This window comes from Podarcis muralis, chromosome 15 (assembly GCF_964188315.1).
Source record: "Podarcis muralis chromosome 15, rPodMur119.hap1.1, whole genome shotgun sequence".
NCBI classification, from domain to species: domain Eukaryota; kingdom Metazoa; phylum Chordata; class Lepidosauria; order Squamata; family Lacertidae; genus Podarcis; species Podarcis muralis.
In genome coordinates, this window is record NC_135669.1 from 33,728,825 (window position 1) to 33,789,772 (window position 60,948).

General features: G+C 47.6%; 1 protein-coding gene and 1 non-coding gene across 3 annotated transcripts; both read left to right on the top strand.

Annotated features, from left to right (window-relative positions):
* Nucleotides 1-7,025: 7,025 nt before the first annotated feature.
* Nucleotides 7,026-7,098, top strand: TRNAT-UGU (transfer RNA threonine (anticodon UGU)). Its single transcript has one exon. It is a non-coding gene; the product is annotated as a tRNA-Ala (tRNA).
* Nucleotides 7,099-18,498: 11,400 nt separating this feature from the next.
* SPNS3 (SPNS lysolipid transporter 3, sphingosine-1-phosphate (putative)) lies at nucleotides 18,499-44,528 on the top strand. Of its 2 annotated transcripts, XM_077919452.1 has the most exons (13): nucleotides 18,499-18,910; nucleotides 20,789-20,854; nucleotides 25,156-25,292; nucleotides 26,208-26,359; nucleotides 28,446-28,512; nucleotides 28,990-29,135; nucleotides 30,905-31,060; nucleotides 31,440-31,629; nucleotides 32,304-32,369; nucleotides 33,577-33,675; nucleotides 35,018-35,207; nucleotides 36,138-36,228; nucleotides 42,920-44,528. In XM_077919452.1, exons 1-12 carry the CDS (start codon nucleotides 18,724-18,726, stop codon nucleotides 36,215-36,217), a joined length of 1,536 nt encoding a protein of 511 aa, XP_077775578.1. In that variant the 5' UTR covers nucleotides 18,499-18,723; the 3' UTR covers nucleotides 36,218-36,228; nucleotides 42,920-44,528. The 2 variants fall into 2 exon arrangements, with proteins under 2 accessions (XP_077775578.1, XP_028572113.2); XM_028716280.2 differs by lacking the exon at nucleotides 36,138-36,228 and having other exon boundaries at nucleotides 18,501-18,910.
* The last annotated feature ends 16,420 nt before the right edge of the window (nucleotides 44,529-60,948 follow it).

The following is a 60,948-nucleotide window of genomic DNA, read 5'->3' on the forward strand; positions in this document are numbered from 1 at the left end:
GCTGTTTAGTGTTGTTTTTAATAAAGAGTAAATTCACTGATACCAGTGTTTTTTATTGTGAACCTACTCCTGATTCTGGCTCCAGGGGAAAAAATACCACATATATAAAAATGGGAGGGGAAACTCTGGTGGTGGAATCAAAACAGCCCCATAAGGACTGAGCATGCTGAGTGGACAGAATACTGACTGACTCGAGGGGGAAGGGGAGTGAGGGGAGGGAACGGCATGGAATGTTCTAGAAGGCAGCATGACTGGCTAGCTTCCTGAGACCCCAAAACAGGAGCACTCCACACACACTGCAAAATTTTGTTGCAGGTCCCTGCTTGTGTAGTATCTAACATTCCTCTGACCTGATGCCTTGCTCCATTTTGGATTATATTTCCCTACAACACAAGATCCATAGCTGTCAACTTTCAGAGTGGAAAATAAGGGATCAGCAGCCTCGAAAATAAGGGATCAGCAGTCTCACCTGTCCCGGGGACAGTCTACGGGATATCTAACAATCTGGGATAGCAGCAGGAAGCAGCGGGAAACGGTGCTGGAATAAGGGAATTTCCCACAAAAAAGGTTGACAGCTATGGCAAGATCACACTGTTGGGCTCATATGTATCTCTTCACCTCCTAGCGTCTGTAGTTGTTGTGATCTGAGAAACCCTTTGGGGGAAAAGAACACATGGCTTCTCTTGGTTATATTTGGTGACTGAATTTCTCCAGGCAATTCGTCTGGTGGCTTTGCTCCTCTGTTTTCTCAGGAGCCCCTTTGATAAACCTCCAGATCATGCTGCTTCGTGCAGTCTTTTAAGTGAAGGAACTGTTTTGAAATGGATAACCCGCCCCCCCCCTCCTTTGGGGCCAATCCTGTCTGATTTGGACACCAGCAGCTGGCAGACGGAGAGAATGTTAGATATGGACCTTGGAAACTGAAGGTTCGGGTCCCCAATGAAATGAAGCTTACAGGTCATTTACAGGTCAGCCTAGTCTACCTTACAGGGCCGTTGTGAGGCTAAAGCAGAACTCTGTGCTCCTTGGAAGAAGAGAGGTGGAGTGCTAAAGAAAGAAATAAAAACAAGTATTTAATTTGTTTGTTGTTCATTAATAAGCCCTGAACATTGACAGAATGGAAGGGAAGGATATGAATTATCAGAAAGAGAGTTGGGAGAGTGAGCAGGTTTGACCACTTTGCCCCACGCTAGGTTATCAGGGGTTTGAGACATACTTCAGGAGCTGCAGTGTGTAAAACAGCAAGCTAGGCGCTTGTATCCTGCTGTGATTCGATTTCTAGAGACCCTCCAGGGAGGGAGTTGAACCCCCAAGAACGAGACCCCTAACAACTGCACAAAATTTCAACAAAGCATTTTCTCCTCAGAGGCAAAATGCGGACAAGGGTTTGGCAGAAAGCTGAGGTTGTGTCTGGTAAGCGCAGACAGTTATTCTGTGAACCAGGTGCAGATGCATGGCTGCTTTCATCATGGACTCTGGATTTCAAGATGTGGATCGGCCTGGCAAACGTCCGTTTGTTATGGGCAGGAACCTTTTATTACCTTTTATTGGCGTCTGCAGACGTTGGTGTGTTACCAAGGCGGAATGCAGAAGACTGAATCATCTGGAAGGCAGAGGCATGAGTTCATTGGCAAGCTTTCTGGACTGCAGCCAAGTCACTGTTTTCTTTCCAGTAATCTCTGCCGGGGAGATCTCCCCAAAGGGAGAGGAAGAAAGACATCTAATCCCATGCATATCATTTCAATGCACATCCCATACACGTTTCTCTCGGCGACGCCAACTGTTTTGCAAGCACTGGAAGGCTGTGTGCGCCTGCTGCTCAACACTGTGCCTCTGAAAAATAAAAAATAAAAAAATAGAATTATACTTAATGGGATAAATGCAGGGAATTGCGTAAAAGGTGCCAGATCATATGCAAAGTATTCTTGGATGTCTATAAGGAATTCAAGGAACACACTGTCTCTGTAGGCTGCCAGTTCGAAAGTGTGTTTGTTATTGTACACAGGGGAAAATGTTTGTCCTAGTAAATAGATCAGCTAGGAAGCCGCCTTGCACTGAGTCAGATCCTTCGCTGATCCACCTTTAGCCTTGTCTACACACTGACTGGCAGGGTTTCAGACATTCCCAGCACTAACTGGAGATGGGGGGGGGGGTTAAACCTTCTGCATGCAAATCAATTGTTCTGCAATTGAACTGCAGCACTTTAACATACTCTTTGCCGATGCTCTTGTTAAACCATCGAGTTTCACCACCAATTCAAATGCAGACCCCCTCCCCAGAGACCCTAATCTACCTCCTGTCCATCTCCACATGCATTAAGTTCCTACATGGTCCCCCATCCAGACCCTGACTAGCTCCAAACCTGCTTAGCTTCACCAAAGCCTGCTGCATCAAACTAGCACAATATTTTGGCACTGGTTTGGAGTCCATTTGACAAGGTTGGATTTTTTGGCGTTAACTTGTGACCCCGATTTGCTGTGTCAGTTACTCAGTTTGGGGGGACAGCACGAAACGTGGCACAAAACTAGCACAAAACTTTGTCATCTGTTTTGGATCCAGAATTCTGGGGTCACACATTAATGGAGTTGCTGTAGCTCATCACATGATGATGATGATGATGATGATGATGATGATAGCAACAACAACAACAACACCTTTATTAGGTATTATTATTATTATTATTATTATTATTATTATTATTATTTTCCCAGTAGTGATGTATGGAAGTGAGAGCTGGACCATAAAGAAGGCTGATCGCCGAAGAATTGATGCTTTGGAATTATGGTGTTGGAGGAGACTCTTGAGAGTCCCATGGACTGCAAGAAGATCAAACCTCTCCATTCTGAAGGAAATCAGCCCTGAGTGCTCACTGGAAGGACAGATCCTGAAGCTGAGGCTCCAATACTTTGGCCACCTCATGAGAAGAGAAGACTCCCTGGAAAAGATCCTGATGTTAGGAAAGATTGAAGGCACAAGGAGAAGGGGATGACAGAGGACGATATGGTTGGACAGTGTTCTCAAAGCTACCAGCATGAGTTTGACCAAACTGCAGGAGGCAGTGGAAGACAGGAGTGCCTGGCGTGCTCTGGTCCATGGGGTCATGAAGAGTCGGACACAACTAAACAACAACAATACCTTTATTGTCAATGTACAACCTGTGTACAATGAAATATGCTTCTAGATCAGAGACTCTCCAGATGCTGGACTGCCACCAGCCCCGGGCAGCATCGCCAGTTGTCAGGGATGATGGATGTTGGTAGTTCAACAGCATCTGAAGGATCACAGGTGTTTCCGGTGCAGAATGCACTGGCAAAGCAGAACCCCACCTCACCCCAGCAGCTTAGCTTTTGACAGGTGGGTGGGATCAACTACTTACCAGCCACGTGACACCAGAATGACATCAGAGGATTGACAGGTGAGATACCTGGTCCACCTGCCAAAATTGGCCCATGGGGTGGGGGAGATAAAATCTGGGCCCATGGGGCCAAAAATATCACTTACCCCTGACCTAGTACATTTCTCCGATGAAAATAGGGACATCCTATTCTGCATCAGGAAGATTCTCCCCCATTTGATCTTGCCGTACACATAGACATCTTACACACATCTGTCACCTTGAACCAATTACAACCTCTCTGCCTAAGCTACCTCAGAGGAACGTTATAAAGAAAAAATATGCAAGGGACATGATAATGTACAACACCTTCAACAGATAAAGGGAATGAAATAAAAAGGACCCCTGGACAGTTAAGTCTACTCAAAGGTGACTATGGGGTTGCGGCGCTCATCTCGTTTTCAGGCCGAGGAAGCCGATGTTTGTCCACAGACAGCTTTCTGGGTCATGTGGCCAGCATGACTAAACTGCCTCTGGCACAACGGAAACCAAAGTGCATGGAAATGCTGTTTACCTTCCTGTCGTAGCAGTACCTATTTATCTGCTTGCACTGGCATGCTTTTGAACTGCTAGGCTGGCAGAAGCTGGGACAGAGCAACGGGAATTCACCCCATCAAGGGGATTTGAACTGCCGACCTTCTGATCAGCAAGCCCAAGAGGCTCAGTGGTTTAGACCACAGCACCACCCTCTCCCTCTGAATTTTAGGTGCCTTGAGTTGCTGTCAGGAGAAAAGGCGGGGAAGAAGAAGAAGAAGAAGAAGAAGAAGAAGAAGAAGAAGAAGAAGAAGAAGAAGAAGAAGAAGAACAACAACAACAACAACAACAACAACAACAACAACAACAGCAGCGAGAATGATCAGGAACATACCAGAGAGTAAATGCTATTGAACTCAGTGGGGCTTAGTTCTGAGTAAAAATGCTTAGAATTGCAGTGTAAGACTGCCTGCTTTCCAGTAGCCACTATGAGCTGCCCTAGGGAGGAGGGTGGCAGCAGCGGCCACAGAGAGACCATGGTGAAGGCATGGAGAGGCCACAGAGGCAATGGGGTGCTCCCTCGCAGCCACCACTGCTGCTGCCAACGTCACTCGGGACAAGCGCCAGCTCTTCCTCCTCCCCAAGCTCAGCGGTGGTGGTAATGGCAAGGGAAATAGGGACATTCCGGGATCAAATCAGAAGCCGGGATGGCATTTGTAATTCTGAGACTGTCCTTGAAAAATAGGGACACTTGGAGGGTACGAGAAGCACGTATGCTACTTGGGACTCCTTAGAGAAAAAGGTGGGATATAAATGGAATCAGTCCGTCAGTCAAAAAATTAAGAAAGGGGGGGGGGGCAGAATGCAAATTGCAACTGGCCACAGACCTCGAAAGGGACCACAGAAAGTGTTGGCTGTACTAACTTCCTGCCTTGCTGTTTAGTCGTTTAGTCATGTCCGACTCTTTGTGACCCCATGGACCAGAGCACGCCAGGCACTCCTGTTTTCCACTTCCTCCTGCAATTTGGTCAAACTCATGCTGGTAGCTTCGAGAACACTGTCCAACCATCTCATCCTCTGTCGTCCCCTTCTCCTTGTGCCCTCCATCTTTCCCAGCATCAGGGTCTTTTCCAGGGAGTCTTCTCTTCTCATGAGGTGGCCAAAGTATTGGAGCCTCAGCTTCAGGATCTGTCCTTCCAGTGAGCACTCAGGGCTGATTTCCTTAGAATGGAGAGGTTTGATCTTCTTGCAGGCCATGGGACTCTCAAGAGTCTCCTCCAGCACCATAATTCAAAAACATCAATTCTTCAGCGATCAGCCTTCTTTATGGTCCAGCTCTCACTTCCATACATCACTACTGGGAAAACCACAGCTTTAACTATACAGTGGTACCTCGGGTTACATACGCTTCAGGTTACATAAGCTTCAGGTTACAGACTCCGCTAACCCAGAAATAGTGCTTCAGGTTAAGAACTTTGCTTCAGGATGAGAACAGAAATCGTGCTCCGGCAGCAGCAGGAGGCCCCATTAGCTAAAGTGGTGCTTCAGGTTAAGAACAGTTTCCGGTTAAGAAAGGACCTCCGGAATGAATTACGTACTTAACCCGAGGTACCACTGTATGGACCTTTGTTGGCAAGGTGATGTCTCTGCTTTTTAAGATGCAATATATCACCCTAAATTTCTCCGGTGGAGACATAACCTCAAGAGCTGCTGTGCCTTTAATTTCTGAGCGCCAAGCCAAACTTCATAGCAATTCCACCAACTCCTTGTTTGGAACAGCGGCTGACTGCATAACCTTTGGAGACTGTAATTGGGAGTGAGTCTCTTTTCTGCTGTGAGTGAGGAGCCTGGGGAAAACAAGCATCATTTAAAAACAAAAGAGGGCTATTACTGTCACCGCCGGCTCTCTCGAATCATTATTGGCTTATTTACTTATATTTTTGCAAGTGGGTTCAATGCAGCAATTCTCGTGCCTCTCTTTCCCCCCTGCCAGCCTTTTCTGGGGGAACCTGGGGTTGCTCTGTGCTACATCCCGGCCTTATTGGGAGCAAGCGCTTCTTCCTGTTTGCAGCTGATTGGCTGGTCCTTGTGAGGACAGGAAGCTGCCTCCCCTTCCTGCCTGGACCAGCGTTTTAAGATTTAACATAAGACATTCCAAGAGTTCTCTGGTTAGCTGCTAAGCCACTCTGTGGATTGCCATATCTGTCAACTGCCCCAGAAAAAAACTGGAACATCCTGTTTTATCTCGCAAGGGGACAGTGGCCAAAATGGCCACTGCGGTCTTGTGTGATTTCAGGCTGTACGTTTTGGGGGCATGGGACCAAAATAAGCATGGCCCCCCACAAGAACACTGTACATTTTGGGGTGCCATGTAACCTGCATGACCTGCAGCTGCAACTTTGCCAAAGTGCCCAGGCGGACTGCTTCCAGTAACAAAAGTTTGAGTGGCATTGGAGCAGCTGGCAAGGGGGAACACTAGTTCTGGTGGGCTGTGGGAAGGCAGCAGTGAATGTGCATCTTATCACGCTGCCTTTCCAAACCGCTGCCCAAGATAAGCGCCCCAATGTGACTCATGATAGGGCTGGCCTTGGGCTGCACAGCCTCATCGCATTCAATATTTTTTCTCTGTGCTGTACTTTGAAAACAAAGACATGTGCAAGGTTGCAGCAATTACTGGAGGTGGATAGCACTGACTGGCTAGTCTCCATCTCATCATCAAAATCTCTCTACAATCCCTAGAGCTATTTTCCAACTTCCCCCCGCCCCAAACCAAGTTTCCTTGTTTAGAAGCAGGGGGAAATAAGCTGAATGGTGAACATATAAACAGGTAAAGCTACCTTTAATTAAACACAGCAGCAAAAAGTGGAGGAAGAATTAGGTGGAACTGAACTTGGAAGAAAGAGTGTGCATCTGACATATAAATTTTGATGCCAGAAAGGATCTGAGCTTGTTAACCACTGCGGGTTTTTAAAAAAATCACATCTGTCTTCAAACCCCCCCCCCCCTTTTTTTAAAGCAATTGTCTCCTCCGGCCTAGAAACTCCACCAAGATTAGAATTCAAGGTTACCTGTTGAAATAAATGAGCAAAGGTTCCATGAGGCAAAAGAAAGTACTTGCTCACACAAGGCATAAAGAACACACAGGATTCACTGGGGAAGGGGCGTAGCTCAGTGGGCAGAGCATCTGCTTTGCATGCAGAGGGTCCCAGGTTCAATCCCTGGTATCTCTAGGCAGGGCTGGGAGAGAGTACCGTATTTTTTGCTCTATAAGACTCACTTTTTCCCTCCTAAAAAGTAAGGGGAAATGTGTGTGAGTCTTATGGAGCGAATGCAGGCTGCGCAGCTATCCCAGAAGCCAGAACAGCAAGAGGGATCGCTGCTTTCGCCGCGCAGCGATCCCTCTTGTTGTTCTGGCTTCTGAGGTTCAGAATATTTTTTTCCTTGTTTTCCTCCTCCAAAAACTAGGTGCGTCTTATGGTCTGGTGCGTCTTATAGAGTGAAAAATATGGTAGCTGCTTGAAACCTTCAAGAGTTCTGCCTGTCAGTGTAGACGATACGGATCTGAATCACGCAGTACGGTATTGCGTAAACAACAAAAAAGACCCAAGGCCTGAAAATTGACTTCTTGTTGTTGATGCCCCGTTGCCAAGGAACCGTATCGCTGTGCGTTCTTCCTCCCGACTCAATACCAGGCCGTTTCCTGTGTTCTTATAAGGTGCCATTTATTTCCAATGGCCTCGCTCTTGAACAGTTGCTGCTCCTTTCAGGAAGGTTTCAGCAGCAGCACCTCTTGACCCTGAAGTATCTGTTCTGACTGGCAGCGGTTGCCCAAGAAGTCAAGCACAGCTCTTTTCAAGCCTCGATCCCTGCTGTTCTTTTCCACGGAGCTACTGAGGAGGCAAAAACCTTCTGTACACAAAGCACCTGCTCTCCCCAAAGCAACAGCCCCTTCAGAACTTGCCCAGCGCGATCCGAGGCTCACACCTGAGATCAGGAATGAATAATAATAATAATAATAATATAATAATAATAATTTATTATTTATACCCTGCCCATCTGGCTGGGCTTCCTCAGCCACTCTGGGCGGCTTCCAAAAAAATATTAAAATACTGCAATACCTCAAACACTAAAAGCTTCCTTAAACAGGGCTGTTTTCAGATGTCTTCTAAAAGTCTAGTAGTTGTTGTTCTCTTTGACATCTGAAGGGAGGGTATTCCACAGGGCTGGTGCCACTACCGAGAAGGCCCTCTGCCTGGTTCGCTGTAACTTGGCTTCTCGCAGTGAGGGAACCGCTAGAAGGCCCTCGGCACTGGACCTCAGAGTCCGGGCAGAACGATAGGGGTGGAGACGCTCCTTCAGGTATACTGTACTGGACCGAGGCCGTTTAGGGCTTTCAAGGTCAGCACCAACACTTTGAATTGTGCTCGGAAACGAAGACCCCGTGCCCTGGCCATGAGGTCTGCATCTGGGGAACGCCACTACCTGCAAACCATCATCCTAGGCATACTTACCCGTTTGTACTTTCCATCTTGTTGAAAATTTGGGATTGTTTGCTGTCTGGCAGATGGAAAGAAGAGAGACAGCTTACGAGTGACAAGTCAGTTTCTCTCTTTTCCCACACAAGCGAACTCTCTGCTTTTGGTCACGCTGCACCTCTCATCTTGATAACAGCTGTGGGATCCTGGTTTTGGGTGGGTAGGTGGGTGGGTGGGAAAAGCTTGAAACTAGTAAAAATAAGAGAGAGAGAGAGAGAGAGAGAGAGAGAGAGAGAGAGAGAGAGAGAGAGAGAGAGAGAAACCCCTGTCATCCTGTAAGGTGTCAAAAACACAGGGATCTGTATGTAATCATCACGAGACCCCATTCAGATCCACCTACAGTGATACCTTGGGTTACATACGCTTCAGGTTACAGACTCTGCCAACCCAGAAATAGTACCTCAGGTTAAGAACTTTGCTTCGGGATAAGAACAGAAATCATGCTCCAGCGTCGTGGCAGCAGCAGGAGGCCCCATTAGCTAAAGTGGTGCTTCAGGTTAAGAACAGTTTCAGCTTAAGAACGGACCTCCGGAACGAATTAAGTACTTAACCTGAGGTACCACTGTATTATGGAGGCTTCAACCAGGACCCCACAGAGGGTATGGATATACTCAGGGCCTCAAGGCTTTTAGGAATTAGGAAGGTCCAACACGCACCCCTGCAACTGACGTGGGAACTTTGCAGTCAAATCTGACAATGCATATTCTTGCAAGTTAGCATGGGAATGGAGAAGACCACAGAGCCACATTGCTGATAGGCAGACCCAGAAATGTAATTGCTAGAGAGGTCTTTATGTGATGTCATTTTCCCTCCTCTCTTGGGCAGGAAGAATGGAAGTAGTATTTCCTGTTCCTTCCCGCTCTCTTTTTTCTCTTCCACCACCAGCAATGGGAGAACACGCAGATCCAACTGCTCCAGCATCAGGCATATACCTGAGGCTACCTATACTGTAGACAGAAGTCTTTTGCCTGCATTTATTTTACTGCTGCTGCTGCTGAGAACTAACACATGAATGTAAGTAAATAATACTTTAAACTTACTTCTCAGTCTGTTGTCCGATTCTTGGTTAAGCGGGGTGAGAAAGGGGGAGCCAGCTTGCTTTGCAACTGGACTTAATTAAAAGAAAGCTTCACCACCTAGTCCTATACTTTTGGTTTTTCTGAAATCAGGTAACTATTATGGACAGATGTGTTCTGAATTGCCTGATGGAGTAGGAAGGTTTTCAGCAGGCATTCAAAACAGAAGACACAAAACAGAAGACACAATATCTTGATTGGCAGACCGTATTCTCCCATGCCCCAGTGAAGCAAGTTGGGGCATGACCCTGATGGAGCCCCTGCCCATCTCACTCAGCCCCCTCTTTCAGCTCTCAGCTCCCTCCTCCCTCCCTTGGGGCTCCCCACTCTGCCCACACCATCCCACTGATGGACCTTTACGCACCTTTGCCTGCCTCCCTTTGCCCGCACATCTCTGCTGTACTTCCAGAAGACAGTGCTGCTTCTGGGGGGCGGAAGAGAAGGGGACGATACGCAAGCAGAAGGTGAGAGCACGGTACACAAAAACACATGCCTTTTGGTCCCGTGCTCTGGTGGGACCCAACTGACTCTTGCCGGACCGTCGGACTGAAAAATGTGCATCTTTTGGTGCTGCTCACTGGCATGTGTAGATTAAGCTGGCAGGTAGGAAAAGACTGTACAGTGGTACCTTGGTTCTCAAACTTAATCCGTTCCAGAAGTCCGTTCCAAAACCAAAGCGTTCCAAAACCAAGGCACGCTTTCCCATAGAAAGTAATGCAAAATGAATTAATTCGTTCCAGACTTTTAAAAACAACCCCTAAAACAGCAATTTAACATGGGTTTTACTATCTAATGAGACCACTGTTCCATAAAATGAAAGCAATAATCAATGTACTGTACTATAAAATAAATAAGACAGTATTGTAGATGAAAAAAATTAAGATTAATTTTTTTTTTACCTGCACTGATGATCGTCATTGTTTGGATGGGGGGGGGGCTTTTATCCATTTCTGCAGTCACACAATCAATCAGTCAGTAGCTGAACTGGGTTTCACACAGTCACAAAAACAAATTAACCGAAAAAACCACAAAAACGCAAAATAAATAGCAAAAACAAAAGCGCCAAACTTACCGGTAATCTGTTCCAGAAGTCCATTTGACTTCCAAAACGTTCAAAAACCAAGGCACAGCTTCTGACTGTTGCAGGTGCCCAGGAAACAATAGCCGACAGCTGTATCAAATGTTCGGATTCTGAAAAAATGTTCGAAAACTGGAACACTTACTTCTGGGTTTTTGGAGATTGAGAACCAAGGTACCACTGTATTCCTCCTCTGGACACTAATTCTCTGTCTTCTCCTCTTAATGATTAGTTTAGCCTTGAGGAGCTTGGAACATTTCTATCTTATGACCCATCTTTCGCCCTGGAGTGGAGAGAATAAACAAGAGGCGGTTTTATCATTGCGGGGAGGAAACTTTCATATTGACATTGCAACAGAATCTGGAAATCCCTTTCAAGGTTATGGAATCAGCCATCATGTTACACAATGGCGTTGGACAGAATGCTATTGTGGCATGTGGGTAAATAACTAAATCTCGGTGTAGCTAGAAGGTAAACATGTTTCTTTAATGGAGCACTGGCGGTTCATCGGGGGGGGGGGGAGGCTTGCCTAAAGGTGATTCAATGCTTGATGATACGGTGTTAGACCTTTCCCTGCAGGCTTGGGCGAGGTTTGGAGAGAAACGTTTGGGAGCAGGGATGTAGCAGTGAAGTCACTGGAGGTTCTGCAGCCAGCTCACCAGAAACAGGATGGGGGGGGGGCAGAAGGGGAGCGGAAACATCAGTGCATGCTGCTTGCTTTTGTGGATACTGATGATGTGTCACAGATGAGCTCAGTCGATACTCAGCTTGCATGTTTGGATAGCAGATACAAGTGGGGCCAACCCGCACCAAGAGCCAGGTGCGGTGGTTTGAGTGTTGGACAAGGACCTAGGAGACCAGAGTTCAAATCCCCACTCAGCCAAGAAGCTCGCTGGGGGACCTTGGGCCAGTCACCATCTCTGTCTGAGATACCTTGCCGGGTGGTTGTTTTGAGGATAAAATGGAGAAGGGGAAGAACCATGCGAACCATCTTAAGCTGGTTGGAGGAGAAGCAGAATATGCTGTTGTTGTTTAGTCGTTTAGTCGTGTCCGACTCTTCGTGACCTCATGGACCAGAGCACGCCAGGCACTCCTGTCTTCCACTGCCTCCCACAGCTTGGTCAAACTCATGCTGGTAGCTTTGAGAACACTGTCCAACCATCTCGTCCTCTGTCGTCCCCTTCTCCTTGTGCCCTCCATCTTTCCCAACATCAGGATCTTTTCCAGGGAGTCTTCTCTTCTCATGAGGTGGCCAAAGTATTGGAGCCTCAGCTTCAGGATCTGTCCTTCCAGTGAGCACTCAGGGCTGATTTCCTTAAGAATGGAGAGGTGTGATCTTCTTGCAGTCCAAGGGACTCTCAAGAGTCTCCTCCAGCACCATAATTCAAAAGCATCAATTCTTCGGCGATCAGCCTTCTTTATGGTCCAGCTCTCACTTCCATACATCACTACTGGGAAAACCATAGCTTTAACTATATGGACCTTTGTTGGCAAGGTGATGTCTCTGCTTTTTAAGATGCTGTCTAGGTTTGTCATTGCTTTTCTCCCAGGCGTCTTTTAATTTCGTGACTGCTGTCACCATCTGCAGTGAAAGCAGAATATAAATATAGTCATAAATAGAATCATGAGAGTTGGAAGGGACACCAGGGGCCACCTAGCAGTCCAACCCCCTGCAATGCAGGAATCTCAACTAAAGCATCCATGACAGATGGCCATCCATCCTCTGCTTTAAAACCTCCCATGAATGAGAGTCCATAACCTTGGTTCGAGTCCTGCTATCCAGAGCAGGAGAAAACAAACTTGCTCCATCTTCCACGTGACAGCTCTTAAAATATTTGAAGTTGGCTATCAAAGCTCCCTTCAGTCTCCTCTTTTCCAGGCTAAACATACCCAGCTCCTTCAACTGTTCCTCATAAGGCTTGGTTTCCTGCCCTTTGATTGTCATGGTTGCCCTCCTCTGTATGTCTGTATGTTTCTCAATATCCTTCTTGAATTGGGCTGCCCAGAACTGGGCTCAGGACTACAGGTGGGGTCTGACCAAGGCAGGTTAGAGTGGTACCCAAGATCTGGACATTATACTTCCATTGGTGCAGCCTAGAATTACATTAGCCTTTTTTGCTGCTGCATCACAGTTGACTCGTTTTAAGCTTGTGGTCCACTAAGACCCCTAGATAAATAAATGCAATCAATCAATCAATCAATCAATCAATCAATGCAATATTGCATTATATTTCCAAGCTCTTTGTAGGAATGTTTCTGTTCTTCAACCAGCCTGGAAAAGGAGACTCAAAATGCTGTTGGGTATCTCTGGACCAAATTAGACATGTCTGTAGCATAGTTGTTCTCCCAGTCACTCCTGGGTTTGTTTGTTTGTTTTTTCTATCCAAAAAGAGCTATTCAGTCCAGCATACATCTCCACTGAATGCCTGTATTATTATCTTTAATTTAAAAGAAGCCTGCTCAGTTTAAACTTCCCCATTTTGGACAGAGCAAAAGTTATATTTATGAAACCTAGTAGGAAGTAATTGCCCATTCCCATCTAGTTAATGCACCCTAAGAAACAAGTTGCAGAGGGACCTTCGCGCAAAACCAAGTATGGTGCTCTGGCATGCTTTTCAGGAATGCGCAGTTCCTGGCCCATCACAGGTGTCTTTTCAATTTGTGCAATATGCGATGCCCCTTTCAATCCTGCTTGGCCCTGCAAAATTCCAGTCAGCGCCTGTCCTGTAGTTTCCTGCTGAAATCTGGTCACTTTTCACACCCTGAATCTCCCAGGGTTGGGGTTGTTTTTTTTTTTTTTGGTCCTACTTTTGTTGCACAATAACGCAAGAGTGTCCCCGCAATGGCAATAATGTCACTTTTGCACTGTACATTTAAAGCATGATGAAACCACTTTAAATGGTCCTGGCTTCCCCCACCACATCCTGGGAGCTGTGCTTTGTTAAAAGGTGCAGAGAGTTGTTAAAAGTAAAGGTAAAGGGACCCCTGACCATTAGGTCCCGTCAGGGATGGCTCTGGGGTTGCTGCACTCATCTCGCTTTATTGGCCGAGGGAGCCAGCGTACAGCTTCCAGGTCATGTGGCCAGCAGGGCTAAGCTGCTTCTGGAGAACCAGAGCAGCGCACGGAAACGCAGTTTACCTTCCCGCCGGAGCGGTACCTATTTATCTACTTGCACTTCATGCTTTCAAACTGCTAGGTTGGCAGGAGCAGGGACCGAGCAACGGGAGCTCACCCCGTCGCGGGGATTTGAACCGCCAACCTTCTGATCGGCAAGTCCAAGGCTCTATGGTTTAACCCACAGCGCCACACAACGTGTTAGGGAAGCCCTATAATCTTCCTCGGAGCACTGCATTTTCCAGAGCTCCCTTCGAATGGGGATTGATTGTAAAACCACCCTGGAAATTGTAGCTCAGTGAGAGGAATATGGGGTGCCCTAACAATGCTCAGCACCAACATATCACAAACGACAGCTCCCAGAATTCTTTTGGGTTAGCCATGGATGTTTATTAGGAGTGCCTGGCATGCTCTGGTCCATGGAGTCACGAAGAGTCAGACACGACTAAATGACTAAACAACAACAACATGGATGTTTATAGTGGTATTTGGCCTAGTATTTGGGAAGCATCACAGAGCAACTAAAAGCTCAGAATGATACGTGGATGGTGCAGTAAAAAAATCTCCACGAACGCATCATTATTGGGTCAGTGATGTGCTGCAGAATATACCCGCAAGACTGCTCCAGTCTAGATGGGTTTTCCAGAAATATGTGGTTAAGCCTGTTCAGTATTGCAGGATTGCCACTTTGGGCAGTGGTTGTTATGCAAGGGCTGTTGGGAACCAGTCCCAGCCGTGTACGACTGAGGAGCCTGAAATTTCACATCACTTCCACTTACTGTGGCTTTTATGTGCTTCTGCGTGGGCTCCTAGCCAACACCCGGTATGCAAAATGAGGAAACTGTCAGTTGCATGCAAATGTTGACAATGCTTCACATGGTTGGTGAATATTCAGAGTTTTAGAGTTATGGTAATGAAAACGGAGCAGATAATATTAGGGGATTTCCTCCACCTCCACCGCCTTTGTGAGCCACACGTCTGATGAAAGCAGTACTTAGCAGTGATACCTTATGGAATTCTCATTCCGCTAGTCCCTAAGATGTCATAGTATTTTTTTTGAACTTTTTACGTATTTGTTCCTAAATTTCTGCTTTAATACAATGTAAAGCTGGGGAGCAGAGGAATAAAGGTGCATACTGTGCCCAAATAGTTTTAAATCACATGTATTTGTAGACTGCACCTGGGTTTTTTTTGTTTTTGTTTTCAACCATACAAGAGACTTTTCTTCTTCTTCTCAAAACAATCTAGTGACACCTGGTGGCATGTTGTATAATGGACTCAAAAACGATTGCAGATAGGAGGGACCGAGAGCTGATTTCTGCTGGCATCCAATACTCTTGCCACGGGAGAAGCAAGAACCTCTTGGAGTGTTAATGTTGCGAGCACCTCCATTACAGGTTCAGGTTGTATATATGTAAATGAACCATATATCATAAAGACACCATGGTCTCTGCTGTGCCTCATTTGCAAAGGAAGCATGAACTCTGGGAAAGCTTCTAGACCAGGCATAGGCAAACTCAGCCCTCCAGATGTTTTGGGACTACAACTCCCATCATCCCTAGCTAACAGGACCAGTGGTCAGGGATGATGGGAGTTGTAGTCCTAAACATCTGGAGGGCCGGAATTTGCCTATGCCTGATCTAGTCTAACCCCCTGCAATGCAGGAATCTCAACTGACGCATCCATGACAGATGGCCACCCAACGTCTGCTTAGAAACCTTCAAGGAAGGAGAGTCCACCACCTCCCGAAGGAGCCCGTTCCACCGTTGAACAGCTCTCATCGTCAGAAAGTTCTTCCTGGCATTTTGTTGGAATCTCCTTTCTTGTAACTTGAACGCATTGGTTTGGATCCTACCCTCCGGAGCAGGAGGAAACAAGCTTGCTCCCTCCTCCATGTGAGTTTGGATTTGATATCCCGCCTTTCACTCCCTTTAAGGAGTCTCAAAGGGGCTAACATTCTCCTTTCCCTTCCTCCCCCACAACAAACACTCTGTGAGGTGAGTGGGGCTGAGAGACTTCAGAGAAGTGTGACTGGCCCAAGGTCACCCAGCAGCTGCATGTGGAGGAGCGGAGACGCGAACCCGGTTCCCCAAATTACGAGACTACCGCTCTTAACCACTACACCACACTGACAGCCCTTTCGATATTTGAAGATGGCTATCTTATCTCTCCTCAGTTTCCTCTTTACATTCTAAACCATTGGTGGAGTATCCAAATACCGGCTTCCCACAGCACTCTCCCTGTGGCATTCCAGCAGACCCAAAGAACCATTCAGACTTAGCTGCACCCAGAGTAAACCCCACCCCACCCCACTGAACGACAAGTCATGGCATATCGGCTGGATCCAGCACACCTGACATCATCAAACGGTGCCACTCCTTAGCATGAACAGGTGGGGGCAGAACCGATAAATAGTGTTGTGTCTTTGCAGATTATAATTATAATTATAATTATAATATATTATTTATTATTTATACCCCGCTCATCTGGCTGGGCTTCCCCAGCCACTCTGGGCGGCTTTCAACAAAATATTAAAATACAGTAATGCATCAAACGTTAAAAGCTTCCCTAAACAGGGCTGCCTTCAGATGTCTTCTAAAAGTCTGGTACAGTGGTACCTCGGGTTACATACGCTTCAGGTTACATACGCTTCAGGTTTCAGACTCTGCTAACCCAGAAATAGTGCTTCAGGTTAAGTACTTTGCTTCAGGATGAGAACAGAAATTGTGCTCCGGCGGCACGGCAGCAGCGGAAGGGCCCATTATCTAAAGCGGTGCTTCAGGTTAAGAACAGTTTCAGGTTAAGAACGGACCTCCGGAACGAATTAAGTACTTAACCTGAGGTACCACTGTAGTTGTTTTTCTCTTTGACATCTGGTGGGAGGGCGTTCCACAGGGCGGGCGCCACTACCGAGAAGGCCCTCTGCCTGGTTCTCTGTAACTTGGCTTCTCGCAGTGAGGGAACAGTCCGAAGGCCCTCGGCGCTGGACCTCAGTGTCCGAGTAGAACGATGGAGGCGGAGACACTCCTTCAGATCTTCTCTAACTTCCAGTTTGGCATTTCCATCACTGGGGAAGCAGCAACAGCCCTACCTGTTACCCAATCTTTTTGTCAGTTTGAGTCAGGAAGCTTGCTTCACAGACCTTCCCTCCTGCGCTCTCCTCGCCTGCAGTTTTGGGCATTAAGCAGCTACAAGCCGAAGCTGATTCAGAGCAGTCTGCCCCACATTGTTCCCCTAAGAGGCACAAGTTAAACTGTGGAACTCACTTCCTCAGGAGGCAGTGATGCCGTCAACTTGGATGGCTTTAAAAGAGGATTAGACAAATTCCTGGAGGATGGCAATGCTTTGCCTCCTTAGTCAGAGGCAACAGTGATTTTGAATACCAATTGCTGGAAACCGCACGAGGGGAGAGTGCTCTTGTGTTCGAATCCTGCTTCTGGGCTTCCCACAGGCATCTGGTTGGCCTCTGTGAGAACAGGATGCTGGACTAGGACATTGGCCTGATCCAGCATAACTTGTCTTACTTTTTTTGCATTTTTTTTGGGGGGGGGAATATTTTATTAGTTGAATATGAGAACAACATATAATCAAATACAAGCAATAAAATACAGTTTTCCCCTAACCCCCCCCCAAAAAAAAACAGTCCCAACTACGTCCAGGTAATTACATTAGTAATATAATCAAATGAAAATTTATTTCTACAGTTGCTGGTTTAAAAAATATCATTCCACATGCTCCCATGTGTCTTAGGTGGTTTAAATGCATGTTCTTTCTTTGATGCATATGTAATAAAGGAGGAAAAGTTATGTAGTTTCTCACGTTGTTTTCTTTCACGTACCCTTTCCCTTAACTTTTCCATCAAAATTAATTCCCAGACATAAGCATACCAAACTTAATATAGGTTCACATTTTTGGTTTTTTGCATTCTTACAAGGAAGAGTTGGTGTGATGAATATATTTGATTGAAAAGTAGCTTTTTAATTTTTTTTTTAAAAAACAACACCTTTAATTGTCTTATGCTACTGCAAGGCTAAGCGCATTGATGCATGCTTAAGTCCTGTCGAAACAAATGGAATATAAGAGTTTATTCTGGGTTGAATTCCAGGTTAGGACAGCGGCTTTACGTAGACAGAAAACTGGCATTCGGCTTCCTAAATTACGAATCCATCAGTGAAGATGAAGGCTGCTTTTATTTTGTCCACATATCAAAGAAAAAGATGGATTTTCATAGACACATATCAACACAGGCATTTTTTTATTTAAAAAAGGGTTGAAATTTTGACGAAACATCAGGAAAAACTCCCTGCTGTCACAAGCTGTTGGCAGTGGGACAAACCCCCTTGGAAGGAGATTTGTTAGAAGTTTTAAAGCAGGGGTTTTAAAATGGGCCCTTCTCAGGGATGCCAAAGCAGCAAATGTCCTGCACTGGCAGGGGGTGGACTAGATGGCATCTGAGGGCCTTTTCAGCTTTATGGCTCCATCTACAGTATACATTTAAAGCAGGTTCATTTATTGTTTGGGGAACTTCAAATTACCAGGTTTTTTGTCTGTAAGATGCCCCATGTCTAAAACGCCCCCTATTTTGGGGGACTCAGATTTAAGAAAATGGGGAAATGTATCCATGTATAAGACGCCCCCTAATTTTTGACATTAATTTTAAGGGGGAAAAACTAGTCTTATATGCGAAAAAACACGGTAGGTGGCGTTTGAAAACCGGATCAAATTTCTCTGCCACCTCTGGTCGCACCACGGAGGTGGACTCCCAATCGAAAAAAGGAGTGTCTTAAATTAATCTTGCACACATTTCTCTCTCTCCTTGCCTTACAAGGTCAAGTGGTTTCCTGCTGTCGTGTGGGAGAAGAGACCTGGCTCTTCTCTGCAAATGTGCAACCTTCTCGAGAGGGGGAAGCTCAGAGCTTTTGTGGCTGGCTTTACGAGTGGCTTTCGTTTGCAGGAAATGACCATGCAGAGTGAAGTTCCTCATAATGAAGGAGGTCGGAATTGGCTTCATATCCTGCCCGTCCTTTGATTAGCAGAGTTGGTCCAGGGCCATGAATGAGCTGGTGGCCCCGGGACTGCCACCTCAGTCTCCCATAGCCTTGAAGGGTTATGGAGTCATTGAATTCGGCGAAGGCGACCAGGGAGCGAGGAGTCCCCCGGCCAGAAGGTCTTACATCGCCATTGCAGTGCTGTGCTACCTTAACCTGGTGAATTACATGGACTGGTTTCTTGTCCCAGGTAAGATGACTCCCCTCTTTCTGGGGTCCATTCCCTGAAAGATAACCGTGTTAATACTGCTTTTCAAGAGGTCTGGAGAGTGGCAACATGAGAACGGGGCCTTCTTTGCAGTGGCTCCCCGTCTGTGGAATGCTGTCCCCAGTGAAGCTCACCTGGCGCCTTCATTATACACCTTTAGGTGCCAGGCAAAAACGTTCCTTTTTAACCAGGCCTTTGGTTGATCTTATTGACATCCAACACATTTTTAGAATATGGCTTTTTTTGGGGGTGTTGTTGTTACTGGTTTACTGCTTTTGGTTTGATTTTATATGTTGTGGTCTTGTTGTGAACCTCCCTGAGACCTCCAGATATAGGGTGATGTATAAGTTATAATAATAATAATAATAATAATAATAATAATAATAATAATAATTATTATTATTATTTAACAGCACTATTTTTTAACAGACTCCAGACCCTCCAAGTGTCCTTATTTTCCAGGGACAGTCCTGGATTTACAGAAGCTGTCCCAGTTTCTGAATTGATCCCAGAATGTCCCGCTTTTCCTTAGGACATCCCTATTTTCATTGGATAAATGTTGGAGGGTATGGAGTTATACAACCGCCTGAGCCAAGGAGATTAGGAACTATACAACCTTTGGAAGAATATCTGTGTAGTTTTATTATGCTTTTACCTATTTTGGAAGCCGCCCAGAGTGGCTGGGGCAACCCAGGCTGATGGGCAGGGTATAGATAATAAAATGATGCTGCTGATGGTGATGATGATGGACTAGGATGTTCCTATTTTCGTCAGAGAAACGTTGGAGGGTATCAGACTCCCCCACAAGGAAATGTGACAGCGTATTGGACTATTTAGTTTAGAGAGAAGGCAAGCGAGAGGCAACATGATAGACGTTTAGATAATTATGCCTGTCATGGAGAGAGTGGAAAGAGGAAGGTTTTTCTCCCTTACACGATACACATGGGAACTTGTGGGCGTCCAACGAAGCTGAATGTTGAAAGAAAGCACTTCTTCATGTGGTGAGGGCCACCAACCTGGTGGCTTTAAAAGAGGATTAATGGAGGATAAGACGTCAATGAGCCACAATGGCTCTGCTCCCACAGCTGGAGGCAGCCATGCTTTTCAATACACAGGAGTGGAGAGGGCTCTTGTGCTCAAATCCTGCTTGTGGGTTTTCCACAGGAATCTGGTTGGCCACAGGGAGAACAGGATGCTGGTCTTAATAATAATAATAATAATAATAATAATAATAATATTTATTTATACCCCACCCTCCCCGGCTCAGATAGGGAAAAACAAAACAAAAACCAATTTAAAATACAGGTTAAAATGCAATTAAAAATGCGGCCTCATTTTAAAAGTAGCCCATAGATCAAAACTCTAAGGGGAGGGAAACATAATGGTTCAGACTGAGTCCAAACCAAAGCCCAGGCGGAACAGCTCTGTCTTGCAGGCCCTGCGGAAAGATGTCAAGTCCCGCAGGGCCCTAGTCTCTTGTGACAGAGCGTTCCACCAAGTCGGGGCCAGTACTGAAAAGGCCCTGGCCCTAGTTGAGACGAGTAGTACAACGAGTAGTAAAGGCAGCTTTGCATAACCTGAGCTGCTAGATCAAAGCAGCACACCTTTGCTAAACCTCTGCTTCCCCTTCCCACAAGCTGGGGCAAGGGGATGGAGCCTAATCATAGGAGCAGACTTGGATTTTACCCAGCCATGGGAGAACTTAGGCCAATCTAACCTAACTCAAAGGATAAAATGCAGGGTGGGTGACCATGCTTGCTCTCTTGGAGACAGGGTAGCATAACAAACAAACATTAAGAAGTCAAAATTAATCCTATCGCTGTAACATTGTGGTTGTAATGGATTTTTGCTGTGTTACAGGGGTGCTTCAACATGTACAGACCTACTTCAAACTACGAGACAGCAGCGCAGGCTTGTTACACACAGGTAAAACCACGTTAATACAATGGTATTCTCTTTTGTTGCTTTCAGCATGTGTATGATCATAATTGGGACTCGGGTGGCGCTGTGGGTTAAACCACAGAGCCTCGGACTTGCCAATCAGAAGGTCAGTGGTTCGAATCCCCGTGACAGGGTGAGCTCCCGTTGCTCGGTCCCTGCTCCTGCCAACCTAGCAGTTTGAAAACATAATGTACAAGTAGATAAATAGGTACCGCTCTGGCGGGAAGGTAACCGTTATTTCCGTGTGCTGCTCTGGTTCGCCAGAAGCGGCTTAGTCATGCTGGCCACATGACCCGGAAGCTGTATGCCAGCTCCCTCGGCCAATAAAGCAAGATGAGCACTGTAACCCCAGAGTCGGTCACGACTGGACCTAATGGTCAGGGGTCCCTTTACCTTTTTATGATCATAATCAATTATCTCTCCCCCCCGATCACTACTGCTTTTGCCTTGCATTTGCCTTGCATTGAAATGAATGGGGCAGAGCGATATAATTAATTATGTAAATTACGCGAGTTGCATAATTTCACCACAGCGGACGGTGAGACAAATGGCGTCATTTTTGTCAGATGGCGAACTGCAGCAGAAAGGAAACAGCACTGTGTGCAATGAATACAGGATGGGGTGGGTGGATGTAATGATGTCTTGTTACATTACTGCAAGGGCGAGGAGAGACTCCCGTTTCAGTCCCTGGGGAGCAACTGCCAACCATTGCAGACAGTACAGAGATAGATGGACCAATGTTCTGACTCTGCGTAAGGCAGCCTTCTAGAAAGAAATTCAAAATAGCGTTCTAAGAATACTGGAATTTTGTGCTATGCAAAAACCATACAAAATAAAATCTGCCTGTCGGTTAACATTTCTCAGGAAGCTGGATTTCGCACCCAACACCACATCCTGTGTTTTATTCTCTGCCCTCCCTGTGAAATTGTGGCATTTTGACAGACCTGTGCAGGCAACCTTCCCAAGTGACCGGTCTGTTATAACACATCCTCTCATGTTCCCTTAGCCTTCTGGTCTCTGTTTCTTAAAAATAAAATAAAGGTCTGCTTCACATTCAAATAAATAAAGACATTACTGTATATAGAAAACTAGCCTGCCAAAAATGAAGCCAAGACTGTCCTGACAAGCTAGTTCTCTTCAGTGCAGGGACTTTAATAATAATAATCATCATCATTCAATCAATCAAATAAGGTATCTGAGGAGGTTAAGTTACAGTTTTGCTGCAGCTTTGTGAAAGCGAAGCCAAAAATTGCTTTCAAAATGGATTTTATGTGTGTGTGAATCTGGAACTGTGTGTGAAAAAATAATAGAAATAATAATACAATGAGTCTAATCGGAAGTCAAATGTGTTTATTTTTATTTTTTTCCTTTCTTCTAATTCTTTCTTTAAATCTCTCCCCCCCTTTCTTCTTTTTCTTTCTACCTTCTTCTTCTTCTTTTTGTCCTTTTCTTTTTGATCTGCTAAGAAAGAGATAAAGAGATAAAAGTTAAATATGAAAATTTGAGCAAGCTAAAGTGATGTTCTGTAATTTTTCAACTACTGTTAAAGATGGTCAATTGTAATGAACTGATGTAATAATAATAATAATAATAATAATTTATTATTTATACCCCGCCCATCTGGCTGGGTTTCCCCAGCCACTCTGGGCGGCTTCCAACTGAATATTAAAAACAGTACAGCATCAAACATTAAAAACTTCCCTAAAGAGGGCTGCCTTCAGATGCCTTCTAAAAGTAAAATAGTTGTTTATTGCTTTGACATCTGCTGGGAGGGCGTTCCACAGGGCAGGAGCCACTACCGAGAAGGCCCTCTGCCTGGTTCCCTGTAACCTTACTTCTCGCAATGAGGGAACCGCCAGAAGGCCCTCGGCGCTGGATCTCAGTGTCCGGGCTGAACGATGGGGGTGGAGACGCTCCTTCAGATATACTGGACCGAGGCCGTTTAGGGCTTTAAAGGTCAGCACCAACACTTTGAATTGTGCTCGGAAACGTACTGGGAGCCAATGCAGATCTCTCAGAACTGGTGTTATGTGGTCCCGGCGGCCACTCCCAGTCACCAGTCTAGCGGCCGCATTCTGGATTAATTGCAGTTTCCGGGTCACCTTCAAAGGTAGCCCCACGTAGAGCGCGTTGCAGTAGTCCAAGCGGGAGATAACTAGAGCATGCACCACTCTGGCAAGACAGTCTGCGGGCAGGTAGGGTCTTAGCCTGCGTACCAGGTGGAGCTGGTAGACAGCTGCCCTGGACACAGAATTAACCTGTGCCTCCATGGACAGCTGTGAGTCCAAAATGACTCCCAGGCTGCGCACCTGGTCCTTCAGGGGCACAGTTACCCCATTCAGGACCAGGGAATCCCCCACACCTGCCCACACCTGTAGTAGTTATTGTGGATTTTTTTGTTGTTGTTGAATCTTAAATCAAATATTAAAAACACACACACAAAAATGGATTTTGTGTGTGTGTGAGTAGGTCTTGCCTGTGGCAAGGGTTGTCCATATTCTATCGTAGGGCTTAAAAAATGAGAGGGGGTTCCCCTGCTGTGTTTCAAACCACAGGGAGCACCTCTGTTTTGGGCCAGTTCAAGGTTAGTGAGACATAACTTCAGCTATGCTTGTTTTTCTATATACTTGGTTGTTTTACAGTGGTGCCTCGCAAGACGAAATTAATCCATTCCGCGAGTCTCTTCGTCTTGCGGTTTTTTCGTCTTGCGAAGCACAGCTATTAGCGGCTTAACGGCTTAGCGGCTTTAAGAAAAAGGAAACAAACTCGCAAGACATTTCGTCTTGCAAAGCAAGCCTATAGGGAAATTCGTCTTGCGGAACGACTCAAAAAACGGAAAACCCTTTCGTCTAGCAAGTTTTTCGTCTTGCGAGGCATTCATCTTGCGGGGCACCACTGTATTTCTAAAAGTGCGTTCCACCAATTAATCTGGAGCAGAACTTCGAACCAGCCTGTAATTTCCTGGATTCTGCCCTCCCACACAGATTTCTTTTTAAAAATTGGTGTTAGACTGGCTGTTTTCCAGCCCCCTGGTGTGGAGGCCACGCTTAGGGACAAGTTATCTGCTTTTTGTTAGAAGATCAGCACATCCACGTGGGAGTTCTTCAGAACTCTCAAGTTCATGCCGTTCAAACCTGGCTCGCTTATAATTTGTTGTTGTTGTTGTTGTTATACCACCCTTTATCAAGAGATCCCAGGGCGGTGTACAACATTCAGAGCACATTTACAGAGCACAACCATAAAATAATTTTTAAAAAGCATAATAATAAAATAATCATAATAACAGTCCCTCCCACAGCTTTAACAAGGGCATGGATTATTTAACATCCAAAGGCCTGGGTAAAGAGGAATGCTTTTTCCTGGTGCCTAAAGACATGTAATGTTGGTGCCAGGTGAGCCTTCCTGGGGAAAATACTCCACAAATGGGGAGCCACCACCGAAAAGGCTCGTTCTGGTGTTGCCCCCCTCTGGACCTCTCACGGAGGAGGCACACAAAGAAGGGCCTCTGTTGATGATTAAAGGTTGAGGATTGGTTCCTATGTGGAGAGGCGTCCTTGAGGTATTGATGTCCTGAGCCATGTAATAAAGCCTACATTTCCTCACCTCTATTTGCCTCGTTTCTTCAGCCCCTCTGTGTGAAAAAGTCCAGTTTAGGCCCAGGCATCTGCCCTACCCTGAATTCTGTGGCCATCATGTCTGACTTGGGAGTTTCAAGGAGGAATGGCCACCATGAGGAAACAGGGTACTAGGCTAGATTGGCCTTCAGTCAGATCCGGCAGTGGGCTTTTATGTTTTTAATCTAAACAAAGATTCTTAAAATATGCTTCTGTTTTTCTAAATTCATCTTGAATATAGCCAAGAGTGACACCCACACTCTGGGTAGACCCAAGTTCAAATCCCATGGAGTTTACTGGGAGACCCTAGGCCAGTCAGTCTCAGCCTAGCCTACCTCACAGGGTTGTAATGAGGATAAAATGTGTGTGCTTATGGCAAATCTTAGATCTTTGGTAGAAGGATGGTGAAGTGGGAAAACTTAACAGATGGGGTAGGCACAGGGATAGCTCAGTCAGTAGAGCATGAGACTCTTAATCTGGGGGCCATGGGTTCGAGCCCCCATCGGGCAAAAGATTGCAGCAAGTTTGACCCTTGTGGCCCCTTCCAGCTCTTAAGATTCTAGGAATTGAAGAAAAGTGAAATAATGTGATAAATGCACTGAAATGGAAGCCCCGGTGAACTCCCACACAGCTGTCAACATTCATCACTCCTCTTGCTTCTTTCCACAACAGTTTTTATTATCTGTTTCTTGGTGGCGGCCCCTCTTTTTGGATATCTCGGTGACAGATACAACCGCAAAATCATCCTGAGTGCTGGGGTAATCCTCTGGTCAGGCGTTACTCTTGCCAGCTCATTCATCCCAGAATGGGTAAGTGACAATTATTTGGGGGGGGTGTGTGTGTTGTTGTTTTTTTTGGGGGTGGTGGTGTCTGCATGAATAGATGTTCCATTTTGGGAATGGTACACCTCCTAGTGGCGTTCGAACATTCAGCAAATCCAAAGCTGGTTCAATGAGCTGAGGCTCAACTATTACAAATATGAAAGGGGGGTGGGGGGAAGGAAACATATTTTAAAAATTAGCTAATGTCCCCCCCCCCCCAAGAAAAATAGGTGCCAGAATTCACTGTGAAGTTGTTACAATAAGTCACCAGGCAACTTAGGGCAGCCCTGAACAGATGCCAGTTTGATAACAGCCCCATTTACTGATTGTGGAGGTGCAAAAAACTACAGCTGGACTCATAGGTCTTTTAAAAAAGTGTAGACTTGCACATGCTAGCCAACTTCTGTTTTGACTTGAAATGTACATTTTGGGCTTCTCAGAAGTACATAAAGGCAAGAAGGCAGTGAGGGGAGCGCCGGCTCACAATGATGCCCACCTGAGAGGTGATGGAACTGCACTCCTGCATGCTCCGGCTGGGGGAAAAAACACTGGCTAGGAGAATAACTCAATTTTACCTAGGCTGCCCAATTTAGAACGGAGGGAACTGCCCAGAGAAACTCTGAGTGATATTCTGGGCAATAAAGGTGCAAGCTTTATGTTATACAGTGCTACCTCGGGTTACATACGCTTCAGGTTACATACGCTTCAGGTTACAGACTCCGCTAACCCAGAAACATAGCTGTCAAGCATCCCTTATTTGGTGGGACAGTCCCTTATCCCAGCGCCATGTCCCGCTGCTGTCCCTTATTGATGATGTCCCTTAAATTTCCCGGGTTTCAAAGGAAGCAGCTCCTCTCCCTGTGTCCTTTTCAATATCTTGCATGTCTCCTCCCCTTCCTCAAGATGCCCTGGCTGTTCTTCATTTCGCGGGGACTGGTGGGTGCTGGCACCGCCAGTTACTCCACTATCGCGCCCACCATCATTGCTGACATGTTTGAGAAAGACCGCAGGACGTGCATGCTCTCGCTCTTCTATATCTTCATACCGGTTGGAAGGTAGATGTCTGTTCTCCAAGACAAGTTGGGAAGGATCTGGGGTTATGGGGCAGCACGGAAGTGGGGAAGGGGAGAAGCGGGGGGGGGGGGGAATGTTCTGGTTGGAGCCTCTTCATTTTCCGTTTAGCAAGGGTGGGGCTGTTGAAGAGAGCCATCTGTCTATCCACTCCATCCTTGCATTTATGATGTTCAAACTGAAAGGGCTAATCATTTTGTACCCAAAAACACCTAGGAGGAATTACCAGCAAGATTCAGGGAACTCAAGACATGCAGAACTGCAAAAACATATTTATGGGAAGAAAGGCAGTGTGAGAAACTGTGATATGAAAGCGAGGAGCTAAATGGCACCTTAAACCTAGGTTATGGGTGCAACAATGGAATGTCTAGGTGCGCTTTTTATAACAAGAATACAAAGCTGAAAATGAATGAACTGCAGCTAAAATATTATGTTCATTTTTCACATGGTCTAGTCCTTCCCTTGCCCACCCCCCTAATATTATTAAAAGGGTCTCTTATCCAGTCTTAAGAGAGTAACTGGAAGTGGGGAGGCAGAAAAAGGTCCTCCTTTCCTTCCACTCTGCAGTTTTAATCTGAAATTTTAGGCACAGTACTGCACCCAGAGCTCAGAAACTTCTTGCGCTGATGAAATTCCCTGTTGCAAAATGCGCCTAGAACAATGGGAGTTTCGAAAATTGAAGAAAGGTCTAGAGGAGCAGTGAGGGAGAACCTCTCAAACAGCCCCATGAGAACTGAATGTGCTCACTAGTCACAAAATGCTGACTGTTTTGGGGTGTTGTTGTTTTTTTGAGAGGGGACACAGAAAACCAGGTTGGGTGGAATGGGAATTCGGAACAGCAGCAGTCCCCACTGCAACACTTTGTTACACGTCCCACTTACTAAATTGATATCCCTCTTTCCTTTCCTCACGGAACTCCATGTGTCATACATGCAGGTTACCTAGGTGACCTTTCATCCATGCACTGGCCAAACCTGGAACTGCTTAACTTCAGCAAGACAGCTGCATCCAAGGCCACGTTCTAGACTCTTGCCTGTCCTGATTGTTGTTTGAAGAGGGTCAGTCATTGGCCACAATTGGAAGCCATGTTTTATTGAACTGCAGAGACTCTAAACTTTTTAAACTGGAGAGGCTAAGAAGTGAACACCAAAGCTCCAACATGAAAATAGGGACGTCCTATTCCATCATCAGGACGCGGGTGGCACTGTGGGTTAAACCACAGAGTTTAGGACTTGCCGATCAGAAGGTCGGCGGTTCGAATCCCTGCAACGGGGTGAGCTCCCGTTGCTCGGTTCCTTCTCCTGCCAACCTAGCAGTTCGAAAGCACGTCAAAGTGCAAGTAGATAAATAGGTACCGCTCCGGCGGGAAGGTAAACGGCATTTCCATGCGCTGCTCTGGTTTGCCAGAAGCGGCTTAGTCATGCTGGCCACATGACCCAGAAGCTGTACGCCGGCTCCCTCGGCCAATAAAGCGAGATGAGCGCCGCAACCCCAGAGTCGGCCACGACTGGACCTAATGGTCAGGGGTCCCTTTACCTTTTATTCCATTATCATAAACATCACCATCATTTTATTATTTATACCCCGCCTCTCTGGCTGAGTTGCCTCAGCCACTCTGGGCGGCTTCCATCATATATTAAAACACAAAGGAACATTAAACATTTAAAAAACTTCCCTATAGAGGGCTGCCTTCAGATGTCTTCTGAAGGTTTTATAGTTCCTTATCTCCTTGGCTCAAGGGTTGCGTAACTCCAAACCCCCCAACATTTCTCCGCTGAAAATAGAGACATCCTAAGGAAAAGCGTCACATTCCAGGGTCAAATCAGAAACCGGGGTGGCTTCTATAAATCCGGGACTGTCCCTGGAAAATAGGGAAATAGGGAAATTTGGAAGGTCTGGACCACTGGCATGGGAGGTGTGCACCCTAATTCTGAGCTGTAGCCCCTCCCCTGAAGAGCTTCTGTCTAGGCTGGTGACCTGGCAACCAAACTGGTGCTCAGTCTGTCCCCTAGACATGCTCGGTGGTTTGAAGCAGTCAGATAAAAACAGTGCGTTTCCTTTCTCTTGCAGTGGGCTCGGTTACATCATGTCATCTGGAATGGCGATGGCTACTGGCTACTGGAACTGGGGGTTCAGGGTGAGTCTTTTCTGGATGGACCCCCCCTTTGGGGGGCAAAATGGCAGGGTTCTTCCACTCTGCACTTTATCAAGGGAGTTTCATTCAGCTGAACAAATCCGACCGCTGGCCTCAGCCCACCGTCAGCCTGTCTTGTGAAGAGGCAGAAACTGTTTGAAACTGAAGAGAGTGGCTTGAGATCTGCAGTGCTAAAACAAAGGGCCTGCTTTGAAAAATGATGGGCAAGAGCTTATAGGAACTCCATCTTTTCTGCCATTATTATTATTATTTATACACCGCCCTATACCCAGAGGTCTCAGGGCGGTTCGCAGAATAAAATCGAATATAAAACCACAAAATGCATAATCAAAACAAAATCAACAACCCAATAACCCTTCCCCCAATAACTAATTGATCATCAGAATGTTGCCACTTTAATCATGGTCTTTGTTGAAAGCCCTTTTCCTGCAACATCAGCAACTGTTCTTTTCTCTGTAGGTCACCCCTTGTATGGGAGCTGTAGGCTTGGCTTTCCTCATTTTCTTGGTTCCTGAATCATCCCGGCGTGGAGCTACGGAGCCCGCAGCTGACAAGGTCAGAGGGGATTCAACTTGGCTCAAGGACATTTCATCGCTTTGCAAAAAGTAAATATCATTATTATTATTTGAATTTTCAGTGCCTGTGTGGAATGCCAACCCTTTGCTTGAAAGTGCAGCTTTTAGCCTTAGGTAGTATAATATGCATATATAAATTCTATCGGCCATCTGACACTGTGTCCCTGATGAAGACCAGGATGAAGTCCCCGAAACCTTATATACTTTGACAAATCTGTGCATCTTGAAGGTGCTGCAAGTTGAGCTGGATCCAGTAGAGGGCGATGTTGACTTGGAGAAATCTTCTCTAGGCATCCTTTGAACATTTCATGCTCAGGGCCAAGTCAGGTAGCGAACATTGTCTGCTCTGGAAGGTAGAAGACCCTTGGGTGGTTAATACTGTGTCCCCTACTTGGCTAGCATGCAAAATGCTTGTTTATGGTGTAGGCACTGAAATTCCAGGCTTGTGAAACACTTGCCACCCTCCCTGCTAACATCTTGTCATTTCTGTAGGTTGCAGTTGGCTTTCAGCAACGTCGAAAGGCACTCTAAAAATTAAAAATCACCTGATTACCCAGAATGCTCTGGTGAACATGCTGGCTAGCCCCCAGAGCTACCAAACATCACCTTGTCATCCTTCTCCTTAATTAAAAGATGCATAGAGTATACTGTCAGCCATCCGGGTACTCTACAGCAGGTGGAGGGGGGGGTGTTTTTCAGCCCAGGGGCCACATCACTTCGCAAGCAGCCTTCTGGGGGCCGCATGCCGATGGTAGGCAGAGCCAAAGGCAAGAGTGGGTGGAGCCAGAGGCCAAAGTTCAACACAGTGCAACACAGCGGCCGCTGGTAGGACAGAAGGCAGGAAGCCCACCAGTAGGTGGCGCCAGAGCCCATGACAAACAAAGCCAGCTAGTTCTAGTTTTACCCCATCCTCCTCCCTGCTGAGTTCTAGAAGGGGCAACACTGAAGTGGAGGAGGAGGAAGGTGGTAGCCTGGGCCTACTTCCTGGGCAGGTTATAAGGAAGAAGGCAGGCAGGTTAGGGGCTGACTGAGGGCAGATGGAGGTTGGTGGGGCAGCCTCCACTGGAACAACAGGTGTGACCCTTGCCTTTTGACAGTCAGCTGTATTCCAGCCATGTAAAGGCCAGGGGTATCGACACATAGATCACAGAATTGTAGAGTTGGAAGGGACCACATGGTTCATCTCGCCCAGTCCCCTGCAACGCAGGAATATTTTGGCCAATGTTGGGGTGGAACCCACGACCCTGAGATCAAAAGTCTCATGCTCTGCCAACTGAGCTATCTGTGCATCTCTCCATTCACCCAGACGAGCAAAGGCTGTTACAGTGGTACCTCGGGTTACATATGCTTCAGGTTACAGACTCCACTAACCCAGAAATAGTACCTCGGGTTAAGAACTTTGCTTCAGGATGAGAACAGAAATCGTGCTCCGGCGGCACGGCGGCAGCAGGAGGCCCCATTAGCTAAAGTGGTCTTCAGGTTAAGTACAGTTTCAGGTTAAGAACGGACCTCTGGAACGAATTAAGTACTTAACCTGAGGTACCACTGTATCACAGTCAGCCAGAAGCACTCCAGGAAATTGTGGAACGCGGCAAGCCAAGGCTGTGGCCCAGGGAGGGGAGGTACAGTATGGCCTGATGAAATCTTGAGGGCCTGACAGAAAGGCCTCAAGGGCCGCATTTGCCCCCCAGGCCTGAGGTTTTCCCTCCCCCTGATTTGGAGAGCAATAACAAGCCAAAACCCAAAACACCAAGGAAACTATTTAAATATGTTTCTTATTCCACCCCACCCCCTGTCAGCTGGAGTTTCTTGTGGTCCTCGCTGGGGGTGACAGCCATGTCCTTCATCGTCGGAGCTCTGGGGTTCTGGATGCCGGTGTTCCTTTCCAGAGCTCAGCTCATCCATGACACTGTCCCTCCCTGCCAACAGGAAGGGTCGTGTGACACCTCCAACAGGTGAGACAAGCTTCCTTCGGGAGAAGCAAACAGAGGGCATGGGGAACGCTCCATAGGAGAGATTATCTGAATATTTTTTATTTACTGTATTTTTAAAGAAATGTGACAACAGGAGGCTGTGGCAGAGATGGAGCATTGCAGAAACATCACACCTGTTTGATTTGTGAACCACCCTGAGATCTATGGGTATAGGGTAGTAGGCAAATTTAATAATGAAAATAAGTAATTTCTGCCTGCCACAGCATGGCCAAAGCGCAAAGATACAGTCATGTAATAATAATGATAATAAAACAGCCAATCGACAGAGCCAATGTTTATAAGGTTATATAACCTGCTGTGGTCTTAAAAAAACACACACAAATTTTTTCCTGTCCTCCAGCCAGATATTTGGAGGAATAACTATTGCAACTGGCATCTTTGGAGTCATTGCTGGAGCAGAAGCCGCCAGAAGATTCAAGAAGACCAACGCAATGGCTGACCCTCTGATCTGTGCTGTGGGCTTGCTGACGTCATCTCCATCCATGTATCTGGCGATCATGCTGGCTCAGGAGAGCATTATAGCTACATATGTAAGTATGTGGCAAGAGGGGTTTTGCCTTAGCGGCTGGCTTCTCTTCAAAGACAACCTTGCCTGTGGGAGAACTGGGCGTTCATGGCAGAGATACTGGCTTGGAAAGGTCTCTAGTCCTCAAGATGGCAAGACTGAAATATTGTAGGAACCGAGACGAACCTTTCTGAATTTCACATATGTGGGCAGGCAAAATCACCATGGAAGCCTGGATTGGGTGCCAGGGGCCTCTAGCATACTCATCAATATACCCTATCTAGAATCTAATTTTTTGGCCATTGCACTGGGTAAATCTGCACCCTGAAAGTTAGCTGCTTTTTGCTTTAAGCAGTCACTTGGGCACTTCCTTGTTCACAAGCTCCTGCCAGCCAGTTTATGAGCAAATCTATATCCTTCTGCTTGCTCTTGCTGGCAAAAATGAAGGATCTTCCCATGTTCCTAATTTCTCTCAGCTGAAACCCAACATTGGTAACACCGTCCTCAGCTCATTGGTGGGAAGGTGGGGTCGTGTAAGGGTTGCTGGTACCTAAAACATGAACCGTTAAAAGGATGGAGAGTAGTATTTGGCCTCTATTTGATCTTTCTGTGTGTGCATTTGCAAATCTCCAGTGCCCTGCCAACTCATGACGTTCTCTCTACCTCTCTTCCTCTCTGTGTGCTTTTTCCCTATTTCAGATTTTTATTGCCCTTGGAGAATTTCTTTTATCCTTAAACTGGGCCATTGTGACTGACATACTGCTGGTGAGTTCAGCTGTCTTTTTCTGTCATATTGATTTTGCTGATAACCTGATACACCTATTCTTAGATCTCTGCTCTCTCTTTCTCTCTCTGTTTTCTACCTTCACATCCCTTCAGGTCCATAGCCAGAAACGTAGCGGAGACAAGAGTCACACGGCGGGTGGGGTGGGGTGGGGGGTAAGCGGGGCATTTTAAGTTAATGTGAAATGAGTTAACATGCAATCCCATGAATATTATCCTGCTGGCACGTCCTTCCGTGTTGAGTGGGGCTTGCTCCCAGGAAAGTGTGTACTGGATTGCAGCCAAAGAGGATGTCTTCAGCTAGAGGACTGTCCTTGCAGACTGGGATGTGTGACCACCCTCCTTGCACACCATCCAGAAGTGGTCTCTCTCTTTCAGACATTTGCAGTGCAAAGCCAGGCACACCCAGGAAATTGTGTAGTTAGTCTCTGTGGTAGGGCTGGCATATCTGCTAGCAACCCAGGTACCAGCAGTATGTTGCTAGGAAGGCAAGGCCCATGTTAGAAGCACTGATATGGCAACCACAGCCTGCTTCCTTATGTAGGTGTTACAGCTTGGCTGGATGCAGAGGAAACATTGGAGGACCGGCTGGGGAACCCCCAAGGGAAGAAGGCTCAGAACTCGGGGACTGGTGGTGGTCAGAGGGAGAAGGAGGGAGGAGGTGTTGGAAACTGAAGAGGCAACAGGGCTGAGTGAGCAGGAAGAGTCTGTGGCAGAGAGAAGTCCGGAATCAGAGGCAGTAGCTGAAGCAGAAGAGAGAGGCCAAGAGGAGTCAGGTTGGTGCAGAGTCGCAGGTGGCTCCCCCTCCTGCTGTGACAGGCTCCCCTCCTGCCCCCCTGTTTCACAGAAGCAGAAGAGGCATGAAAAGGGTGGAGGAGAGGTTGGCTTCATGGAGGCACAGTCTCCGATTGCTTGGGGGAAAGCCCTGGAAAGGAGAGGACCTAGGCAGCTATGTGGAGGTGAGGACCTTCAGTCTCAACAACTGCTTCACAGGGGCAAGACCTGCTGGAGATGAGTTGCTGTGCTCATTAGGGCTGACACTCCTGCATCAATTGTGTTTTTTGCTGATAAAGAGTTAACCCCGACTTGCACAGTGTGATTTACTGCTGGCTCGCTCAAGCACATCTAGCTGGTCTTTCCTACTTCCTACTTACCTTGACCATTGGGTCTTTTCCCTTTGACTTTTCAGTATGTCGTGAAACCAACATGCCAATCCACTGCACTATCTGTACAGATTTTTGTTAGTCATTTGTTTGGTGATGCTGGAAGCCCCTATCTCATTGGAATCGTAAGTTATATGGGCAGCTTTAGAGGTGGGGGTGGGCTGAATTCCCCCCCCCCCCACCCTTGGTGGGAAATGGTACAAAGTGATCTCATTTTACAAGCGCATAGAAATTCTTTGCACTGTGAGTGAATAGGTGCACTGTGAGTGAATAGCTTGGGGCTTCATTTCATGGCAGGTTGAAGCAGGTTCTTGACCCTGGCGATGTTCAAATGGACCAGAGGCAGAAGGCACAATCCGAGACAGGCAGGAAATCAGGCAACAGATAAGGGAACCAACCTAGGACTAGAGGCAGATAGGCAGTCGAAAGATGGTCAGCTGGTCAGGTAGAGAGCTAAGTGGATGAAGACCAAAGGATCAGATGTAGGAAAGCCATCAGAGGTCCAAGACCACCTGCACCACTGCTAATATATTAGCCAATTTACTCAGACTACTAAGAAACAAAGTGAGTTTTACACAGCCAGCCAGGCTCCTGTTGGTCCCTCAAGAACCAAATGGTCTTGAATAGGGTTACGGGGAGAAATTCAATACCGTTTGCGTTTAAAGGAAACCTCCCTAATTTGCACTTTCGAAAACAATTCTTCTACGCTTCAAAATTAGAAATTCTCCTTTAAACAAGCATCCCCCACAAAAATACTTAGGCTAGACTTAATTTTGCAAATCAGTTCTCTGGCCAATTAATGGGCCTATAATGAGGTTGAGTGTGCATAAAAACACACATATTTTTGAAGATAGCAGACAAATATGCATTACATTAGAGAAAATACTCTGCGAAAATGTGCGTCTTAGGCAAAATTGCACAGAAGCATATGTATATTAGCAAAAATCTGTGCTAAAATGTTAATGAATTTTCATGAGGACTTTCTTATAAAATAAATTTGCAAAGTGGAAATGTGGAGAACTGACCTTAGGACAGAAAAAAATGAGAGAAAATGACATATTTACCCATTTCCTAGATGTGGAAGAACTTAAGTCCCAGCTTTGGCCACCGGAGGGCTGGCACCAGTCAGGCCGTCAAACGCATCAGTTTATGCATCCCAGAGTTTTTGCTTCATCTGTGTTAGGGCCCAGGAAGCTTCAGGGAAGGCTGAGGTCAAGTCCAAAAGCAACCAGAGAAAACAACACAGTCAGACTGAACGGGGTTCAAATCCCCCACTTGGCCCTGAAGCTCACTGGGTGAGCTGGCAGGGGGTCAGTCACTGCCTCTTGACCTAGCCTTCCCTGCCAGGGTTGCTGTGGGGATTAAATGGGGCGTGGGAGAACCATGGGTGCCACCTTGAGCTCCTTAGAGGAAGAGGGTGGGGCATAAATGCAAGAAGCAGAGTAAAAAAACACGTTCCCCCTCCAGATCTCCAGTGAAATCCAGAAGCGACAGGCAGGGGCTTCTTCCTACCTCGCGTCCTTCCGGAGCCTGCAGTACAGCTTTGTCGTATGCTGCTTTGTCGGTGCTCTTGGGGGAGGCTGCTTCCTCCTGACCGCCCTCCGGATCAAAGAAGATCGGCTGGAAGCCGCACCTCCACCCCCACCGCCAGTCAAAGGTAACTCTGACCCTTGGGCTCAGCGCATCTGTACTGCGAGCATCGCCCTGGCTTTGGACATCATTTTTTGCCAGTCCAACCTTTCCAGCTCAACCGTTGAGTCATAGAATTGTAGAGTTGGAAGGGACCTCAAATGCCATCCAGTCCAACCCCCTGCAATGTGGGGATCTCAGCTAAGGCATCCATGACTGGTGGCCACCCAACCTCTGCTTAAACACCTGCAAGGAAGGAGAGTCTACAACCTCCCGGGACAGGGGCGGAGGAAGCGGGGTGCAGTGGGTGCAGACAGCCCCAGGCGTCACAACTGGGAGTGTGTGTGACAAAATGCTGGGCAGCACTCACCGCGGGGCCTGCAGTGTGCCCGAGCCATGCGTCTCTCCTGGGAGAGATGCGGTGGCTTGGGTATACACAGGCTTCACGCTGCCCAAATGGTCCACCCGCTGCCTCCCCACCCCCAGCTGCAGGGCGGCTGAGTGGGAGGAGGCAGGCAGACTCCGGAGGCCCCGTGGTGCACCCTGCCCATATGGGCGGCTCGCCCTGCCCTTGCCCTGCCTCTATGTGTGGTGTAGTGGTTAAGAGCAATAGACTTGTAATCTGGTGAACCGGGTTCGCGTCTCTGCTCCTCCACATGCAGCTGCTGGGTGACCTTGGGCTAGTCACACTTCTCTGAAGTCTCTCAGCCCCACACACCTCACAGAGTGTTTGTTGTGGGGGAGGAAGGGAAAGGAGAATGTTAGCCGCTTTGAGACTCCTTCAGGTAGTGATAAGGCAGGATATCAAATCCAAACTCCTCTTCTACTCTTCTTCATCCTGGGCACGCCGCCCCAGGCTTCCTCCGCCGCTCTCCCAGGCCAGACCGTTCCACTGTTAAACAGCTCTGACTGTCAGAAAGTTCTTCCTGATGTTAAATCAGCATTTCCTTCCTTGTAGCTGGAAGCCATTGGTTCGAGGCCTACCCTCCAGAGAAGGAGAAAACAAGCTTGCTCCATCCTCCATGTGATACCCCTTGAGATATTTGAAGGTGTCTATTGTATCTTCTCTCAGTCTTCTCGTTTCCAGCCTAAATATACCCAACTCCTACCATGGGAACTGTAGTTCGCCGAACATTATTAAATGGTCTTGTCCAGGGGTCAGCTAACTTTTTCAGCAGGGGGCCAGTCCACTGGGGAGCCGGGCCATATTTTGGGAAAATAATAATGAACAAATTCCTATGCTCCACAAATAACCCAGAGATGCATTTTAAATAAGAGCACACATTCTACTCATGTAAAAACATGCTGATTCCCGGACCATTTGCAGGCCAGATTGAGAAGGCGATTGGGCCGCATCCGGCCCCCGGGCCTTAGTTTGCCTACCCATGGTCTTGTCATTTGAGGTTGCCCATCTGCTTTGCACCTCTGTCGTTCCTGTGGCTCATAGGAGGAAAGCCTGAGAATTTCTAATAAATATAAGTCCAGCGTTATGTGGTTTCAAGTTCCCTGTGGGTCTGATGGTGCAGATTAGGGCAAAAGATGTAGAGGAAAGGATTTGGACGACTGCTTTAAGCTACACCTGTCCCAGTCTCCTGCCCAAGAATGCTGGCAAGTGCCCTTTCTTGCATGTCAAGTAAAGGTAAAGGGTAAAGGGACCCCTGACCATTAGGTCCAGTCGTGGCTGACTCTGGGGTTGCAGCGCTCATCTCGCTGAGGGAGCCGGTGTACAGCTTCCAGGTCATGTGGCCAGCATGACTAAGTCACTTCTGGAGAACCAGAGCGGCACATGGAAACGCCGTTTACCTTCCCACTGGAGCGGTACCTATTTATCTACTTGCACTTTGATGTGCTTTCCAACTGCTAGGTTGGCAGGAGCAGGGACCGTGCAACGGGAGCTCACTCCATCGCAGGGATTCGAACTGCCGACCTTCTGATCGGCAAGTTCTAGACTCTGTGGTTTAACCCACAGCGCCACCCGCGTCCCATGTCAAGCTACTTTATTCCAGCGCAGGCTCAGCAACGAGTGAAGAGCAGGAAAAAGCCCAGAGATGCAGCAAGGATCAAAGCACGAGGAGAGGAGCTTCAAGGTTCAGGGACAAGGCCAGGGATACAGATCAGAAGATGGGAGCTGAGACTGCACAGGAGTGTGAAGTTGTTCCGAGAATCAGCCCTCCCTGCCCATCATGCTTTTAAACAGAGATTGTCTGACTACTCAAATGCATGCATGCCCTACAGACAACCCCTGACCTGTGTGTTGAATAAAGAGGTTTCGAGGAGAGAGTTTCACTGTCGCATAGCATAGTTAGCACAATGGTGATTGCTACCAAGCACATTAAAACTTGGTTGGCTTCACATCTGCCCTCACCCACCTTTAAACAAGCATTCCCCACTTCCTGGTGCAACTGGACTTCTCTGCGACCCATCCCCTCTGCAGGGAGGTGGGACCGATTCGGATGGTCCGCCCCCGCCACTTAATGGATCCAAATGGTTTCCAGAGAGTGGTAGGGGATGCTTTATCCCATGTTGATGGCCTTTCAGCTGATTCCCTGGTGGTCCGCTGGAATGTGGAGTTAACCAGGGCTATTGACTGTTTGGCTCCGAAGCGCCCTCTCCGATTGCATGGAGCCCGGACAGCCCCATGGTTTTCCACGGATCTGAGGGCAATGAAACAATCGTTGAGACGGCTAGAGCGCCGGTGGCGGAGAACTCATTCCGAATCTGACCGGACACAGGTTAGAGCTCAACGTCGAGCCTACCAAGTGGCGATAGCGACGGCGAAGAAGAATTTCTTCACCGCCTCTATTGCATCTGCAGAAAACAGCAGCAGGAGACTTTTTCAGGTGGTTCACAATTTAGCGGAACCACCTGTAACATCGGGGCCCAGTACGGGCCACATGTTCTCCTGCAATGATTTTGCAAAGTTTTTTGCAGATAAAATCGCTCAGATTCGGGAAGAAGTAGACTCCACCGTGGGAGCAGGGCCGGGGCGGGAGAGTGCTAGAGTTCTGTCTAGTCAAGTTGAGTGGGATCAATTCCAATCTGTTACCTCCGAGGATGTGGACAGGCTGCTTGGACGAGTGAAACCAACCACCTGTCTCCTGGATCCTTGCCCATCCTGGCTTATAAAAGCTAGCCGGGAAGGACTGGGCAATGGGCTTCGTGGGGTGGTGAATGCTTCCCTCCGTGAGGGAGCCTTCCCAGACCCGCTGAAAGAGGCGGTTATTAAACCGCTTCTTAAAAAACCATCTTTAGATGCGGCCACGATGGCCAACTATCGCCCAGTCTCAAATCTTCCATTCCTGGGCAAGGTGATTGAGCGAGCGGTTGCCGAACAACTCCAGGCACGCCTGGAAGAAGCGGACCATTTGGATCCCTTCCAGTCGGGATTCAGGCCTCATCATGGGACTGAAACTGCCTTGGTCGCACTGGTTGATGATCTCCGGCGGGCTAGGGACAAAGGTGAGAGCTGTTTCCTAGTTCTGCTGGATCTCTCAGCGGCGTTTGATACCATCGACCATAGCATCCTTCTGGACCGTCTTGAGGGGCTGGGAGCTGGGGGCACTGTTATACAGTGGTTCCGCTCCTTCCTCCTGGGCCGTGTTCAGAAAGTGGTGGTGGGGGATGAGTGTTCAGACCCCTGGGCTCTCACTTGTGGGGTGCCTCAGGGTTCTGTCCTCTCCCCCATGCTTTTCAACATTTACATGCAGCCGCTGGGAGAGATCATCAGGAGGTTTGGGCTGGGTGTTCATCAGTATGTGGATGATACCCAGCTCTACCTCTCTTTTAAATCAGAACCAGTGAAGGCGGTGAAGGTCCTGTGTGAGTGTCTGGAGGTGGTTGGAGGATGGATGGCGGCTAACAGATTGAGGTTGAATCCTGACAAGACAGAAGTACTGTTTTTGGGGGACAGGAGGCGGGCAGGTGTGGAGGATTCCCTGGTCCTGAATGGGGTAACTGTGCCCCTGAAGGACCAGGTGCGCAGCCTGGGAGTCATTTTGGACTCACAGCTGTCCATGGAGGCACAGGTCAAATCCGTGTCCAGGGCAGCTGTTTACCAGCTCCATCTGGTACGTAGGCTGAGACCCTATCTGCCTGCGGACTGTCTCGCCAGAGTGGTACATGCTCTGGTTATCTCCCGCTTGGACTACTGCAATGCGCTCTACGTGGGGCTACCTTCGAAGGTGACTCGGAAACTACAACTAATCCAGAATGCGGCAGCTAGACTGGTGACTGGGAGCGGCCGCCGAGACCATATAACACCGGTCTTGAAAGACTTGCATTGGCTCCCAGTACGTTTCCGAGCACAATTCAAAGTGTTGGTGCTGACCTTTAAAGCCCTAAACGGCCTCGGTCCAGTATACCTGAAGGAGCGTCTCCACCCCCATCATTCTGCCCGGACGCTGAGGTCCAGCGCCGAGGGCCTTCTGGCGGTTCCCTCATTGCGAGAAGCAAAGCTACAGGGAACCAGGCAGAGGGCCTTCTCGGTAGTGGCGCCCACCCTGTGGAACGCCCTTCCAGCAGATGTCAAAGTGATAAATAACTACCTGACATTCAAGAGACATCTTAAGGCAGCCCTGTTCAGGGAAGTTTTTAACATGTGATATTTTATTGTATTTTTGGTTTTTATGGAAGCCGCCCAGAGTGGCTGGGGAGGCCCAGCCAGATGGGCGGGGTATAAATAATAAATTATTATTATTATTATTATTATAAAACTACTTAGGCTAGAATAAATCACAGACACCTAGCTTTGCAAATAAGCGAATATTTTACTCGCAGAGTTTCCAGCAACTGAGTCTCCATTTGCTGGCAGTAATATAAAGAAGAAAAAGGTTCCCAGACGTTCATGCTCCTTCTTGGGGGCTGGGTTTACTCCTGACTCTTGATGCGCTGCTGTTGTCTCAGAGACAAGGTCTGACGCTGCTCCCCCATGGGTAGCTAAGTCTGTGCCACCTCCTCTCCTCAGGTGGAAAAATGGCCTCCCCAGGCATATGAAGGCCCCATCTCCTCACCCTGAGCCAAGTAAGGGGGCAGCTGCGAGACTTCCAGAGCAAGAGTCTCAACAGAGGGTACTGGCTCTGAGTTGGGGAGCTTGAGTGGGAGGGCCCTGCTCCATGGCCTCTTCATCCATCCTTGTTGTCCTCTGTTGTACACAGATTCATGGAAGATAAAGCTGTCACAGCCTACTAAACCTGAGGGCTATGTTCAGCTTCCATGAGAGGCTCCAGGTTGCGAGGGAGTTTGCGGGGGTGTGTGTGTGACACTGCATGTGAAGTCATGTGTGCAACGTCAGGACATTGGGAGGAGCCAGGGAGCGGAGCCAAGCCCAGCAGTGGCATAGCTGTCAACTGTCCCTTATTTGGCGGGAAAGTCCCTTATCCCAGCGCTGTGTCCCGCTGCTGTCCCTTATTGATGATGTCCCTTAAATTTCCCGGGTTTCAAAGGAAGCAGCTCCTCTCCCTCCCTCCCTGCCGGCCAGGGAGGGAGGCTCCAACTGTGTTGCTTGGCTGCGTTGCTCACCCAATAAGGAGTCTAAGAACGACTGGGGGGGTGGAGCTTGCATGCCTTGTGCCGATCAAATTGGCCGCGTTGCCTGGGGACTCGCCTTTGCTCAGTGCTTCCCAGCGGAGAGGTGACGGTGGTTTTCCTTGCTGCATCCCCTTTGCCGAGTTACTGCGCTGTGGGAACCACCACTTGAGGCTTCGTTTGGCTGCTGGCTGGGCTTTCTGCCTTTGGCTCGGAGGGGCTCAGAAGTTGAACATACCTGTGCTCTGAAAATCCCTTATTTTGGCTGCTGATCCCTTATTTTCGAGGCTGCTGGTCCTTTATTTTCAAATCTGTAAGTTGACAGCTATGCTGCAGCAGTGGCACAGCTTCAATGGCTGCAGGCTCCTCCTCCTGCCACTGCCACCTGCCACTCAGCACTCGGCTTCGCAATTGGCCTCCTCCGTCCCCTGATTTTTTTGACATTGGGGGGCCTCAGCCCCCTCCCAAATATATTGGGGAACCCCAGCTGGGCTCGGCCCCTAGCAGTTGGCGTCGTGACCTCCAAGGTAGTATGCTTCTGTATACCAGTCGTTAGAAACCACAGAAGGGGAGAGTGCTCTTGTGTTTGAATCCTGATTGCGGGCTTCTCACAGGCATGTGGTTGGCCACTGTAGGGATCGGATGCTGGACTAGGTTGGCCACTGGCCTGATCCAGCAGGGGTCTCCTTACATTCTTCTAGAAGATATGAGCAGAGCAGCCCCTTTGCAGCAGAAGTAACAGGAGATAATATTAGCTTTCTCGCTAGGAGATGCTAATTTGACAACCGCAGCGTGAACGAAACCCATCAGCTTTTGGCGCTCTCCTTATCAAGCAGTTTCGGGAATCCCCAGGAGGACATTCTCCTCTCTAAAACTCCCGCTGAAAAGTGTGTTCGGAATATATCGAAAGCATTCCAGGAAAGGAGCTAAATAAGTCTTTTCAGGAAAGCTTCCAAAGAGAATAGGTTTTAAAGCAAGAATGAGGAACCTGGTGCCCTCCAAGATGCTGAACCCCATAAGCCCATACCCTCCAACAGTTCTCTGATGATAATAGGGACATCCTATTCCATAATACTAATACTAATAATAATTTTATCATTTATACCTCACCCATCTTACAGGGTTGCCCCAGCCACTCTGAGCGGCTTCCAACTTAAAACATTTTTTTAAAAAGCTTCCCTAATACAGGGCTGCCTTCAGATATATTCTAAAAGTTGTATAGTTACTTAACTCCTTGGCTTGGGAGTCACATAACTCCATAACCTCCAACATTTATCTGATGAAAATAGGGGTGTCCTAAGGAAAAGCAGGACATTCTGTGGTAATAATAATAATAATAATAATAATAATAATAATAATAATAATAATAATAATTTATTACTTATACCCTGCCCATCTGGCTGAGTTTCCCCAGCCACTCTGGGCGGCTCCCAATCGAGTGTTAAAAACAATACAGCATTAAATATTAAAAACTTCCCTAAACAGGGCTGCCTTCAGATGTCTTTTAAAGATAGGATAGCTGCTTATTTCCTTCATATCTGAAGGGAGGGCGTTCCACAGGGTGGGTGTTCCCTGTAACCTCACTTCTCGCAATGAGGGAACCGCCAGAAGGCCCTCGGCACTGGATCTCAGTGTCCAGGCTGAATGATGGGGGTGGAGACGCTCCTTCAGGTATACAGGATCAAACCAGAAACTGGACGTATGTGAATCTGGGACTGTCCCTGGAAAATAGGGACACTTGGAGGCTTTTCAAGCCCCAGTCAGGATTGCCAGTGGCCAGGGAGGAAGATGGGAGAATGTGGGGTTGAAGGTGCCCCATCCCTGGCGGCGGCGGAAGCTGTGAGGGCACCTGGGGCGGCTGCCCAGGGGCGAGGCGAGCTACCCGGGGGGGGGGGCTCACTGTGGGGCCTCTGCAGTCTGCCTGCCTCCTCCCACTCAGCCACCCTACAGCTAGGGGGGGGGAGGAGGCAGCGGGCGGACCGTTTGGGCCTGCAGGTGCCCAAGCCACCGTGTCACTCCCAGGAGAGATGCGCGGTTCAGGTGCGCTGCAGGCTCGTGGTGAGTGCCGCCCAGCATTTTGTCACCCCCCTCAGTGGTGACACCGGGGCAGACAGCACCCACCACACACCCCTTCCTCCACCCCTGTTTTAAGAAACAGCAGCATAGACCTTTCTCAAAGTGATGCATTTCCTAACACGGGATCTTTTGGTTTTGCAGGCACAGAAAACGAGAGTTATGTCCGGCATGGAGGAGAAGTCCAAGGGGAGCTTCCTGTGTCATAGAGCTGCCTCCTGTCCTTCGCAAACACGCTCTCATCAGGGAAGGAGAGGCCTGAACGGTTATCAACACAACCTCCATCTGGTGAGGGGCGGGGGAAGCTTTTGGGACTGACTTTGGAGCGTGACATTCAAAGTGGGCTGCAAATCACATGGCCACCCGCCATCACTGTCTCCGAAGCTGCCAAGGAATCTGGTGGCTCCAGGAGCCAGGAACATAGCTGAGCTGTTCAAGTGACAACTTCCTCCAAAAAACATAACGAGTGGAAGTAAGACGTGCCAGCCTCCCGTCTAAATTTACTTGGTATATGGCAGCTCCTTCTTGGGGGTGGGAGTTGTGTTTCAGGAGCCAAGTGCATGCATTGCACAGAGAAGTTTCCAGATTCAACCCTGGGGGCTTTGAGTCAAACAGAGCTTGGGTACAAAGCCTGGGGCAGCCATTTGCCCAACACCTTGGAGAGATTAGCAAAGAACAGTAAGGATCCCTTCTAGCCACTTCCAGTAGAATTAATCTCCAACTTGAGAAACATATCAAGTGCCAAGCTAGACGAATCTTCGGTCCAACTTGTTGGTTTTCCTTTGGACTCTTCACATTCCATCGCTGCCCAAATTTGATATCGCGTCTCGGCTGCATTTACAACGTGACAAAACTATGACCTTTCCTCACTGCCCCTTTGGCAAAAACTCTTCTGTGTGCTCTGGTCCTATCTTGTATGGACTAGGGATGAATTGTGTCAGTTTTGGTTTCTTGTTTTTTCACCCTTAAGTCCAGTTCCTCACATTTCTGCATTAGTTTATTATTATTATTATTTTAAAAAGTCCCCGTGAAATTTTTCCAGCATTATAGTTTGCATTTCTCCGAATACATTCCTGCATGCAGATTTGACTGATCTAAACATTTTTTCAAGTAAGTTCCCCTTAACAGTTTTCCATGTTAATTTCATGAATCTATTCCAGGCATAGGTAAACTCGGCCCTCCAGACGTTTTTGGGACTACAGTTCCCATCATCCCTGACCATTGGTCCTGTTAGCTAGGGATGATGGGAGTTGTAGTCTCAAAATGTCTGGAGGGCCGAGTTTGCCTATGCCTGATCTACAGTGGTACCTCTACTTACGGACGTGATCCTTTCTGGGGTGCTGTTCACACCCTGAAAAGTCCATAAGTAGAGCTCCACCTCTGCGCAAGACGCGATAGATTGCTCCTGCGCATGCATGAAGCAGCGAACCCGGAAGTAAACACTTCCGGGTTTGCCGCGTTCATAACCAGAAAAAATGCAATGTGAAGCAAACACATGTTCCGGAGGCCCGTTCGCAACATGAAAAGCCCGCAACCTGAAGTGCCGTATCTGCGCAGGTGCACAGCACGATTTGGTGCTTGTGCGCATGCGCGAAGTGCAATTTAGCGCTACTGCGCATGTGTGAGTGGCGAAACCCAGAAGTAACCCTTTCTGGTACTTCCAGGTCACCGCAGGATGCAACCTGAAAAAACGTAATATGAAGCAAACGTAACATGAGATGTTACTGTAGTTCAATAAAGGGACTTGCTGTTATCGCTGTGTCTTGCCTTATGGGAACCCACCTTGTTCTTTAGGAACAAGGAAGCTGCCTTACACTGAGTAAGACCATTGGTTAATCCTGTCCTGAGTCCTGAGGCTCAAGAATGAAGCAGTTGTCCCACGAAGACCCTCTTTGTGAAAAAAGACTGGCTGTTTCCCCATGTTACCTTCTGCATTGCACTTACGCACAACATGAGGAAGGGACGTAAATTTCGATATCCGGCAGCACCTTTTCCTGAGAGCTCTCTTTAGCTGAGCAAAATGGGATCCTCAACCCACCCACCCACCTCATTTTTGCCTTTAATCTGCTTGCTTGTCTCTGCCCAGATCACTGCCCCTGACCTGGAGCGACCCTGGCAGATACAGGTAAAATCCTCCTGTTTGGAAGGCTGACAGGAGATCAGTCGGTCAAAAGGAAATCCTCCAGATTGGTGCATGTTGCACTAAGCTGTGACACAAAAGTGCAGAGGGGCAGCTGTTTCATGAGATACCTGCAAACGGGCCTGGCTGTCTCCTCTCCCCCTGCAAACTGTATTCTCCTCTCTCTTTTTTGGTGCTGGTAAATCACAGCAAGGTGCGTGCAAGGTGCCTGGAAATTAATCTGCAGCTGCAGACACACCAATCATTTAACACAGTCGCCTCCTCCAAATCTGGGAACTGTTGTTTACCCCTCACAGAAGTATAATTCCCAGCCCCCTGAATGAACTACAGTTCCCAGGGACCCTTTGCAAGCTGGGAGGAGATGTGCTTTAAATGTGCCCTAAAGGGCCAAAAGTTCCCCACATCTGGTTTAAACTGTCAGGCAGCTAGCCCAACTAAAGTGAGACGGAGTATTATTCTTATTCCCCTGCCCATCTGACACTAGAAGATCCATTTTTTGGATACTAGATTAACAAGAGCGAAAAAAGTGCCGCGGATTAACATGTAAATATGGTACTTTTCTTCTGCCTTTTCTCTAATCTAATTCTGTAAGGAACTAGCTGGGTCAGATCTGAATAAGCTAACATTGCATTTATATCCCACCTTTCCTCAGAAGAGCTGTCCACCCTTCTGCAACAACAACAATTTATTACTTATATCCTGCCCATCTGACCAGGCCTCCCTGGGCGGCTCCCAACAGAATATTAAAAACACGATAAAACATCGTGCTCAAGACATCGATTCCATAAAACATATTTTGCTGCACTGTGCAAAATATGAGCATGCCAGGGCTGAACTGATACTACCCTTGCTGGTACCTTTCCCGGGAAAATCAGAGGCTCACTATGTCAGGTTCCTGTTGGAAGACCGGACAAATGCTAGAACATTAGCAGTGGCAAAGTTCCTATCGGTGGTTGCAAGAACCAATGATCCCTATATTCTGAACAAAATGCTTGTTTAACCTGGAGGTAGGCTGTATGAATTGTGTATTGCTTTGTAACGATTTGTTGGGTCTCTGGACCGTAATAAAGATTGTTGTTGTTATAAAACATTAAATGTTAAAAACTTACCTAAACAGGGCTGCCTTCAGATGTCTTCTAAAAGACAGATAGTTGTTTATTTCCTTGACATATGGTGGGAGGGCATTCCACAGGGTGGGAGCCACTACCAAGAAGGCCCTCTGCCTGGCTCCCTGCAACCTCACTTCTAGCAGTGAGGGAACCGCCAGAAGGCCCTTGGAGCTGGTCCTCAGTGTCCGGGCTGAACGATGAGGGTGGAGACGCTCCTTCAAGTATACTCTTGTTCTCACAACATGTCCCCGTCTTGCTGTGCCTCTCGCTGGGCCAAGGCAGAGAAGGGCCACCGGGACAGCAGTGGGAAACAGCTGAGCTTGCAACCGCATTTGGGTCGAAAGCCCGTTGCCTTCTGTGCCTGGAAAGGATAAAGTCGGGCAGGAGCTTTCCCAGAAGAGTGCCGCTCCTCTGCGTTGTTTGTGGAGACCTGATTAAGAAGCTCGTTGAGGGTCTCCACTGAATTAGGTACTGCAGCGCGGCTAATTAAAGGAGCTCCCTGCGGGGTCGCTTAATAGCTGCGCCAGAACAGGTGAAGATTTCAATTATCTTGCCATTCCTTCTTCCCAAATAGCTCAGCCACGGGCCCTTAAATGCCCGTGTGTGCCGACTGAAGCGGCTCCTTTCTGGAAGGGGCGAGGCAGCTCCCCTGAACCAGCCGCGTTCAAGAGAGTCACATTTAGCAATATGGCGCCCATCCCAGGATAAACATGCTCTGCATAGGAGTGCAGGAAGCTGCCTCAGCCCAGCTCAGACCTTTGGTCCATCTGGCTCTGTATTGTCTACACTGACTGGCAGCAGCTGTCTAGGGTTTCAGGCAGGAAATCTTTCTCAGTCCTACCTGGAGAGGCCGGGATTTGAACCTGGAAGCTTCTGCTTGCAAGACAGATGCTCTGGCATCTTCCCCATATGGGTTCCCTTCCTTTGGGTTATCAGGGGGCTCTCATTTAGTCAGTCAGATTAATCAGCTAAAAGGCTTTTTGATCAGTAGAAGAAGAAGAGAAGAGTTTGGATTTGATATCCCGCTTTATCACTACTCGAAGGAGTCTCAAAGCGGCTAGCATTTTCCTTTCCCTTCCTCCCCCACAACAAACACTCTGTGAAGTGAGTGGGGCTGAGAGACTTCAAAGAAGTGTGACTAGCCCAAGGTCACCCAGCAGCTGCATGTGGAGGAGCGGGGAAGCAAACCCGGTTCACCAGATTACGAGTCTATCACTCTTAACCACTACACCACACTGGCTCTCCAGTAAACCAGGAAGCAGTTGTTTCTTAAATTAGAAGCACACCCTTTTCCCGAGAATCCCCATCACCTAATATCTTGAGAAAAAGCATTTCTCCAGGTACCTTGTAGGAGAGCCTTTTCAGTGGTGGCTCCTAAATTCTGAAACTGGAACTCCCTTCCCACCGTCCTCATGAAAGGGGAAGCTGTGGCCTCCAGACATTGTTTTACCGACATATATGTTTTTAAAAACCATGTGTTGAGAGATACTATTTAAATATGCTGATACCAAAAATGGGATGGATTTTTGAGTGAAGTACATGTGAAATTGGCTTGGGCTGGTACTGAGTTGAATAGGATCCAAAATGCAACAGTCTGATTGGTCCTAGAACAATAGGATTCAGAATGCAGCAGTCTGACTGGTCCTAGAACAATAGGATCCAGAATGCAGCAGTCTGATTGGTCCACAGGAGCCACCCAATCCAGCTCCAGGTGGAAGTGAACCCGCAACCTGATTGGCCTACAGGAGAATCCCGGAATTAGCCAATCACGTGGGGCCCATTGTGTAAATAACGTGTATAAAGCAGACATTCTATGGGAACTTCCATTCCTCCTCACCACTATGAGCTGAATAAAGAGCATGAAATCCACTCTCGACTCCGAGTATATTTCAGCTGGCAACAGATTGACTTTACTCATCCCTCGTTTGTTGTTCCTGGCAGCCTTTCCAGCTGCATCTTCCTTGCCCCAAGCAATTTGGTGCAACCCCCTGAGATTTGTTTGCTTTTAATTAACATTTGCAATCCACCCCCCACCCGAGTATTAATGTGCCACCAGCAATTGGGCCGGGAACACCTACCAAATAAGCGAAATGCCCTGTGGACCACTCTCCATTTGCCTGCATTTATAGCACCTTGGTATAGATCGGCCTCCCGGTACCAATCGGGATTCCATTCCCCAGCTATGCAGTGCGGCCCTCAGAATGCCTGGAGACGAACGAGCGAAGTGAGCTTGGCAGAATGCCATCTTCCGAGGCAATTACTAAACCCTTACGCACACGTTCTGCCCCTTGTGTGCCAGGCTATCTATAGGAATGAAGCCCAGATCGTATTTCATCCTGCCACTTGGCTAATTCCTTGCATGCTTCAGGTTCTGTGTTTAAAAAAACACATCTCTCCCATCCATGCTTCTTAGAGAAGGATGGGGAGATGTCAAGAGAATTCTCCCCCAAACTGATACCCTGTAGATAGTGGAGATTGGTCCATTAAACAGGACACTGTCCCACCAACCACAGTCTGCCTCCAGCCAGCTCCCACCTGCCTGCCTTCGTACATAGGTACAACCAGCCCAGGGAGTGGCACTGCCTGTTATCTTCCTTCTCCTGAGTTGCAGTGTTGTCCTTGTAGAACTCAGCAGAGAGGAGGAGAATGGGGACAAAGCTGGGATCAAGTATCATGGAGTCATTAGTGATGTATGGAAGTGAGAGCTGGACCATAAAGAAGACTGATTACCGAAGAATTGATGCTTTTGAATTATGGTGCTGGAGGAGACTCTTAAGAGTACCGTGGACAGCCGTGGACTGCAAGAAGATCAAACCTATCCATCCTTAAGGAAATCAGCCCTGAAAGCTCATTAGAAGGACAGATCGTGAAGCTGAGGCTCCAATACTTTGGCCACCTCATGAGAAGAGAAGACTCCCTGGAAAAGACCCTGATGTTGGGAAAGATGGAGGGCACCAGGAGAAGGGGACGACAGAGGACGAGATGGTTGGACAGTGTTCTCGAAGCTACCAGCATGAGTTTGACCAAACTGCGGGAGGCAGTGGAAGACAGGAGTGCCTGGCGTGCTCTGGTCCATGGGGTCACAAAGAGTCGGACACAACTAAATGACTAAACAACAACAACATCATGGAGTCATAGAATTGTAGAGTTGGAAGGGACCTGCTGAGGTTCATCTTGTCCAGGGGTCAGCAAACTTTTTCAAGAGGGGGCCAGTCCACTGTCCCTCAGACCTTGTGGGGGGCCGGACTATATTTTGCGGGGGACGGGGACGAATTTCTATGCCCCACAAATAACCCAGAGGTGCATTTTAAATAAAAGCACACATTCTACTAATGTAAAAACACCAGGCAGGGCATACAAATAACCCAGAGATGCAATTTAAATAAAAGGACACATTCTACTCATGTAAACACACGCTGATTCCCGGACCATCTGCGGGCCAGATTTAGAAGGCAATTGGGCCGGATCCGGCCCCTGGGTCTTAGTTTGCCTACCCATGATCTTGTCCAACCTTTGCAGTTCAGGAACCACAGCTGAAGAATCCCTGACAGATGGCCATCCAACCTCTGTTTAAAAACCTCCACTGAGGTCGTGTAAGGTAATAAAAGCATTCTGGGAAATGATATATAACGAAATGATTTTTTTTAAAAACCCAGAAGCTTTTTTAATTAGGAATTGTAGGTACCGATATCCCAAAGGAGTAGAAAATACTTTTTATGTGGCAACAGTCGCACGGATGTTACTAGCCCAGAGATGGAAAGAAGACAAAATCCCTACCAGAGAGGAATGGCAAACCAAGCAGCTGGAGTACACCAAAATTGCAAAATTGACTGGAAAGCTCAGGAACTCAAGAAGACAAAAACTTCAATAAAGAATGGGGGGAAATTTAAATTTATCTAGGAGACTACTGTAAGCAGGTATGAAAACATTAGCAGGATTTTAATAACACTTGTAATGTAGCAGATATCGTGGGCAATATGGAGAGATATAAAATATGGATTATGAAATAATATGCAGTTGAAAAGGTTGACAATAGGACCCATGAATGCGAGGGTCGGAAGTCTGGAGATTCAGAGAAATCTCTAAAAACGGATATGTATTTCGTCTTGTCATAATTCTACATTTGTAAAATCAAATAAAAATCATTTTTAAAAACAAAAACAAAAACCTCCACAGAAAGAGAGTCCACCACCTTCTGAGGGAGCCTGTTCCACTGCTAAACAGCTCTCAACATAGAACGTTTCTTTCTAATGTTTAGTCAGAATCTCCTTTCTTGAATCTAATGGTTTGGGTCCTCCCCTCTGCAGCGGCAGAAAAAAAGCCTTCTCTATCTTCCATGCGACAGCCATTCAGATATTTGAAGATAGCTATCATATCACCTCTCAGTCTTCATATTGGCCCTGCTTTTCACTGACTCTGGCGCCACCTACAGTTGGCCTCCCTGCCTTCTGCCCAACCCCTTCCAATGGGCAAAAGGCATGGGAGTTGCAGTCCAGCACATCCGCAAGGCACCAGGTTACGGTAGGCTGCTCTACCTTCCTGACCTATGGCTAAGGTTCTACACTTAGGCAGTATTCCAATGTTAAACCTTTCAGCAATACACATAGCCATTCCAATTCCAGCATCAATTAAACAATGATACTTAACAGGCAGGGTTGACCAGCTGCACCAATACAAGTTGGGGGAGACCTGGCTTGCCAGCAAAACATGTGAAAAAGATATTGGGGTCTTAACATGAGTCAACAGCAGCAACAAGCAGCAAAAAAAGGCTAATGCTATTCTAGGTTGCACCAACAGAAGTCTAGTGTCCAGATCAAGGGACGTAATAGGTAAAGGTAAAGAACCCCTGACAGTTAAGTCCAGTCGCAGACGACTCTGGGGTTGCTGTGCTCATCTCGCTTTACAGGCCGAGGGAGCCGGCTTTTGTCCGCAGACAGTTTTTCCCGGTCATGTGGCCAGCATGACTAAGCTGCTTCTGGCGCAACAGAACACTGAAACCAGAGCAGCGCACGGAAATGCCGTTTACCTTCCCGCCGGAGCGGTACCTATTTATCTACTTGCACTTTGATGTGCTTTCAAACTGCTAGGTTGGCAGGAGCTGGACCGAGCAACGGGAGCTCACCCTGTCGTGGGGATTCGAACCGCTGACCTTCTGATTGGCAAGCTCAAGAGGCTCAGTGGTTTAGACCACAGCTCCACGCACGTAATAGTAATAGCAACACTCTATTCTGCATTGGTCAGAACATACCTGGAGTACTGTATTCAGTTCTGGGTACCACAATTTAAGAAGGATAAAGACAAGCTGGGACATGTGCAGAGGAGGGAGGCCAGGATAATAAAGGATCTGGAAACTAAGCCTTAGGAGGAACAGTTGAGGGAGCTGGGTATGTTTAGCCTGGAAAAGAGGAGACTGAGAGGAGATATGATAGCCATCTTCATGTATCTAAAAGGCTGTCACATAGAAGACAGAGCTAGCTTGTTTTCTCCTCCTCTGGAAGCTAGGACCAATGGATCCCAAATTGCCAGAAAGGAGATTCTGACTAAACATTTGGGAAAACTTTCTGACAGTAAGAGCTGTTCAGCAGTGGAACAGACTCCCATGAGAGGTGGTGGACTCTCCTTTCTTGCAGGTTTTTAAGCAGAGTTTGAATGGAAACCTGTCGTGGATGCTTTAGCTGCACCACAGAGAGTTGGATTAGATGACCCTACAATTCTATGATAAGCCCAGACAGACAGACAGCAAAGGGTTTCTGGTGAGGTGCTCAGCTGCTATTCCTCCTCCCTCTTGGGTGATCTGCTAAACTAGAACAGAACATCTTTCAGGAGTGCTGTCAATCTTTTATCTCTGGGTAAAGCTTGAGGTAGGACGCGGGTGGCGCTGTGGGTAAAAGCCTCAGCGCCTAGGGCTTGCCGATCAAAAGGTCGGTGGTTCGAATCCCCGCGGCGGGGTGCGCTCCCGTTGTTCGGTCCCAGCGCCTGCCAACCTAGCAGTTCGAAAGCACCCCCGGGTGCAAGTATATAAATAGGGACCGCTTACTAGCGGGAAGGTAAACGGTGTTTCTGTGTGCTGCTCTGGCTCGCCAGATGCAGCTTCTCACGCTGGCCATATGACCCGGAAGTGTCTCCGGACAGCGCTGGCCCCCGGCCTCTTGAGTGAGATGGGCGCACAACCCTAGAGTCTGTCAAGACTGGCCCGTACGGGCAGGGGTACCTTTACCTTTTAAAGCTTGAGGTGCCTGAGGTTAATCGACTGTTTCTAACCCAATCTTCAGCTGTTTAATCCATATTTATATTTGTTCTTGAAATCTATTGCTCTTTGCATGGAGTGGTCTTCGCGCTGCAATTCATAAATATTTTTGTCGATATTATCCCTGCCGCTATGTAAACATCAATTGGCAATTAATTAACTGCACAAATCCGCTTGCCTTCAGCTCTGCAGATGAGGTGGGGGCTGTTTCCTCATCTCCCCAAAAATGATGGGTTCTTCTCATCTCTGCCTCAGAGGTGACCGTACCATTGATGCCATTCTCTGTACAACATTCAGATTCTTGGCATGCTACGGCGTAAGAACAAGAGGGCAGGTCCCTGGTACAGAGTACAGAGCAGGCAGCAGAGTGGGCGAGGATAAAGAGAGGAAGGGTACGAATTCAGCTCTGAGACTGTGAACATACTCTGCTGCCACTTAATTGAACTCCTTCCTAAAATCCCCAGGAATCTTGCCAATAACTGCTCCAGTGATGGAACTTGGCTCCAGGGAAAGGAAGACATCAAAGCAACAGATGAGATAATTTGGGTCCTACTCTCTGTCTTGTCCAAGCTGGGCTGCCCACAGCTACCTGCAAATGGGTATTTCTGCAACCCTTGTGTGTGTGCTTAAGGTCACCTAGGTCTTTTCTCCGCGATTAGCTTCTGGAGCAGGTAATAAATACACATTTGTTAGTCTTCTTTCAGTATATGCTGGCAGCCACCACGCATCCCCTGAAACGTCTAGTTAGGCTCTCGAAAGGCGGAAGGTGGTAATGACAACTATCTATCCCACTGCATGAATGAGAAAGACCTTGGCAGACTGAACTGCTACCTAAAAGTGACCTGTATATGCCAGAAAAGGTGTGACGGTTAGCGAGATTACTGGAAAGTGTTTCTCTTTCAAGAAATGCTCTGTGTAATCAGAACTGGCAGCTGGGCTTAGATGGGGAAATGGCACATGGTGCTGTGTTTAAAGGCACAGATCTAACCTTCTCAGCGGATTCCTCCTGGTAGACAAATCATTTGTTTATTCCATTTATATGGAGGGCAGACCAAGATGATTAAGAGTCTGGAAACAAAGCCTTATGAGGGACAGTTGAGGGAGCTGGGTATGTTTAGCCAGGAAAAGAGGAGATGGAGAGGAGATAGGCTAGCCATCTTCAAATATCTTAAGGGCTGCCACGTGGAAGATGGAGAAAGCTTGTTTTCTACTGCTCCTGAGGATAGGACACAAACGAATGACTTCAAGTTACAGGAAAGGAGATTCCGACTAAACATCAGTAAGAGCTGTTAGACAGTGGGACGGACTCCCTTGGAAGGTGGTGGAGCTCAGAGGTTTTTAAGCAGAGGTTGGATAGCCACCTGTTAGGGATGCCATCTGAGATGGGGAGGGGGGAAAGATGGGACCTCTGCAACCTGCCAGTTTGAATTGAGAAGCAGCATTGAGAGATGGTACTCTTGACCCTTTCCCCACTGCCCCCCTTTTTTGTAATTAAACTCCCACCACTCTCCCCCGCTCCACTTGGAAAATTAATAATAATAATAATAATAATAATAATAATAATAATAATAATCTATGTATATGGGGAAAGATGCAAAGTTTGCAATGGCAAGAAAGTAACGAATGAAGCATTTCCTTCCACGTTGCTTTTCTTCACCTGAATCCAGCCTTCAAGGTTGCTTTTCCGTTAAAAATACCCCCAAATCCTTGGGAGGCTATTCACAATTCAATAGGCAATTTGTTTTAAAAGGTAAGGGTAAAGGGACCCCTGACCATTAGGTCCAGTTGTGCCCGACTCTGGGGTTGCGGTGCTCATCTCGCTTTATTGGCCAAGGGAGCCGGCGTACAGCTTTCCGTGTCATGTGGCCAGCATGACTAAGCCGCTTCTGGCAAACCAGAACAGTGCACGGAAACGCCGTTTACCTTCCCTCCAGAGCAGTACCTATTTATCTACTTGCACTTAGACATGCTTTTGAACTGCTAGGTTGGCAGGAGCAGGGACCGAGCAACGGGAGCTCACCCCGTCGCGGGGATTCGAACTGCCGACCTTCTGATTAGCAAGTCCTAGGTTCTGTGGTTTAACCCACAGCGCCACCCGCGTCCCACTTTGTTTTAATGTGCATCTATTTATTTAAACCAACTCGTGCAAATTCCATGCCTATAGAACAGCATCCTTTGTCATCTGTTTTTGCGTGTTTGTGTAATGCATAGTTCTCCCTGTCTCTCTCCTTTGGTGACGTGCATGTCTTCAGGCCCTCAAATTGAAAATATCCATTCTGCCTAGGTGAACAATAATGTTTGCCCCAACTAGACTGAGCTTAGAAGCCTGAACTCTGCTGGAAATTTCCCGACCAGTCTATATCTCTCCCCCCTTTCAAATGTCAAAATACCCACACCCTAATTTATTTGCTTCCAGAGATTTCGTGGGTTGCTCTGCTCCTGAAAACTGCTACACGCTTGATGAGAACACTTTCTTTCCCCTCCCTTTGAAATGCCTTTGCCTTTCAATGTCATGCAGAGAGTTGTTCATTTTGGTGGCGCTCAGGAGTGTTCTTGCGCTCTCTCTTTCTTTTCCCCACAGAGGCATCAAACCTGCTTTTAAAAATTGCTGTAATGTCTTAGCAGGCATAATCAGACCGTGAGGACAAAAGGAACTCAGCGACACTAATACTGGAGCAACTTGGCTATTAGGAAACCACCAGGAGTCTGCGATACGGAACAAACCTACATGGTTTCATTAAGGTGCAGTTCTTGAAAGGAACCCTGAGAGGTTCAGTGCGATGAATTTGGGGGATTATTGTTGCAACCGTCAGGAATGGCGTAATCACAGACCAAGTGATTTTTAAAACATTGTGGAGGCTTAAAGGTGTGGGTGGGGAGAGGACTGATGTAAAGGAGGAGTAATAGCCTAGCATGGGGTAAGTGAGGAGAATTTGGTAGCTATTCCCTTTTATAATCTCACACCAGGATGGGCGCTGCAGCAAAATGTCGTAGCATGGATTGCTCAGGGTTCCAGCAGCCAGCCTTGCCCCCATCTGTGATACTCCATTCCACTTCCTTTTCCTCTCCAGCTAAATAGCACTAGGGGGTGGGGAGGGGGATTTCAACAGAATCGCAGGGCAGGGCAGCCCATTGTGAACTGGCAGGGAGCGGTGAGGGAGAAATTGAACTCATTTCACCTTGAAAGGCAAACTTGTCCAATTTGCCCTTTCCAGAACAATCCAGGGATCGAAACACAGCAACCCGCTGAAATTTTTTACTTCTCTGAATTTCACAAGGCAGTTCTCCATTCAAGAAGTGCATAGGGAGCAAATGCACACATGTTTAAATGCATACATTCATGAAAATAGCAGAAGAATGCGTTCTTTTACGGGAAACGACTTTGCAAAAGTGTGTACATTAGGCAGAATTGTGCACCAAAATGACAAATTTGCGGAGGTGGAGGTGTCATTCTGGTAAGCCTCTGAAATGAAGAATGTCTGGGGTAACCAGGAGTGGATTTTGGAGCAGAAGGATGGAGAGTTCCATCCAGTTCTAATACTCAAAACAAATTCCTGAGTGTGTGATTTTTGAGCGTGTGATTTTTGCACCAGGTTGGTGGGGTGTCACAGAGAGCAATACTTGACCCTGCACATCTGGAATTGCCTCACCTCTGTCTTAGGACTCCTCTGTACCAAATTTGGAGGTTTCTAGGTGGTGTGTGTCGAATCCCCGCGGCGGGGTGTGCTCCCGTTGCTCGGTCCCAGCGCCTGCCAACCTAGCAGTTCGAAAGCACCCCCGGGTGCAAGTAGATAAATAGGGACCACTTACTAGCAGGAAGGTAAACGGCGTTTCCGTATGCTGCGCTGGCTCGACAGAGCAGCTTCATCACGCTGGCCACGTGACCCGGAAGTGTCTGCGGACAGTGCTGGCTCCCGGCCTCTTGAGTGAGATGAGCGCACAACCCTACAGTCTGTCAAGACTGGCCTGTACGGGCAAGCGTACCTTTATCTTTTTTAGGTGGTGTGTGAGTCCCCTGGTAGTGTGTGAGGCCTGGGCCCCTTTTTGTGTGCATGCTTTGCGTTAGCAAGACTGAGTGATGGGGACCCCCTTCCGCACAACAAACATTATTAACGAACAGCCGGAAAGTGGGTCAACATAATGCAAAATGGAGCAGATGATCTGGAGAGTTTAATTGCAGAAGTGTCCACAAATAAGCAAATGCTGACGTTGAACGATTGAGCGTCTGGACCCAGCTGTGTGGTTCTTCCCCTTAGGATGAGGAATGGCAAAAGCTGAAAAGATGGACACTAAAAAAGGAGGGGGGAAATTATTATTATTTGCTTCAAATGGGGGTGTAGTTGTTATATTCCGTAAACTATTGTGCCTGCTCCAGTGCCAAAAATGAAACATGACAGCAAAGACGTACATAAAATGAGATGTCTCTCTTTTTTTGCCACTACCCAATCTATTATTTAGGGTTTGCATAAATATTTCAGCACAGCCCTATTTGGATCCGGCAAGATGCCTTTCTTTGGACTGTCAGTCTTTGCGATTGCATGCATGTTTTACTCAGAAGAAAGCCCCACTGTGTTCAACAGGGCTTATGGTCAAGGAGCTGCATCCAGGATTGCCCTTCCAAGCACTTTGGAAGAGCACACAAAGGGTGTTTTCTGATGCGCTGATTCTAGTATCAGGTGCAGAATGCAGCATGAGGAAAACCATGGCTTGCTTGCTTTAAAAAAGGTAAAGGACCCCTGGACAGTTAAGTCCAGTCAAAGGCGACTATGGGGTTGCGGCGCTCATCTCGTTTTCAGGCCAAGGGAGCTGGTGTTTGTCCACAGACAGCTTTCTGGGTCATGTGGCCAGCATGACTAAACCGCTTCTGGCACAATGTGATGAGCCACAGCAGTATCTATTTATCTACTTGCACTGGCATGCTTTCAAACTGCTAGGTGGGCAGAAGTTGGGACAGAGCAACAGGAGCTCACCCTGTTGCCCGGATTCGAACCGCCAACCTTCCGATCAGCAAGCCCAAGAGGCTCAGTGGTGCTGAATGGGTGGCATTGTGGTCTAAACCACTGCTTTAGAAAACAACCATCACTCATGTTCCTAGTCTTAAGCGAAGAAATGCCTGGAAGTGTGTGGGCAGAAGTCTTATACTTCATACAAACAGGGGTGGACCTTGGTAATATGGCGCCCAAAGTCAGGTAAGCGAGGCGCTGGGCTCTGGGAAGGAGCCATGAGGGTCCTATATATCCATCCCAACCCCTTCCCAAAGCTGGACAAGTGCTTACAGGGAAGGAGAAGGGAGGACTCCAGGACCCTGTCAGAGCCCTCACACCTCCTTCCTAAAGCAAGTACAGTGGTACCTCGGGTTACAGACGCTTCAGGTTACAGACACTTCAGGTTACAGACTCCGCTAACTCAGAAATAGTACCTCAGGTTAAGAACTTTGCTTCAGGATGAGAACAGAAATCGTGCTCCAGCAGCGCGGTGGCAGCAGGAGGCCCCGTTAGCTAAAGTGGTGCTTCAGGTTAAGAACAGTTTCAGGTTAAGAACGGACCTCCGGAACGAATTAAGTACTTAACCGGAGGTACCACTGTACTTACTAGGCTTTGGGAAAGAGTAGGAAAGGTGCCCCCTCAGCTGGGAGCCCTGTGTGGGGCAACCGGTCACGCTGCCCTAAATCTGCCTTTGATACAAATAGGAGCTAATTAGGGTTGCCAGACCTCCAGGTCTGACCTGAATTTTCTAGGTTTGCCCGGCCACCCTCCAGGGGGCAGGTGGAAGGCTTGAATTGCCAGGTGAGCAAGAGTCACAACAACAACAACAACAACAACATATTAAGAAGACTGTACACAGCTTGCAAGCTTCAGCTTTGTAGGAGTTGGCTGAAAATTATAGCATAGAAACTCTGGGTGTGCGGGGTCTATCCTCCTCTGCTCCATTCTCCCAGTTAACCTCCAGGGTCCTTCCCTGTGACATCATCAGGGGCCTCTCTTATGACATCACAAGGGTCTGAGATGCTCCTGACTTGGCAACCCTAGAGGCAATGGTGGATCTTTCTGCTATGTGGGATGTGCTATGATCCCCGTGACTTTGCTCCTGTAATAAGTCTCACAGAGCCTCTGGCCCCCCCTGGTCACCTTTCCCATACACCAGTAGGGCTGTCTGCTGCTTCCCCCACCCCCAAGTTCCTCCAAGTTTGCTCAAATGTTTGCTTGGTGTTTTATTACCATCGTAATGCTCTGAGATGATATGGGGTGGGTGGGTGGGTGGGTGGGTGGGTGGCATCATGACGGACACAAGGGCTAGCCAATCAACACCATGCAAACCCCTGCCTCAAGGAAGGAAGGTGTGGCTTTGTGCAACCAGCACAAAAGTGTTGACCAGAGGGTGCTTCCAGATAGCCTGTTTATTGAGCGTTCATCCTGATTTGCTTTGCAGGGAGACTAGACAGCATTGGCCATTTAATGAGCTTTCATTCCGATTCGTTTGCAGGGATGTTAGATGACGTTGTTTCAAAGCCAGGATTATTCCACCCTTGCCGTCACTGTCCTCGTTGCAAAATGTTTGCTCTTTGGGGAGAATTGGCTTTGCTGCACCAGACCTGTTCTCTTTTTTATGTTGTGGACTGCCCTGCCAGCTTGGTGTAGTGGTTGAGAGTGGTAGACTCCTAATCTGGTGAACCGGGTTCGATTCCCCACTCCTCCACATGCAGCTGCTGGGTGACCTTGGGCTAGTTACACTCCTCTTAAGTCTCTCAGCCCCACTCACCTCACAGAGTGTTTGTTGTGGGGGAGGAAGGGAAAGGAGAATGTTAGTCACTTTGAGACTCCTTCAGGTAGTGATAAAGCGGGATATCAAATCAAACTCCTCTTCTTCTTCAGATGAAGGGCAATATACAAATTTAATAAATAGTAATAAGATGTTAATCTATAATGATGTAACCTGAATTTGCTGGTGTGTGATTGACTCCCCCCACTGGAAAATAGCTACTTTTGCTTGTAGAAATGGTGTTCAAGTTCTGAAAAGGCTGAGTATCTTCTACTCAAAGTTTGGAGAGCAACTGCTTTAATTAGCTGATGAGATATGGCCATCCCCACACAATGTCATCCCACAGAATCCTGTTCTGTTATTTATGCCTGCTTTCTCCCTTTCAGCCAAGTAGACGTTTTTCAATAAGTATCCATTAGCTTAATTAATTTAGTTGCTAAAGGCCCATTGGCAGAAGTGTAAATTGCTTCTCTCTGAGGGAATGTAGCCAGGCCTGTTAGCACGGTACAGATGTTTCCCGCCAGGAAAGGGCCAGAAGTGGCAAAAATACTCCGTTTCATGTCTATCCTTTGGAGTTCAAGCCTGAAAGCCCCTAGAAGAAGGTGCTTATTTATGCTTGAAAATCAAATGATATGGATTCCTTCGAATGTCAGGTCCAGGGATGATCAGATTTAGAGTGGACCAACCCAAAACAAGTACTAGTTTCTGCGTATTTGGGAGCTTACCAACTCTGGAGAAGAGCATTAGGCTGCATACACAGCATGCATTTAAACCAGCGGTTCTCAATCTGTGGGTCCCCAGATGTTGTTGGACTACAACTCCCATCATCCCTGAGCTCTGGCCTTGCTAGCTAGTGGTGATGGGAGTTGTAGTTCAACAACATCTGGGGACCCACAGGGGTTGAGAAAGGCTGATTTAAACTAAGCACACATCCCCTAAAGCAGGGGTAGGCAACCTAAGGCCCGGGGGCCGGATGCGGCCCAATAGCCTTCTGAATCCGGCCCGCGGATGGTCCAGGAATCAGCGTGTTTTTACATGAGTATAATGTGCCCTTTTATTTAAAGTGAACCTCTGGGTTATTTGTGGGGCATAGGAATTCTTTCATTCCCCCCCCCCAAAAAAATAGTCCAGTCCACCACATGGTCTGAGGGACGGTGGACCGGCCCACGGCTGAAAAAGGTTGCTGACCCCTGTCCTAAAGAATCATGGGAACTGTAGTTTGTTAGGCTTTCTAGGAACTGTAGCACTGCAAGGGGCAAACAGTTCCTAGGATTCTTTGGAGAAGAGGAATGTGCTTTAATTGTATGTCATGTATGCTCACTTAATTTGCCATTTTTTGAGGCACGGCCACCCATTGCTCCAAAAGCTCAGCTCGGAGCACACACTCAGGGAGCGGTCCCAGCTACCTAGACCCAGAAGCGTGTATGTGCACTTCTGTGTGTGTGAGAACCAGTGTGGTGTAGTGGTTAAGAGTGGTGGACTTGTAATCTGGGGAACCGGGTTCGCTTCCCCGCTCCGCCACATGCAGCTGCTGGGTGACCTTGGGCTAGTCACACTTCTCTGAAGTCTCTCAGCCCCACTTATCTCACAGAGTGTTTGTTGTGGGGGAGGAAGGGAAAGAAGAATGTTAGCCACTTTGAGACTCCTTAGGGATAAAGCGGGATATAAAATCCAAACTCTCCTTCTTCTTCTTCTTCTTCTTCTTCTTCTTCTTCTTCTTCTTCTTCTTCTTCTTCTTCTTCTTCATGATGGACCTCAATGGACCAGCGTCTGCTGTAGTTGTCTGACTATTCTGGCAGCAAGAGCAGTTGGACAGTGGAACCGACTCCAATGGGAGGTTGTGCACTCTGCTTCATTGGAGCTTTTTAAGCAGAGGTTGGATGGTCATCTGTCATGGATGATTTGGTTTGAGATTCCT

Coding starts and splice junctions, on each gene's coding strand:
- SPNS3 (XM_077919452.1), top strand. CDS start 18,724: ATGAATGAGCTGGTGGCCCCGGGACTGCCACCTCAGTCTCCCATAGCC. Junction 26,360..28,445: donor ATCTTCATACCGGTTGGAAG/GTAGATGTCTGT, acceptor TTTCTCTTGCAG/TGGGCTCGGTTACATCATGT. Junction 35,208..36,137: donor ACCCCCACCGCCAGTCAAAG/GTAACTCTGACC, acceptor CCTTCCTTGTAG/CTGGAAGCCATTGGTTCGAG.